Source organism: Aotus nancymaae, unplaced genomic scaffold (genome assembly GCF_030222135.1).
Source record: "Aotus nancymaae isolate 86718 unplaced genomic scaffold, 86718_ANA_hifiasm-v0.15.2.pri h1tg000014l, whole genome shotgun sequence".
NCBI lineage: Eukaryota > Metazoa > Chordata > Mammalia > Primates > Aotidae > Aotus > Aotus nancymaae.
Window position 1 is genome coordinate 24,102,652 of NW_026988425.1, and position 72,089 is coordinate 24,174,740.

Here is a 72,089-nt window from a genome sequence, read left to right on the forward strand (position 1 = left end):
TTTACCTTAGGATGCTTATTTTTCCCAGATGCTAAAATAGTAATCTCTTTGGTTCTCGTATTGTTTTAGACACTTCCTCTCACGCACCGTGAGATTTGTTTCATTTTTCCAATGTCTTAATTTTTGAGTGCCCTAGGAGTCACTTGTTACAACACTTGTTTCTGTCTCTACCCACCTCCTGTGGATTCAGATATGATTGTATTACGTTTCTGAGAGTGCTTTAACAAAATGCCACAAAAATGAGTGGATTAAGCAATAGAAATGTATCTTCTTACAGTCGAGGAACCGTTTTACATGAATTTGAAGGCTGAGGCAGGAGTTGGGAGGGCTACATGCCATCTGCAGACCCTAGAAGAGAATCCATTTCTTGCCTCTTCTACCTTCTGGCAACTGTCTCCATTCCTTGACTTGTGGTCTTGGGCTGCATGACTGCAACTCCCTGACTCCATAGTCGTCTTGCCTAGTTCCATCATCTCTTCCTTTGTGTGTCTGTTCTCTTCTGTGTGTCTCTTAGAAGGACAATTGTCATTGTATTTTGGGGTTACCTCAATCATTGTAATAATCCACTTGAACTGCTGCAGCAAAAATGCCATAAACTAGATGGCTTATGAACTGGAAATGTATTTTTCACAATTCTGGAGACTGGGAAGTCCAAGATCGGGATACCAGGCTGGTTTGAGTTTTGACGAGGGCCTTCTACTGGGTTGAAGACCAAAAACTTCTCTCCCTGTGTCCTCACATGGTAGAAGGGGCAAACCAGTTTCCTCTAGCCTCTGATAAAAACACTAATCCCATTTTCAATTAAACGAGTTCTGCCATTTAAACTAACCACCGCCCAAGAGCCCCACCTATTAATACCACTACCTTGTGGATTAAGTTTTAAGAAATTTTGAGAAGACACAAATATTCAGACCTTGACAATAATCTGTGATGATCATCTCTTTATCTCAAGATTTTAAACTTAATTACATCTGCAAGATCCCTTTTTCCAAGTAACATTCACAGGTTCCAGGGATTTGATGTGAATATCTTCTGGGGGATCTTTTTTGTCTGACCCAGGGATCTATCAGCCAGTAACTCCAACATATAATTCTCTAATACACACATCTTCCATGGCATTTGGATTCTGTTTTCATATATGTGGCTGACATCTCCCTTTGTGAAATTCTCAGGTAATAAAGAAACGTACTACCCAGTTTTATTAGTCAGAGCTCAACAGGAGAAAAGGAAACAAAATATACGTACGACAGACATATTGAAGAAATTGGCTCACACAGTTTTGGGGACTGGCTGGATAATTTCCAAATTACAGAGAAAGCTGGAAAAGTAGGTTTGAATTCCAGAGCCTGAGCTGAAGTGGCTGTACACAGATAGAATTTATTAGAAATCAGGAAGGCTTTAGCTCTGCTTTTAAGGCCTTTCAAACAATTGATTCAGGCTCACCCCTTTTATCTAGATTATACTCCCTTCTTAAAGTCAACTGATTGTGGACTTCAATCATATCTGCTTTTATCACAACATCTAATTAGCATTTACTTGAATAACTGGTGATAGTAGCCTAGTTCAGTTAGCTTATCAAATAAACTATCTCATCATCATTCAATCTGTTTATTACTAAGTCTACCAAGACTCATTGTTTTAGAACTATTTTTTTCCTGTCTCTCAGGCCAAATAAGCATGTTGTTATGCTTAACTCTTGTCTTTCCCTCACATCCTAGACTCAGATAATCAGCAAATGCAAAGCATATTCAGAAATGTTCAGTTTCTCAGTAACTCCATCAGTACCCCTAGTTCAGAATGTCATGATTGCTCTCTTGAATTATTTCTATGCCTTTTAAAGTGATCTACAAACTCTCACAAATTATAGTATACTCAGCAGCTACTGAGATTACTTCTAGTATGTTTTCTTCTTGTTGCTTAAAAACTTCCAAGTGGGTCCTATTTTGGTCAAAGGAAGACCTCTGGCCAAAACGCTTGTTGCTCTTCCCCTTCCCACAAACTAAGTATCTCCAAATAAACTAAATCTGAACCATATCCTGTTCACAAAATTTTCATGCCTCTGTATGAAAATTACCTTGTACTATTAAATTTCAGTATAAACAATTATTCATGGCATTTTACATGTGGAATTGCCTGGTCTCTATCTCCCAGATTTGGCATATCATGATATGAGCTGGGTCCTTGACAGTTTTCATCCCAGTTACATCTTTAATGCATAGAAAAGTATTTGTTCAAAATAAATACTTGTCAAAAGAATATAATAATTAACACTGTGCAAAATCATATCAAAGGAAATACAATTCCTGAGGTACACTCTTTAAATTTAGCCTGGTCTACTTTCACATTAATGCAGTAGACCAAACGTGCTGTAGTTTCCATATAAAACCATAAGCTTTTTATCACTGAGGTTCAATGGCTGAAATTCTCTTGTTTTTTAGAAAATGTAATAGCATTAGTATTTTATCAGTATTTCATATGGATAAATGGTACATTCTACTTATTGTATGCTTTATAGATAAAATTTATAGCAACATAATATAAAATGTTATAAGCATTCTTTGGTTACATTAAAAATGTTGAGAAATGTTTTTGATTTTTCATCTGCATTTTCAAATAAATTCCACCATGATAGATTAAATTTCCCTTTGAATTGATAAGACATCTTGATATCCACAGGGACTCTAGGCATTATTGACTTTTTAATACTAGTTTGTTTATTATGCTATGCACCTTAGGCATTTTTAAACAAGAAATTAAATGTAGTCAATAAGTAATCTCTGTAACATTTAACATAATCTTTAAGTGAAAAATGCAATGCTTACAGTTATTCTTTAAAAATAAATTGACAAATAGTACCTCAACCTCATTCATCTGTTTGTCAAATAGTCACTGACAGTCTACATAATATTCTGTCCATGGAAAGCCCTGTCCACCCGCTCCATGGATTAAGACAGGTAAAACGAATGAAGTAAGAACTGCAGTGAGTGTCAGATAATGTGTTAAGGTTAAAAAATAGAAATGATAAGAGAGATAAACTGTGCAAGGTAGACTTTTTTTTTTATCAAGTGATCAAGGAAGGTATTTCAGATATAGTGTTATGTGAGCAGGAACCTGGAAGAACTGAACCATTGAGCCATCACGTATTTGGAGTCAGGAACAGCAAGAAGATTGAAAATATTCAAGAGCAATAGCAGGAAACACAGTCAAAGAGGTGGTGAGGGGAAAACCCAATCATGTAGTGCCTTCAAAACTATATTAGGGACTTGACTTTGATTTTGGAGAGTCACAAAGCCACTGGATGGTTCTGGGAGCTAAGAGTCATGATTTATCTTATATTTTGAAATGATCACTAGCATCTGAGAGATAGGGATAGAATAGCAAGTGCAGAAGCAGGGAGACCCGATAGGTAATCAGGACAGAGAAGGCGAGGTGTGGTTTTGACAGGAATCAGTTGTATGGGGCTCATGTTAGTATATTACTTCATATTATTGTACTGACGGTGCATAACACATTTGATATTTTATTTTCTATAATTTGTGATTGTAAAGTATCAATATACTGATCCCTGGGCCAATGATACTTAATAATAATAAAATGTATTGCAACATTTATTAACCATCCACTTGATGTGCTTCATAAACCTTCTTCTCTGTGTGCATATATGTTAGCAGTTTAATAATTCAAAATACTAGTTATGATATGTAATCAAAAACAATTTGAAACAGTACTTTCCATGGAAACAGAATATCAGATTTATGATGATTGACTGCTTGGTATGGAATAAAATCACATTGCTGCTGGATTTGATGTTATAAATTTGTTTCATTATAATTTAAATCAGCACATCTAAATAATTAGAATGGCCATTGGAGTAATTGATAAATTAGTGAAATTCTCTATCATTACCAAATTTCCTCATTACGCTTAAGTACATTAGGGACCTCCAAGCAGTGTACATTCCTTTGTACTCATAACTTAATTCCTTGCATTAAAGGTTTACTTTGGTTTCAAAAAATACTAGTAGTAAATGAAAGAAATATAAGATTATTCACATCCTTCTGGTATGTGAGATATTCCTTGAAAATGTATGTTTACAAGTTGCTTTGAAATATTTGAGTTAACAGAACATCATTAAGAATAACTGCAGGAGGGTATAAATGTTATCTTTATGACCTGAGAGAATTAAGCTGCCTCTTAAGCTCTAACCTTTCTAATGGGGAGTGACTCATAACTAGAAAAAAATATTGCAACTGCAAGAAAGTACTCTATAAAAGAAATTTAAAATTAATGGGATCTACATGCTAGTTTTACTTTTTCTTACATACTATCTTTAAGGATAAATTTAAGATTCTGAGAGGCTAATACTCTTACTGATAATAATAATTATACCAATTATTATAATGTTTATTAAGAACTTATTACTAGATATGATTATAAGAAATACACACATCTACCTGAGCCTGTGCACACATTCATAAAATCCTGTTAAATTCTCATAATAAGAATTGAATGAGGCCCTATATTGCATTTATTTTAAGATGTAGAAAATAGTTCAGTCCTGTGATTGACAGAGACCATAAATTTAAGAAGTGGAAGCTCTGGAGTTGGGTCCACCTCATCAAACTCAAACATGCTTTTTCTGAGTATGGTTTAAAATGAAATGGATAAAAATTAGAAAAATATTTCTGAACACTTTTTTTTCATTTTTAACAGCAAGCACTTAGTTAATGACCTAACTGAAAATATAAACTATTAACTTTTTTAAAAAGTAACAAAATGTTAGCCTTTTACAAGCTGTAAAATGCTTATTCATAATGACTTATCTATGAGGACATAGAGATAAGGGTAAGAAGGGAAAATAGTGAAATCTCAAAACAGTTGTATTAAGATCTTTCTCTGAATAAGCTGTTATATTTCCTAGAATTTAATGCAAGTGAAAGTAGTTAACACAATGGATTAAAATATGCATCAAACAGTGATCCATAGCTATTGCTTTTAATTTGTTGCCAATAATTTTGTTTTATAAAGGTACTCAACTTAAAGACATACTAAATCATTTACTTAAAAACATTTATATCCATAGCTCTATGGAGCAGCATATAAGAAATCTAATTGTTTAGGTGTAGAGATAATATATAAAAATAATGAGTGAAATATAAAACTATGTGTACTGTCTTATGAAGATTTAGACTATAATCATAGAATTTTTTTTTCATGTTTTAATTTGTTGGTTATCAAAGGAACATTTTCTTGGCCAGATACCTAAGCAAGAGGACCATTATCTTATTTTTGGCCCAATGGGAAAATTTTAAATTTCAAACTCTCAGTAACAACAGTCATTAGAAATTGGCACATTTGATGTATCTGATTGGTACTTTAACTAGATAAGAAGTTTAATTATACTAAAAGCAACTATTTATAATCTCACACTAAACGTTGAAATAACTAAATGTGTTTCAAATATCTCTTTTTATTTGAATATCAGGTTATCAAACATATTTTTAAATATAATTTCAGAAAACAAATCAAATTTTACACTGAATTTATTAATGCAGCTATGTTTTCTTAATACGATGACTAAAACATTCATTGATTTTTTGAGGAGGAGGGGAACCTGTTTTAATTGATTTTGGTTTTGGCAGAGAATTCCTGCTAGTTGAAAGTGGAACAATTTGAGCATTAAAATAAAAATAAATAAATAATGATAGTTTAAAGTCATTACAAATAAAAAGTCTTTAATAAAAAAAGATGCAAAAAGTCTTTGAAGACTGCTAGAAGACAATTTTCTGAAATGTGTAAGTATAAGTAAAGAGAAAGAGTTTATCGTGTACATGGCTTTCTTCAACTTACTGTACTTAATGGTCTGACAACGTTGATGAAGTATAGTGGCTTTTTATTTAAAAGAAGAACGGTTAATGATAAACTCAAGAAAATTGATTAGAAAGTCAATATTTTGTAATTCTTCATTAAAACACATAGAAATAGGTAATGGTCGTCAGCAGTTATCAAATCATTTCATAAAATGTTGAACTGAACATTTGAAAAATGGATCAATCCGCCCCCACAATCCAATCATCTCCCACCAGAAACTTCCCTCAACAGTGGGAATTAAAATTCAACATGAGACACGGGTGGGGGCACAGAGACAAATGATATCATTCCACCCTTGGGCCCTCCAAAATCTTGTGTCCTTCTCACATTTTAAAACATAATCATGTCTTCCCAACAGTCCCCCAAGTCATTATAGCATTAACCCAAAAAAGTCTCATCTGAGACAAGGCAAGTCCCTTCCACCTATGAGCCTATAAAATTAAAAGCAGGTTAGTAACTTCCTAGATGCAATGGGGGTACAGGCATTGGGTAAACACAGTCATTCCAAATAGGAGAAATTGGCCAAATCAAAGGAGTAACAGGCCCCATGCAAGCTCAAAATCCAGTGGGGCTGTCATTAAACCTTAAAGTTGCAAGATGATCTTTTTTGACTCCATGTCTCATATCCAGGTCAAGCTGATGCAAGAGGTGGGTTTCCATGGCCTTGGGCAGTTCTGACTCTGTGGCTCTGCAGAGTGCACCCTGTGTCTGTGTTCACAGACTGGGTGCCTGCAGCATTTCCAGGTACATGGTGCAGGCTGTCAATGGACCTACCATGCTGGAGGAAGATGACGCTCTTCTCACAGCTCCACTATGCAGTGTCCCGGTGAGAACCACGTCTGGGGGTTTCAATCCCACATTTCCTTTCCGCACTGCCCTAGTAAAGGTTCTCCACGAGGGCTCTGCCCCTGCAGCAGACTACCTCAACATCTAGGCATTTGCATACATCCTCTGAAAGCCAGGTGGAGGCTTCCAAGTGTCTATTTTTGCCTTCTGTGCAATAGCAGACTCAACATCACATGGAAGCCACCAAGACTTAGGGCTTGTACCTGATGAAGCGACAGCCTGAGCTGTGCTTTGGCCCCTGTTAGCCACAGCTGAAGCTGGAGTGACTGTGACAGACGGTGCTGTACGTCAGATTGCACAGAGCAACCGTGCCCTGGGTCAAGCCCACAAAAAACAGATTTTCCTCCTAGGCCTCCAGGACTGTGATGACAGGGGCTGCCTCAAAGGTCTCTGTCATTCCCTGAAGAAATTTTCTCCATTGTCTTGACTTTTAATATTTGGCTTCTCTTTACTTAAGCAAATTTCTGCAGTTGGCTTGAATTTCTCCCCAGAAAAAGTGGATTTCTTTTCTACCACATGATCAGGTTAACAAATTTTCCCAACTTTTATATTCTGATTCCCTTTCAAACATAAGTAGCAATTGCAAACTATCTCTCTGTGAACACATATGCTGTTAGGAGCAGCCAGGCTATCTCTTAAATGCCTTGCTGCTTAGAATTATCTTCTGCCAGATACCCTAAATCATCTATCTCAAATACAAAGTTCCATATATGCCTAAGGCAGGGTCCCTATTCTGTCGGTCTCCTTGCCAAAGCATTTGTTCCAGTTCCCAATAAGTTCCTCGTCTCCATCTGAGACCACCTCAGCCTGGACTCCACTGCCTATATAACTATCAGCATTTTGGTCATGACAATTCAACAGGTCTCCATGCAGTTCCAAGCTTTACGTCATCTTCCTGTCTTCTTCTGAGCCCTCCAAACTGTTACAACCTCTGACCATTATCCAGTTTCAAAGTCGCTTCCATATTTTCAGGTATCTTTACAGCAATACCGAACTCTTTATACCAATTTTCTTTTAGTCCATTCTGGCACTACTATAACGAACTACCTGAGATTGAGTAATTTATGAAGAAAAGAGATTTCATTGACTCACAGTTCCACAGTCTATACAGGAAGCATTGGTAGGAGGCCTCAGGAAACTTACAATCATGGCGAAGGCAAAGGGAAAGCAAACACCTTCTTCACATGTTGGCAGGAGACAGAGAGTGTGAGAGGGAAGTGCCACACACTTTTAAACCATCAGATCTTGTGAGAATCAACTCACTATCATGAGAACAGCATGGGGGAACTCTACCCTTATGATCCAATCACCTCCCACCAGGTTACTCCCCCAACATTTGGAATTACAATTCAACATGAAATTGGAGCAGAGGCACAAAGGCAAGCCACATCATAGCATTAAACACAAATGGTCATGCAGTACCCATAGTTGAGTATTGTTTTGATCTCCTTAAGTCCATTATACATAACTAAAAGAATTCTGGCAAATTTTAATTTACTAATTGGATATTCTATATTAATCAATTTAGAATAGAATCTAAAGAGGGACACAGAGTAACAAAAATTTTATAGGATATTTTAAATGTAAAACTAAATTAAAGGTAAGAGGATTTTTTTTTTTTTTTTTTTTTTTTTTTTGTAATTTGGAAGTTACTTACACTTTTAACATTACATATAAGAATTAAAATTGTTATTTGGGTGGCCGAGGCAGGCAGATCACAAGGTCAGGAGTTCGAGACCAGCCTGACTAACATGGTGAAACACTGTCTCTACTAAAAATACAAAAACTAGCCAGGTATGCTGGTGCACACCTGTAATCCCAGCTACTCAGGAGGCTGAGACAGGAGAATGGCTTGAACCCCAGAGGCAGAGGTTGTAATGAGCCAAGATTGTGCCACTGAACTCTAGCCTGGGTGACAGAGCAAGACTCCATCTCAAAAACAAAATTAATATTGTTGGCCAGGCACAGTGGCTCATGGCTATAATTCCAGCACACTGGGACTTTGGGAAGCGGAGGCCAGCAGATCACTCGAGGTCAAGTGTTTGAGACTAACCTGGCCAACATGGTAAAATTCCATCTGTACTACTAATATAAAAATTAGCCACACATTGTGGTACATTCCTGTAATCCCATCTACTTTGGAGGCTGAGGCAGGAAAATCACTTGAACCTGGGAGGCGGAGGCTGCAGTGAGCCAAGATGGTGCCACTGCACTCCAGCCTGGGTAAGAGCAAGACTCCATCTCAACAAAAAGGATTAAAATGGCTAATATAACAGCTACAGTTGGGTTGTATAACGTGTGAGTGAGGAGAAGTTATACTTAATTTAATTTAGGTTCTTAGTGCAAAATTTGCATTTTAATATTATTTGTATAGCTAAAGTATGTAATGTGAAAGGAAAAGATTGTTTTTGAAGTTGTCTATGAGCTTATTGTTTCATTTAAATGTTCTGGTAACATGAGAGGGAGATATCCAGGTTGTGATGCAGTACTTTTGTGCTTCTTTTTGTGTTTCTCCACCCTCTTATCCTGGCAGGATTCTTATATCATATAAAATTCACTACCGTCTATACAGAAAAGCTACATGATGGCCCACAGATCACCAGGATGAGGTTACTCACAGGACTACCTTAGTAGTCATATCAGGGCAATTCACTTAACAAATGCTGAATGACACTAATAGACCAGGCTCATCAGATGCAGAACAAGATTTGAAACTTATAATATTGAAAACAGGCAGGAAGTAAAACCTTAGACGTAGCCACTCAGTCTATGTGCATTTTCTAAACTTTACCTATATTTTTCTCAAGGCATCAGTGATGGTATATTACCCCTTTTTTGTAAATACCTGTCTGTGCCTAATGAATAATAAACAGCTAGAATCAGGACTTCTTTTTATTCATTTTTATTCTTTGCTTCTAATGCAGTGTCTGGTCTATAATTATGCTCAATATACCTTTCGTTAATTAAATTGAAATGTAAGTGAATGAATAAACTCACAGGTGTTTCTTCAGTCTAAATAGAAATCGTATTTTTTGAATGATTCTTAAAATCATTTGCCCTATTATTTTACTTGCAAGAGCTCAAACAATTATGGAAATGTTCTATACTTTCTAACAAATAATGCGAAAATTTACTTCATAGTGAATAACATAATAACTAATTTAACATAAGAACTTATTTAAGTTATAGAAAAAACAGATTGCTTGTTTGTCTAAATATTATTTCTTACAATTTCTGTGGAGTTGGAACAAAATTAGAAATACACACAAACAGAATTTATATTTATCTTCAAAATTTCTATTTAATTATTTTGTAAATGCAATTAAAATACTGAAACACATTGTGAGTAAATGCAACATGCTGTCTTATTCTGTTTTGTGTTACTATAACCAAATGCCAAAGACTGGATAATTTATAAAGAACAGAAATTTATTGCCTCAGATTTTAGAGGCAGAGAAGTCCAAGACTAAGGCACCAGCATTTGGTCTGGGAAGGGCATTCTGGCCATGTCTCCACAAGGCAGAAGGTAGAAGGGCTAGCTAGCCAAATGCTGAATGAAGCTTTGTTTATAAAGGCCTTAATCCCATTCATGAACAAGAAGCTCTCATGGCCTTCATGATCACCTCTTGATGAACTCACTTCTTAATACCTTCACGTTGGCAATACCTTCACGTTGGACAGGCCATGTTCAAACCATAGCAAATACCATGCAGACATAATAGTTTACTCTGCAAAGTATACAATGAGCAATATAATTACTTTAAGGATGTTTTTATAGATGTTAAAAATCATCATGACTTTTGGGCACTAAAATTACTTATTTTTAGGTCAGACTATCTGGTGTTATTAGGACAGTGATTTAAAGACATATGTTTAACCTCTTGATTGTACTTACACAGTAACTTCCATTTTATGTCTAAAATGCTGCAAATTTTGAAAAACTCATTATTTAAGCACCCTGCTGCCCCAGGATAGTTAACTTTTCAATCAAAAGTGTTTTAGACTCTGTTCAGTTTAGTTTAGTTTTAGTTCACATAATAACTATTCCATTAGTTCACATAATAACTACCCCATTAACCCATATTTGCAATGCTCTCAGGTATGACATATGTAACTCTGCAAGTAAAAAGAACAACATATGTAAAATAAAAAATCTCACTGACTGGATGTCAAATTTGCTTTATCTCTCTGGAAGTATGTAAGATCTCTTCATATGGATTTTTTGCTAAAAGTTGTGTTTAACAAATCATCCTTATAAATATAAATAAAAAATTATCTGATTTACATATATGTAATGAAACTGAATCTGATGACTGAATTTAAAGTTTAAGACATTATAAACATTTTAATTATTTTATTTATACATGTAGGAAATAATCCAACCCCTTGGATAAGCTTTTGAAAGTAGATAGAGCCAAATACCCAGGGCTCAAAACTCTAAATAAATAATAAATAAATAAATAAATAATGATGAATCAAAGTACTGAAAAAAATATGAAATGAGAAATTTATGCCTGGGGTTCTAACCTACCGAGAAACAAATATAAGAATTACAATGACTTTTTGTTAGAAACCACACAGCTAATAGGGGCATGAAGGAAAATACTTAATGTGTTAAAAGAAGAACAAATATAATCTGGAATACTGTATACAGTGAAATTATCATTCAAGAGTAAATATTTCTTTCAGCCTATTTAACTTGGGAAATAATTTAAAACATTTATTATAATCACCTGACAATTGATAGAAATATCTAGGTAGAGATATTTATTTTCTCATTTACTTATAATATAAATTAGCTTAGTCTAATATTCTAACATTTTCTTTACTGAGGGGAGACGTTTAACTTTCAATTTTTTAAATTTAAATATGTATGGAAAATTCTGAGCTTTTTACTAGACATACTATGTACAAATTATAAATAATATAAATAGAGTAAGAAAAATAAAACAGACAAAACTTAATCACCGCTTTACCCCCCAAAAAAATTAATAAAAGGAGGAAAAAGGAAACATAGTATGACACATAGAAATAGAAGTAAGACAGTAGACATAAGGAAGCAAGCCACCAAGGAGAAAGCTTCTACAATTTGTCAAGCACAAAACAACACACAAGCAGATAAACATGTCTATGTCTTTAAAATAATGGATGCCAAAAGCATAATTTCCTAGACATTTTCAGATTAAAATTAAAGAAACTGGCCAGGCGGGATGGCTCATGCCTATAATCCCAGGATTTAGGGAGGCCAAGGCAGGCGGATCACTTGAGGTTACGAATTCAAGATCAGCCTCACCAACACAGCAAAACCCCACCTCTACCAAAAATCCAAAAATTAGCTGGGCATGGTGGCACATGTCTGTAGTCCCAGCTACTCAAGAGGCTGAGATGAAAGAATCGCTTGAACCAGGTAGGCAGAGGTTGCAGTAAGCCGAGATTGTGCCTGGGCAATCTCTAGCCTGGGAAATAGAGTAAGACTCCATCTCAATAAATTAATCAATAAATAAAAAAATAAAATTATGGAAACAAAAACTCTTACTGGGAATATACTAACCATAAGAAAGCTAGAAAAATTTAATTAGCATACTATGTATAATTGGTGAAAATAAAATGCAGCATTTTGATTTTAGGGGAATACCAAATAATGGTAAAATATTTAGGTCATTAGGAAGATATAATGGATCTTCACACACTTAATAAAATAACCTAAGCGTAAATGAAAATGTTGTCAAATCACAGAGACAATTCGATAAATACGTAGACTTAGTGGACAATTGTGAAAAATCTACCTCACATATTGATTTAAAATCCACAAAAGTTTGTAAATATATCAAAAATGAAGAGCCTTGTTCTAATGGATAAATCTATTGAATATTAAACCACATTCTCTGACCACAATGTAATTAAGTAAATAATGTTCTAAATATTTAAAAGTTAATCATATACTCAAAACATACACACAAGATACAGCTAATCACTTCTAAATATTGTATGGGTAATGCAGTAATTAAGAGAAAAAGTTATAATAACTTAGAGATGAATGATTTGGAAATACTAAATATCAAAAATCACTGAAGGAAATGAGTAGATCTAGCAAGTAGTTTTATAACAATAGCACTTATATTAGGAAATAATAAAGATAAAAAATTACAAGTAGTAACTTAAGAAGCCAGAATACAAAATAAAAAAGGTAGAAAATTAAAGAACTCAGGGAAGTCAGAGATAGCTTTTGATGAATAAAATTAGTCCAAATTCAATACTTCAAAAACACTAATGAAGTATTAAAAACTGATAATATTGATTAATAAAAAGATATGACACATTAAAGAATAAGGAGGACTAGATATCACAGACATAAAAATAATTTAATAAAACTATGAAAAACTTCAGTACATTTGAAAATCTAGATGAAATGGCAACATGAAGAAAAAGTTGTATCTAAAGAGACATGAGACATAGAATGACTCAGTATTTTCACTATTTATTAGACAATGAGGCAGGACTTAAAATCAATTCAGAATGAAAATATCAGTTATGCTTAGTATTAATGGTAATTTCTTTCAAACTTTCCAAAAATATCACTGTAATTGTATTCATCTTTCTCACATGTGTGCACATATTTGTGCATGCACACACACACTCTCACAGAGACACATATCATACACTTACTCATAGGTTTACACAGTGGTAAAATTCAGGACATAAATTATCCAATTAGAAATATCTTTGATAAAATAATACCTACTTTGTATGTGCAAAGCAAATTTCTGCCAAGAAAATGTTACGAGTATTCATTTTAAGAAGTAAGACAAAACTAATAATTATATGGAAACTTTCATTATCTCTTTTATGCACAGTTTGAATTCCAAGAAAAAATTAAGACATAAGTATATAAAAACAAGGGAATAATGAAAAGTATTTGCAAATGGTATGACTTTGTATATGAAAAAATTAAAAAAAAGAAATACATCAGAACAATTCAGAGAGTTTAAGGGTAGATGATTCTTCAGATCTCTAAGTTCAAATAGGTGATAACATTTCTACGTGTTTGCACTTAGAAGTATATTTAACATATTATGTTGAGACCTGCAACAACATTAAAAAAAGTTAATTGTAAGATGTTACATGAGACTTAAATAAATGAACACATAAAGGAAATTTATGACCAATATGACTCAGTCATAATATTGCTATTTCTCCTCAAATTGTTTTATGCAATTAACATAAAACAATTTTATGTTAATTTTTTGCAATTTATGTAAATTTTATGCAATTCCAAAATTTGTCATTAAGCCTGTTTATTTTAAAATGAATTTATTAGTTTTGAAAAAAATTATATAAAAACTAAAAGGGTCAAAATAGTCAATATCCTCCTCCAGAAGAAGACTAAGGTAATTGTACTTGTAGATGTCAAGATGTTAATAAGTCTGTAGCATTTCAGATTGTCCATGTTAGAGTTGGGCCAATGCAACACATTAGAGGGCCCAGCTAATGGTACACCCACTTACACAAACCCACTACTTCACATATACGGATCCTAGATTTACCACATAATTAGCATTGTACGTTGTTGGATTAGGAATGACCCAGTGACATTCGTCCCTCCTCACACACCTACTTTAAAGAAGTACCATAGTTTCATAGGTTGGTAATTTTGTTTGTTGTAACAAGCAACCAGCCCAACTCTCTTGACCATGGGTGTGTTCCTTTAGTTTTTCATTGACAAGTATAGATAGACAAGAAGGAATTAAATATTTTGTAAGGGTTGATAATGGTAATGTGGTTATATAAAAATATACCCTTAATTAGAGGTAATGCCATGCTGAAGAACGTTTTTAGAGTATCATAATGTTTTCACTTATACGTTTCCTTAAATTTTCTCATGACTGGAAAGAAGAATCAATGATTCAGTGTATATTTTGTTGTTGTGGTTGTTTTATGCTTTTGTTTTAGAAAGGGTTTCACTTTGCACCCATGCAGTAGCACTATCACAGCTTACTGCAACCTCAACCACCTGGGATCAAGCAATCCTCCTGCCTCAGCCTGCCCAGTAGCTGGCGCTACAGGTGTCATGCCACCACACCCAGGTAATTTTTTTAAAAAAATTTATGGGCAGGATTTCACCATGCTGCCCAGAGTGGTCTCCAGCTCCTGGTTCAAGCAATCTTCTCACTTCAGCCACTCAAAATACAGGGATCGCAGGCATAAACCACTGCTCCTGGTCTTCAGCTAAGTTCTAGAAGTTGTAATAAATTGTTTTCTATGTTTACACATTGAAATGATGCTCTGTTAAACACATTTCTATGGGTCACAAGGTGGAGCAAAATTTCTTCTGTAATTTTTGCAACAGCTCTCTCCAGCCTATTCCAGACATGATCAACACTTGATCAGGAATAGAAAAAGGTTGATATGTTTCCCATCCCATGTTTCCGTCCATCTCTATTCCCACCTGGATTTCATCAGGAGAATCTCAGAGTTCTCCAGGATGGGGAACAAGTATTCCAGCAATGGGTAGATACACACTGTTCTACAGACCAGATGCCAGCTCATACTGTGTAGTTACTTTTATAGTGAGGAAATTGATGTGTGTTCCTAGAGTTTGGAAGACATAGAGATATACCTATTTTGCAATGCACCTGGAAAATTCTAAAGAAAAGAGCCCAGTTAAAGCTCCTTATGACCACAGAGCAAAGAAAAAGTGCTGAAAAAGACTGAACCTGCACTTCCAGAATTTGCTGTCTCTGAAAATTCCAAGTTTTTCCATTATCAAAGTGGACTCTATGGGAAGATACACATAGAGATATCCTAAGAGAACTTCCTGCTAAAATGATCTGACACAAGCAAATGAGATGGTGTAGGGTGTATCGCTGAATTAGAGAACTCAAGAACATTTGTGGAAGGTCAGCTCTAAAAAGGTCAACTAGTTATTAGTATTAAATATCCCAATCAAAATACTCAAAAATGCTTCAAAAAAAAAAAAAGAATTAATGCTAGAATCCATCAACCCTCAAGTAAGGCCTGCTTATTTTTCCTTACACTCCTGGAGAAACAATGTACAGTTAGCAATTTGGAGAAAAATTAGTATAGTACGTAGAAGATCCAGATGGAATATTGAAGACAATATCTCTCTTCCTTGTTACTGGTCTCTGAATTAACCAGGGAATTATACTAATTGCTTACATTTATTGTAAGCATAAAGTAGTGCTTACTATTTGCCAGCTATCCTCCATGAATTAATTTATTTAATCTTTGCAATAACCCTATAGGGTGGTAATTATTATTACTGCATGTCATTTTAGATTTGAGAAAACTAAAGCATATAGAAGTAAAATAACTTGCCTAAGTTTATATGGCAGCTGGTATTCAATTTCAGGTAATTACTTTCTGGAGCATGTCCTCTCAACTTCTATTCATAACGACATCCAGTTGTGAAATAATCTTTGAAAATATGAATAATTTGTTTAATTATTTATATTAAGGAAAAAGATTTTTCTAAAAACAAGCAGTAAATGGAAGAGCTATTGGAATTGCCAGAAACATGATCAATAGGCTGAATATGAGATTCAGATAAGCTTACCTAGTGTCATATTGAGAAAAATAGAAGCATTGTTTTCCCTGGTAGCATGTGACAAAGTCCAGGTCTTGCTATACGCCCAAAACATCAATTTCCTATTTTAAAAATTTATCAGATTCAATGTTAATCTGTACAAATATATTAAATCTGAAGCAGAAAGGTGCCAATTACACTGAAATGCAACCTACAGAGATCCGTTTCATTCAATTAAGAAAGCTAATTATTTTGCTGCCCAGTGCTTTTGTAAGAAAGAAAGAAAATTCTATTTATTAATATTAAGGCCTGACATGTGAGGAGAAGATTTTGAATTTTCCTGAAATGTTTAGTGCCTGATCTGTTTTCTTCATGAGCCCATTTTACTTCTGATAGATTTCTGAAAATTTCTGTTAGGTTAATCATATGATTTAAGGATTGTGGTTAATTAAATTCCAGGATATTATGTTTGTATAATTTTTGTTTGTTTTTTTTTTATTATATCAAAAGGAGTGTCTGTGAAGTTATCATTCTATGCACATAAAGTAAGATTTTGAGGATTCTGGACTTGCTGTGGTCACATCTTCTGCAAATCCTAAACTTGGTCATTTGTGGAAAACAACACAGAAAGGGTGGCACATGGTACTATCTGGTTTTATCTAATAGCAATGGACAGAGTCAGAAGCCAAAAATGATGAAAAGAAGTGTAGTAAGCACACTGTAAACAACAGGAACCTCTTTTTGGACAAAAGATACCACAAATGGAAAGAGACACGAATTCATAAAATGTGGTTAAGAAGTCACTCAAATGGGCAAAACTTGAAAGAAATAAAGTTATTTTTTTTCATATCCTCAACAACCTGACCTCCTGGGTCTTCTTTATTTTCCTGGCAAACTAGATTGGACACAAAGAAACCCACACACAGAGGGCTGAAAGGGTGACAGGCTTCTTCTTGTTATGTAGTCAAGAAAGAGCCACTGTGTACCTGCAGGCAAAAAGCACAAAAAGCAGGATTAGAGATCTGCTTCTACTGAGAAAGTTTCACGACTAAATCTTATGTAAGAAGTAAGCTCTCCACAAATCTTAGGCAACACTGATATTTAACCTAGCATCTGGACACTTGTTTCAGTTTACCACCTCGTAGGTGTAACTTTTGAGTTATTGCAGAGTCCTAAAAGTTGAAAAGCAAGGAAAGATGTCTAGATTCTCACTGTGAGAATCACAAGACACATAAACTATATTTCACACACCACAGCTGGAGACCTTTAAGCAATTCAGGAGGAGTGAATATCCTTTACTTACAGAAATGAAAACCTACCTACACTGGATATTCTTAGGCAAGCAGTTTCCTCAGTACCATTTGTGCTGATATAATTAGAGATAAAACTGAAAATTCAGACAGTACTTATTTTGAGTTTTGTTTATTACCCATTCATCTGAAATATTTAAAATACATAAAAATTGTCTATGTGAGTCTTGCAGATAAGTCAAAATAATGTTTTTCAGAAGCCTTAAATTGTTCCTACGTGTCCCCTTGTTTATTATACCTGCCTCATCCTAAAGAGAATTTCAGGTGCCAATGTATTCTGTAGCTACTGTTAAGTTATGGATAACAAATTAGCTGCCAGGAAGTTTATATCAATAGTGAACCAGGAACTGAATGGTTAAGGATTTTCCTCTATACATGCATCCATAAATAATATTTTGTGATCTACTTTGAATTAATAGAATGAAATTAGCATTGTAAAGGGTCAAAAACATAGTTTTATTTTTATCTTCTTTTAAACATTCATTATGACTTTTTAGATATCACCTTTAAACATGTTAATAACATGGGGTTACAATTCTATTATGTGTAATAAGTAGTACACATAGTCTTATATTCTAGACATCCATGATGGCACTGCTTTTTACAAAGTATAACACGTATTAGATTTATTAAAATACTTTTTTTCTGAAGAATTATAAAGAGGTAAGTTAATACTTTAGACTGATGTATTTCATGTAAAATCAAGTTTATTTTTTCTTTGCCTAATATCCTATTTTTAAAAAAAGTTACAGTGAATGCTTCCCTCTTTTCATAAAGATAACAGTAACTACTATTTTGTCTCATTAACTTGTTTTATTATATTTACTGTCATGTAACTGTAATTTTTGACATATTACACTCACATTGGTGCATTGATACCTAGTTGTTTGTTTTAGGATTTCAGAAGCTCAGTTGTATTTGTTCAGCCAAGAATTATCAATCTCTAGAGAAAGGGAAAATGACTAGTGTAATAAATTGGAGACTGGCTGATATGTTGGGATGGCAATTTTTCTATTTACAACATGTTAAAAATATCATCTGATCACTAGAATGAGGAGGGAGTAAATTTATGATACCCAAAACTAGAATAAGTAAAAACAAAGGTTGATAGTCATAAGAAGAAATGGATGCTGTTTACTAAAGGCAAATTTCCACTCACTTATCTTCATCTGGTGAACTTCCATTTTCTACTTTAAGGATGAATCTGTCACCTAAAGAACGAACCTGTGGGTTTACATTTCAGAGAAATCTTATTTGAGACATAGAAACCAATATATAATTTTTTAACTTTCTGATATATGAGAAAGTTCATTTTTATTATCTGTGTAGGGGTAAAAAGCATATTTGAGTGCTCCAAATGATGGATTATTTTGTCTATTGTAATTAGATTTTATAATGCTATTTTTGTAAAGCATCCAGTTCAATAGAAAAACAAACATAACTTATTACACATAGCTAAAGATGTATCAGTTATGGAAACATCCTACCACCACCATTTTAAAAGTATATTCTGGCTAACATACAAAGAGTTACAATTTCTAAACTTATATTCATATGCTGGAGCTTTGCTGTGTCTGAGACTTAAAGTCAATCATAATTACACACATATCTACTTGATTTTTAACTTTTCAATAAGGCAAACATATGTTTTAGATTAATGATACATTCGTAGATTATTTTTGTTGCTGTTTTAAAGTAAGTAAACTGTCTCAATTTATATCTGGTACATTACTTGCAAGATTACTAATTTGCTTTAAGTCACTAAGGAGATGAATCTGACTTGTAGTTAGTTAAGCAAAATTAAATGTATTGCAAGTGTCTGTAGAGTTATTCATGGTTTTGGCATGAATATGTTGTACTTCCTCAGAATATTATCACTTATAAAAAGAATAAAATCATATGGCATGCTTAGACATTAATATCATAGTAACAAAATGATTGAAAACAATATTTGAGCTTCTTGGAAAATTTGCCTAGAGATATTGCCTCTATATTGAACATACTACTTGTATTTTTCAGTATAAATAAATAGGGTATCTTTTGAATGATCGTAGAGGCATTCCACTGGAATGTCTCCTTTTAGTAACAGTTCAGATGTATGTAAAATACTTAACAGGTATGAACTACGACTGTCAGTGCCTCCAAACTTAATGAGAATTAAACAATAGAGTTTCCAAATTTAAATTGGATATTCACCATGCCTTCTTGTACATGCAGTTTTTAAAGAAAATGCAAATATATTCAGCTGCAGACTTAAAGCCATTGATATGTGTCTTCAATGCTACAAAACTTATCAACAGCAGTTCTTTTTATAATAGGCCTGTTCTTATTAAAAATAATCCTAAATAATGTGATTTCCTAAAGACAGCTGTGAACAGTTGATGAGATGAACTAGTGGCAGCAGGAATTGCATGTGTTGATTGTGTCCAGGAAAGAAGACTTATTTTAAAATCTATTCACGAAAGTATGGCCTATCCTAGACCATTATTTGGAATAGGGTGATAAAAATTTTTATTGCATTTTTTTTTCTCTAATCTCTGGTTAACCATTCTCAACACAAAGAAAACCATTCAGACTTCCTGGCATAGGATGATAGAAATTGAGAAAAAGCAATATTGATCTTTTCTTTATTTTTTTAAAGTAATACTTCTTCAGTTTTTTTTTTTTTTTAGAAAAAAAAAACTGAAGCATGGAGGAAATTATGGAATCTTTTGAGTTTAAAAAAAAAAAAAGCCTGTTAAACAGATAAATTAAAAACTGATACTCCATTCCTAACACTCTATTTAGTTATAATCCTTCCTCTTCTAAATTTCTTTTATATCAAAGCAGACCATTCTCTTTTTGAGGAAGAATATTTTCTATGTAGAATTCTCAGACTATATAAAAGGATTAAAGGACTTACCAAAGATCAAAAAGGAAAATGAGTATCAGAATTATTACATATTAGTTTTAAGTAACTCATTTCAATGAAGAGTAATTATGGAAAATTAATTTTTAATACTTTAATTTCAAATACTATATTGACTTGGAAGATACAATAATTTAGCTTTGGACTAAATAAAGAATGAGCAATTAATTATTTTAAAATACTTCTAGTACACATAGTCTTATATTCTGGATAAAATTTAAAAAATCATTTTGAAGCTTCTCGGAGTATTAACTATATTCCTGAGGAAAGCATCTTCTTACTACTTCCATGCATAATGCCATGTTTGTATGACATTTCATTTAAATATAGCTTTTTTTAAAGATTGTTTATGACTTTATTGACTTAGTCGAGAATGGTTAATTTTTAATATTAAATATTCATATAATGTTGATCACATTATTCCCTCCATTTTATCTATTGCCAGATATGAAACACGTCCATAGCAGACAGCCTCCCTGCTGTCTGCTCAGCTTCCTGCGAGATCTCTGTGATAGTAACTACCTTGATAGCTGGATATGTGCATAGTCTGTTCCCATATCACCTTTGAATACACAGGCCATGTGCATCAACAGCTTACCGTTATTTTGTGTTACTAGGAACTCCTGGAGCACTAATGATGCCCTGGTCAGTCTGTGATTCCCTGCTGTCCTTGAGCTGTCCATGCTTTCTGTCACTGGAGGCCTAGTTCTGTCAGTATTATAGAGACATTGACTCAATTCCAGAAGTGACAAAAAGAACCATTTTTAAAAGCATCAATTTAAAGGACTCTGGAGGAAAGGAGTCAATAAATTAATACATATTACCCTCTGTTGTTCATTTTATTTCTAGTCTTTTAAGTGGACCTATTATCTCTTTATTTTTATTTTTTCTTCTTCTTTTTTTTTTTTTTTTTTTTTTTTAAGGTAAGAATCTTGCTCCGTTGCCAGGCGCCGGGCTGGAGCGCAGTAGCCCGATCTTGGCTCACTGCAACCTCTGCCTTCCGGGTTCAAGCAATTCTCCTGCATCAGCCTCCCAAGTAGCTGGGACTGCAGACGCGAGCCACCATGCCCAGCTAATTTTTGTATTTTCAGTGGAGACGGGGTTTCACCATGTTGGCCAGGATGGTCTCGATTTCTTGACCTCGTGATTCGCCCGCCCCGGCCTCCAAAGTGCTGGGATGACAGGCATGAGTCACCGCGCCCGGCCTGAACATTTTCTTTTAAGTTCTGGGGTACACGTCCAGGATGTGCATGTTTGTTGCATAGGTAAACATGTACCGTGGCGGTTAGCTGCACAGATCAGCCCATCACTCAGGTTTTAAGTCCAGTATCCATCAGCTACTCTTCCTGATGCTCTCCCTCCCCACCACCCCTGACGCCTCCCACCCTAACCGCCCTCACCATCCCTGGCCAAGCCATATCTCATTACTGGGTGGGGCCTCCCTGTGGGAATTTCAGCAACTTCAGCCAGGGTTATACCAAGGGATCTCTGATCTCTCCCTGGGATGGAGTCCCTGGTGGGAGAAGCAGCAGCCACTGTCTCTGTGGTTCAGCAAAATTAGTCTTTCCAGGCTACTGGCTGTGGAGTGGCTGGTCAGTGCAAAGCACCTGCTCAGCCAAGGGACAGCCAGACTGCTTCTTTAAGTGGGTCCGTGTCTCTATTTTTTTAAAAAGAGAAGCTCATGCTACATACATAAAAAAATGTGGTAAACATTATTAAAATGAACATGGGGCCGGGCGTGGTGGCTCACGCCTGTAATCCCAGCACTTTGGAAGGCCGAGGCAGGTGGATCACAAGGTCAAGAGATCGAGACCATCCTGGTCAACAAGGTGAAACCCTATCTCTACTAAAAATACAAAAATTAGCCGGGCATGGTGGCACGTGCCTGTAATCCCAGCTATTCAAGAGGCTGAGGCAGGAGAATTGCCTGAACCCAGGAGGCGGAGGTTGCGGTGAGCTGAGATCGCGCCATTGCACTCCAGCCTGGGTAACAAGAGCGAAACTCCGTCTAAAAATAAAAATAAATAAATAAATAAATAAATAAATAAAATGAACATGGATGTGTTCTCTTTGGTTCTTGGCTACTGACATTCTTCTGTTTAGCTGGTAGGAAAAAAAATAACCCAGGCTCTCAGCCACCTGTGAAGTTGTTCACTTCCCTCTCAGCCTCTAAAAAATATCAGGAGTCAGGGAGGAAAACTGAACGCCTAGAGTGGCTATTGTCTCTAGCACAACAGAAATGTTCATTATCCCTCAATGTGTCTAACTTGGAGCCAATAATGTGGTAATAATTGAGGTTAGCATGTAGACGAGGTGACAAACCACGGGAGGGTAGCAGGGTTGCTGGGACTCTCGCTTGCCTCTAGGCTACCAAGAAAAGTGTTTCTTATCACGAGTGAGCTAGCACATTTATTAGGAACAAAAATCTGGTAGTTTGAGGATGTAACATATAATTTTTAGCTTATAGATTGTGCCATGGCCTGGAATATCACCTGATTACCTATAATGGTAGTAGGTAAAAGATTAGGGTTCAATTTTCAGAATCAAAGACAAATTCTTCTTATTACTGAACTGCTAAGCAGGATTTTTTAAAGCACCAGAGAAGCCAGTGCTATTTTGAATGCTGGAAGATACACTGGGGACATCAGTGGAAAAACAAATAGTTTTTCCTCATTTGCTTTTGGTTTGCTATACTAAGCATTGCCTTTCTAGAAAAAACAAGTCTATTTGTACCCGAATAGGCAATCTTATTGCCATTTTTATAGTCATTTGCACAACATTATCTACCTAAGAAATCTTTCTTGAAAATGCAAAAAAAAAAATTGACTATGAAAATTTCATATATGATAAAGCGAAAATCTCAAATTAGCATGGAAAGGATGGTGTTTTACATAAGTGGTTCTGGAATAACTAGAGTCATGTGGAGAAGTTAAAATTGGATCTCTTCCTTATATCATACATGAGGATATATACTTCAAGTAGACAGAGATTTTAATATTAAAAAACAATTAGACAAGTGACCGAAGAAAACATGATTCACTCACAGGTAAGTGAAAATATGTGTTATTATGCAAACTTCCAAGTGCTTAAAAAGAACACAGAATGTGTTTATGATATTTGATCACAAACAATGTTTTTAGTGTTAAAAAAATTCGCCATAGCTGAGTAAAAAGGCAGACCAGACTGAGAAATATTTGCAAAGTGTATCCTAAATGTATATGAGCTTTTCAAAGCTAGAATAAAAGAAGAAAAATAGGAATATGCTAGAGTTATGAGCAAATACTGCACAGAAAAATAAATTGTAAATTGTCCACATAATGTGTAAGTATACATGCATTTATACTCCAAAAATAATAAATTTATGTTAAGTAACATTAAAATACTAAAAATAAATGAAAATTCTTTCATTGGGGAAAAAATAAATTAAGTCAAAAAATATTGATAGTTGATAGTTTTTTAACAACATGAATCACAGTGGGGCAATAGTAAAAATGTTTAAAATTGCAATTTTCAACAATTACTGCCAGAAAATCTTTTAATTCTTCTTCCCTTACTGTAATAAAGTGAAGCAATGAACAATTTTTAAGCAAACAACACATTCCTATAATAAAGATGTCAGTGTTGACAACATTGGGGCACTCGAGGTAGAGGCAGACCTATTTTTATTGTGCCTCCCAGATATAGCACTTATCAGATACTGTGTTTTTACAAACTGAAGGTTTGTGGCAACTCTGCCTCCAGCAAGACTGTGGGTGCCATTTTCTTCAATGACGTGTGCTCACTTCATTTCTCTATGTAAGTCTTGCAATATTTTCAAATGTGTTATTATTATTATATCTGTTTTAATAATAATACGTGATCAGTGTCATTTATTGTTACTGTTCTAATTGTTTTGGATAACCACAAACTGCACCCATGCAAAATGCCAAACTTAATCTTAAATGTGTGTGATCTGACAGCTCCACCAACAGGCTGTTCCCCTGTTTCTCTCTCTCTCCTCTGGGCTCCGTGTTCCCTGAGACCTTTCAATTTAATATTGAAATTAGATCAGTTAATAACCCTGCAATGGCCTCTAAGTGTTCAAGTAAAAGCAAGAATCTCAAGTCTTTTGCTCTAAATCAAAATCTAGAAATGATTATAAACTTAGTAAGGATGGCATGTCAAAAGCCAAGACAAATCAAAAACTAGGCCTCTTGTGCCAAACAGCCAAATTGTAAAAGCAAAGAAAAAGTTTCTTAAGGGATTATAAAACATTCTATTATAAATACACATGCACACATCTGTTTATTGAGGTACTGTTAACAATAGCAAAGACTTGAAACCAACCCAAATGTGGAAAATGTGGCACATGTATACCATGAAATACTATGCAGCCATAAAAAAGGATGAGTTCATGTCCTTTGCAGGGACGTGGATGAAGATGGAAACCATCATTCTCAGCAAATTGATACAAGAACAGAAAAACAAACACCGCATGTTCTCACTCATAAGTGGCTGCTGAATAATGAGAACACGTGGACACAGGGAGGGGAACATGAAACACTGGAGCCTGTCAGGGGATGGGGGGTAGGGGAAGGATAGCAGGGGGTGGGGGGATTGGGGAAGGATAGCATTAGAAGAAATACCTAATGTAGATGACGGGGGGATGTATGCAGCAAACCACCAAGGCACATGTATACCTATGTAACAATCTTGCAGCATAGGTAGCTATACCCCAGTACTTAAAAAGTATAATAAAATATTTTTTAAAAAAAGAAAGAAAATCAGTTTCTTGTAGCCCCAATTAATGAATGCTAAATAAACAATTAACAGTAAAAAAAAAAAAAGAAAAAATTCCTCAAGGAAATTAAAAGTGCTTCTTCTGGGAACACATGAATGATAAGAAAGTGAAACAGCCTTGTTGCGAGGATGTGGATAAAATCTGATAGTCTGATGGTCTAGATGGAAGAACAAAACAGCCACAACATTCCCTAAGCCAAAGTCTAATCCAGAGCCAGGCCCTAACTCTCCTCAATTCCATGAAGGCTGATAAAAGTGAAGAAGCGGAGGAAGAAGTTTGAAGTTAGAAGAGGTTGGTTCATGAGATTTAAGGACAGAAGTCATCCTTGTCACATAACAGTGAAAGGTGAAGCAGCAAATACTGATGTGGACGCCACAGCAAGCCAACGAGAAGATCTAGGTAAGATCTTTGATGATAATGGTTACACAAAAACAACTGGTTTTCAATGTAGATAAAATGGGCCTTATATTGGAGGAAGAGGCCACCAAGAACTTTCATAGCTAGGGAGGGTTCCCTGACTTCAAGTCTTCAAAAGATAGACTAACACTCTAGTTAGAGGTTAATGCAGCTGGGGACTTTAAGTTGAAGCCAATGCTCATTTTCCATTTGAAAAATCCCATAGCCCTTAAGAATTATACTAAATCTATTCTGCCTGTGCTCTATAAGAGGAACAACAAAAGCTGGATGACAGCACATCTGTTTGCTGCATGGTTTACTGAATATTTTAAGCCCACCTTTGAGATCTAATACTCAAGAAAAAAAAGATTCATTTCAAAGTTTTATTGTTGATTGGCAATGTATCTGATCATCCAAGATCCCTAAGGGAGATATACAAGTAGGCGACTATTGTTTCTAGTCTGATAATACCGCATCCATCCTGCAGCCCATGAATCAAGGAGTAATTTCAGTTTTCAAGTCTTAAAACTTAAGAAATACACTTCACAAGGTCATAGATGCTATAGACGATGATTCCTATGACAGATCTTGGCAAAGTAAATTGAAAACTGGAAAGAAGTCACTATTTATTTTATTTTAATTTATTTTATTTTATTTTATATTTGTTTTGAGACAGAGTCTCACTTTGTTGCCCAGGCAGGAGTGCAGTGGCTCAATCTCAGCTCACTGCAACCTCTGCCTCCCAGGTCCAAGCTATTCTCCTGGCTCGGCCTCCCAAATAGCTCAAATTACAGTCAATCACCACCACACCCAGCTACATTTTACTCTTCTTATTAGAGACAGGGTTTCATCATGTTGGTCAGGCTGGTCTCAAACTCCCAACCTCAAATGACCTCCCGCCTTGACCTAACAAACTGTTGAGATTACAGGTGTGACCAACTGCACCCAGCCAGGAGTCATCATTTTAGACGTCATTAAAATATTCATGATGAAGAGATCAAAATATCAACATTAATAAGAGTTTGAAAAAAGTTGATTTCAATTCTTTTGGGTCACTGTGAGAGGTTCAAGACTTCAGTGAAGGAAGTTACTGACGACGTCTGAGAAATAGCAAGAGAACTAGTGTTAGAAATGAAAGCTAAGGATGTGACTGAATAGTTGCAATGATAAAACTTTAACAAATGTGGAGTTGCTTCTAATGGATGAGTGGTTTCCTGAGATGCAATCTACTTCTAGTGAAGAGACTGTGAACACCATTGAAACGACAGCAAAGGATTTAGAATATAACTCAGTTGACAAAGAAGGGCCAGGGTTTGAGAGGACTCCAGATTTATAGTAAGTTCTACTATGAGTAAATTGCTGTTAAACAGCATCACATGCTATTGATAAATATTTCATGAAAGGAAGAGTCAATTGGTGTGGCAAAGTTTATTGTTGTTTTAGTTGAATAATTTGCTACAGCCTCCCCAGCCTTCGTCAACCACCACCCTAATCACTCAGCAGCCGTCAACATCTACACAAAACCCTCCACCAGCACAAAGGTTATGACACACTGAAGCCTCTAATGAGGTTAGCATATTTTAGCAATAAAGTCTTGTCTTAATTAAGGCATGTAAATTGTTGCTTTTAGTCATAATGTTATTTCACACTTAAAGGACTACAGGATAATGTAAACATAACTTTTATATGCACTGGAAAAGCCAAAAATTTGTGTGACTAGCTTTATTGTCATATTCACTTTATTGTAGTGGTCTGGAATGGAACCTGCATTACCTCTAAGCTATGCCTGCATTGAAGAATGTGTTCTTATAAGTTTTTTATGAAAACTTATATATATATATAAACATAGATATGCCATATATAGGTTTATATATATATAAATAAACATATATATTTATATATATGGCATATATGTTTATATATATATGACATATATATATTTTCAAACAATAAAGATATATGTTTATATGTATATGGCATATATATATTTTGAAACTTTAAAATCTAGATACTACATAATGTTTTCTAATTTTAAAAATCTCAGAAAATGACCACTTATTTGTTGAAAACATACTGTTAAGGCAATATTTATGTTGAAATATGGTTTATATTTGTTAGTTGAAAAAGCAGGGCTTTATCTTTTATACTTAAGCTTATTTCATTGTACAACATAAAAGAATTTTAGTATAAGTTGCATCCAAACTATTTTAAGTTACCTGTTACTCAGAGTACAGATTGTTTAAATTTTCAGAGACATTTGCTAAATCCGGAATAAAGCATCCTAGCTCTACGGATCTTGTCTTCCTCTTCCTTACCTAGCTTGCTTCCCTTCATTATCTTTTTATTTATGTATTCTTGAATTTATTTTTTTTAGATTGTCCTAGTTATATATATCTCCTGTGCTTATGTTGAAAGCTCTTCTGAAAAAAAATCTTGTCTAATGACATCACTATTTGAGTTTATATACATCTGCTACACTTGGATAAACAAAATTTAATATTGGAGAATATTAGAATATTATCACCTTAATTCTATCCTTCCCCCAATAAACTGATACTTATTCAATGATATTTTTATAGATGAAACACAACTTATGAAGCTATAGGAAACTGGAGAATTTTCTGTAATATTTACAATAATATGGATATGGGTCAAAGATCCGTTGAGCAGGCATCCTATGCGTATCTTATCTTTGAAACATAAAAGTGGAGCACATGACATAACTCAACATCCAAAATGAAACAATGTACAACTTAGAACATTCATTTCATTTTTATTTAAACCGTCAATGATTTATTTACACCTACATTGTTCTTAACATTTTCTCTCTGCTAAAATGACAAATGTGAAACCTCCTGCTTTCATTTACTGGCATGTATTTAAATAAATACTACATTAAGCAAATCCCCAAATAAAAGTCAGGAGCCTAATCAAAGATTTCTTTGATTTCTTTCCGTATGTGAAACACAGTCTGCATAATAAAAATCTTCTGCCGCAATTCATATATCAAGGAAAGTCAATGAGGGTCTCATCTTAGAATTAATGACAATACACCATGATATTAGTTCTGACATCAATTGCTGCCTTTAAGCAGTGAATTTCTGCTTAGCCAACCATTACCTCTATTTAATCAAAATAATTACCTCTGCAAATCCCAAATACTAGAGCTGGTTGAAAGGAAAACAGGACTGGATTTTAAGTTTTGTTATGAGAAATTTTAGACATCAAAAAAAAATAGGAATTACACACATAGCAATTTACTGTTTTCTACAATTATCTATTCGTAGTCAATGTTGTTTTATTTCTACTCCACATACTTCTTTCATCACTCCCATGAATTACTTTGAAGCAAATTCCAGTATTGTATAGTTTCATTCAGAAGCATAATAGCATGTACTGTAAAAAAAAATACATAAAAATATATTCAAAACCCTATTAATAAACCTAAAACAAAAGAGGATAACTCCCTAATAACATCAAAATTCTCTTTATACCTATCACAGTTTATTTACTGAATAAACTGGTTATAGAGGTATCAACGTTCTGGAATTTTTCTCATTGCAATTGTAGAATTGTTTTTAAAAATGCCTTTGTCATTATATTATTTCCAAATTGGCAAATATATTTAGAGACCTGATTAAATCCCAGCCCCCTTCAGCACAACCACAAGAAAGAATGCTTCACAGGTTGGTTGATTTTTTGAATCAAGAGGCACATATTATTTAGTTGTCTTCTATTTTAATTCATTGATAATTATGCCTAGAATTCCTATATCTTATTAAGGTTGTAAGTATTATAATATTCTAAATTTCTTTATTTATAAGCAGTAAAAATTTTATAAAAAGATGTATTAGTCAGGGTTCTTTAGAGAGACAGAACTAATAGGATAGATATATATAAAAGGGAGTTTATTAAGGAGAATTAACTCACTGGATCACAAGATGAAGTTCCATGAGAGGCCATTTGCAAACTGAGGAGCAAGGAAGCCATTCTGAGTCCCAAATCCGCAAAATTAGGGACGCCAACAGTGCAGTCTTCCGTCTGTGGTTGAAGGCCTCAGAGACCCTGGCGAACTGCTACTGTAAGTTCAGGAGTTCAAAAGCTGAAGAATTTGGAGTCTGATGTTTGAGGGCAGGAAGCATCCAGCATAGGAGAAAGATAAAGTCCAGAAGACTCAGCAAGTCTACTTTTTCCTCCTTCTTCTTCCTGCTTTATTCTAGCTGTGCTGGCAGCTGATTAGATGGTGACCACCCAGAGTGAGGGTGGGTCTGCCTCTCCCAGTCCACTGACTCAAATGTTAATCTGCTTTTGGCAACACCCTCACAGACACACCCAAGAACAATACTTTGCATTTCTCAATGCAATCAAGTTGACAATATTAACCATCAGGTGCATAAATTTAAAATATTTGTGCATTTCAATCAATTGCATCATTACTCTTTTTGACACTCAACTGCGGCATTGCTGACCTGTTATCCTTTTATAAATGACCTCAGTAGTCTCTGGTAACTTCCTTGTTTTCCACTGTGACACGATATTTATAGAGAGCTAACCAATCTGGGACATTTTAATATTGTAATTTGAGTTATTAATAATTTAGCCAGGGCAAACAGGCATAAATCAGGAATCTCCTGGGCCAGATGAAATTGCCACTCTAATTTACATTCACATTACCCTTTTAAATTTTTGTAGATTCCTGGTCATAACCTGAATTTTTTTTTTTTTTTTTTTTTTGCATTTAAGTGTTTCTTATTGCTATGCTTTTCACTTAATATTTTCTTTGACATGTCAAAGACAATATATCCAGGTTGTAAATATATTCATGCTATACTCATAATGAACAAAGAACTCTTAATTTTTTATAATTTATTATCATAAGCCCCCACCCATGAGTGATTAAAAAGAAACTGAATTTATTCCTGTGAAATTCAAAACTGTGTTTGATGATTTCAGGAGTCTCTTTATGGAATAGTTAGTCTCTCCTATTTTACCTGGCCTACATCCACCTTGCCCCCTCCTTGAAATAGTGTCAGTTCTCTATGCCTGTGTCACACACATTAGAGTACTTCCTGATCAGTGCAGGCAGCTCTGTCATCTGTCACTTTTTTATACTGGAACCCTATGTGTTCCCAAAGTTTAAGTGGAGCAGTGACATAACTTATGATTTAGGTTCCTCAGCTCTAATGATCACAGATATATACTGCTGCTCTGTCTTGTGACGAATCATCTGAAACTATGCCACATCCTCCATGTCCTAGATAGTGCATCCCGCCCAATTCTGCTCCTCACCATAAATGGTGGTTCCTGTTAAGGCAGACTTTTCAGGCAGCCTCTGAGTTCTTCCTGGAAAACCTAGATTGGTTCAGTGAATAACTACACAGCCTTACCCCACCTAACCTCTCAGAGCACCTAAGTTTACTTGGATGTGGTCATTTCAGATTTAGAAAAGATTTCTAAAGTGGGAAGTGAATCATAAAGAGATTTTTCCCTGAGTGTACTTTCTTTTTTTTTTCTTTTCTCTTTTTTTCTTTTTTTTTCTTTTTTTTTTTTTTTTTTTTTTTTTTTTTTTTTTTTTGAGACGGAGTCTCGCTCTTGTTACCCAGGCTGGAGTGCAATGGCGCGATCTCAGCTCACCGCAACCTCCGCCTCCTGGGTTCAGGCAATTCTCCTGCCTCAGCCTCCTGAGTAGCTGGGATTACAGGCACGCGCCACCGTGCCCAGCTAATTTTTTTTTTTTGTATTAATAGAGACGGGGTTTCACAATGTTGACCAGGATGGTCTCGATCTCTCGACCTCGTGATCCACCCGCCTCGGCCTCCCAAAGTGCTGGGATTACAGGCTTGAGCCACCGCGCCCGGCCTTTTTTCTTTTTTTTAAGACAGAGTTTCGCTCTTGTTACCCAGGCTGGAGTGCAATGGCACGATCTCGGCTCACCGCAACCTCTGCCTCCTGGGTTCCAGCAATTCTCCTGCCTCAGCCTCCCAAGTAGCTGGGACTACAGGTGTGCGCCACCATGCTCGGCTAATTTTTTGTGTGTTTAGTAGAGATGGGGTTTCACCATTTTGACCAGGATGGTCTTGATCTCCTGACCTCGTGATCCACCCGCCTCGGCCTCCCAGAGTGCTGGGATTATAGGCATGAACCACCACGCCTGGTCCCCTGAGTGTACTTTCTAACTACCTTACGGATCATCTGCTGTAGAATTATTACCGCTGAAGAGAAAATTCAGAACACAGTAGTCTGACAGCTTTTTGATCTTGCAGAATATTTTTCTTCCATTGGCTATGAACCTTTGAGATAGAAATGGTTTGATGTGTCTCAGTCATATTCCTCTTCCTTAGAATCTTCTCTGCACTTTGAGAGGAGCGCTATGACCTAATCTAGCTCTCTATCAAGCATAAGCCTTGCTTAAGATCTCAAATCATATCATGTTCTAATGTCTCAGTTTCAAAAAAGAAAGCTGCAATTAGAAGATAATTTTAGTGGGAAATTAAGATGCATCTCTTTCACATTTGCCAAATGTAATTCTCATTTTAATGATATATTCCAGAAAAAAGTATTTGAAAGGAAATAAATAATGTTAATGGTCACAAAAATATACTCTAGTAGGAAGTGTGTGTATGCACGTGTGTGCACGCATGAGTGTGTAGGGCTGTGGAGTGAGTTTGAAAGTAAAAATTCTGCTTAAATATGAGATCAGTTTTTTCTTACATTAGATCATATTAACAGCGGTTTTCCATACCATCTGTCAAATGACAAACTGTGAACCAAGTGATAGGAGAAGGAGAAAAACAAAATTATAGCAAAGTAAAGGTACCTAGGTAAAGTCCAGCTATGATTTGGGAATTGTGATCAAATTATAAACTGTGAGCATCATTCTTCCCTCCTCCCATTGCAGAGTTAAAAATATGTTGTGTAAAAAATAAAGATAGCATAATTATGCTGCTCAAATAACTTATCCACACTCATGAAAGCACTACATGGGTAGCTGTCTCTCCTAATTCCAGAATGAGTGAATATAAATTATCATGTAGTCTTTTAAAAAATATAGGACCAGAAGAGATGAAGAGTATTTGGAAGATTCCAAATGAAGATGCACCTCTCAAAATGAGGTATTGTAAATAAAATACAAAACATCTAAAGAAATTTTGCATCCTCAATAGACAAAAGGAAGTCATGATACTATAATAAAGTAACAGAGTTAGTTGAAATTGCATCAAAGTGAGAAGAAGAGAAAGGTAGATAAGAAAAACAAGGAAAGGGGTCCAGGCACAGTGGCTCACGCCTGTAATCCCAGCACTTTGAGAGGCCAAGGCGGGCAGATCATGAGGTCAGGAGATCAAGACTATACTGGCCAACATGGTAAAACCCTGTCTCTACTAAAAATACAAAAATTAGCCAGGTGTATTGGTGGATGCCTGTAGTCCCAGCTACTCTGGAGGCTGAGGCAGTAGAATCGCTTGAACCCAAGAGGCAGAGGTTGCAGTGAGCCAAGATTGCGCCATTGCACTACAGCCTGGCAACAGAGCAAAAAAAAAAAAAAAAGAAAGGATACAATTTTTTAGAAGGATTAACAAATAAAATCAGTAAGCAACAAAATGCAGGTGTAAAACAAGGTTCCAACTAAATTCTAAGAAGGGAAGACATAACGTGATTTAAAAAATCAATTATTTAATATTTGCTTTATGTATTTGGGTGCTCCAGTGTCGGGTATATATATACTTAAAATTGTTGTGTCCTCTTGCTGAATTGGCCCCTTTATTATTGCATAGTGACCTCTTTTGCTCCATCTTACAGTTTTTGTCTTGAAATCTTTTTTGTCTGATGTAAGTACAGCTCCTCCTGCAGAGACTGGAAAGGGGGTAGGGAGCAGGGGGTCAGGTGGAGATAAGTAAATGGTAGAAAAAAATTGTTAAAAAATAAGTAAAATCTACTATTTGATAGCTCAACAGAGGGATTATAGTCAATAATAACTGAATTGCACTTTTTAAAATAAAGAGCATAATTGGATTGTTTGTAACACAAAGGATAATTGCTTGAGGGGATGGATAGCCCACTCTTCATTAAGGTGATTACTTCACATTACATGCCGGTATAAAAACATCTCATGTACTCAGCAAATATATATACCTACTATGTACCTACAAAAATTAAAAATTTAAAAATATCAATTCTCCAAAATTAAATATTTTAAGACTATTAAACTCCAAATGGAATGCCAATGGAAATTTCCTTGGGGATTGAATACAATGATTTTAATGACCATATGCAAGAGTATCATCTAAAAATAATTTTAAAACATATATATTAAAAATAATGAGGCCTATTTCAATCCATATAATTAAAAAAATTGTAAGGCAATGCCAATACCAAGATTTCAGTATTGACTCAGGAACAGAAAAATGGATCAGTGGAAAATAATGTAATACTCAAAAACATGTATTAGTACATAAGGCCTCAGTGTTTGGTAATAAATGTTTTTTATTCTCATATGGGGAAAAATTCTCAATATGGTTAGACCCTTATTTTATGCATCATCAATTCCAGGATCTGAACATTTGAATGTAAATCATAAAACGACCCTTAGCAAATGATTTGAGAAATTATATATGTATTATACAGATAGAAATTTTTTATACAGAAGCCAGGAAACTCAAAGGCTAGAAGAATGTAGTCATACTTGATGCCATACAAATTTACATTCTATAGCCCAGTATTGTCTAGTAGAACTTTCTGAGATGATGGAAATGTTCTATATCAGAATAGCCCAACATGCAGCCAGTAGACACATATCAAACACTTGAATTGACAGTGTGACTAAGATATCAAATCTGGAAAATGGCTGTTATTGAAAAACACTGCTATAGACAATGTTACTACATTGGTAGGAAAAAAATCACGTGCCGTATTATCTATCTAGAATAAATTTTTCCATAAAAAAATCATGTGCCATATTATCTATCTGGAATAAATGTTTCCACCGGGTGCGGTGGCTCACACCTGTAATCCCAGCACTTTGGGAGGCCAAGGTGGATCACAAGGTCAAGAGATCGAAACCATCCTAGCCAACATGATGAAACCCCGTCTCTACTAAAAAATACAAACATTAGCTGAGCGTGGTGGTGCAAGCCTGTAGTCCCAGCTAGCCTGGCACATGGCGACAGAGCAAGACTTTGTCTCAAAAAAAAAGGAATAAATGTTTCTATAAATTGATAATAAATTTTACAATAAAATATAGTAAATGCAAATGATTTGAAAAGAATTCACAGAAGAGCAAATCTAGATGACAAAATAATACATAAAAGGAGTGCCAACCTTTCTAGTACTCAAATAAATGAAATTGAATAATATAAAACATCTCACCCACCAAACAAGGGAAACAGTAAAATAAAATATATGGTAATGTACATAATAAAGATTGAAGAGAATATCTCACTTATTTTGCAAGACTTCTTAGAAGGCATTCTATCATTGTGTGTTAACATAAACTTGAATGGTATTTTGACTTAGAAAGTTCACCTATCAGATTCTCAGGAATTCATCTAATGGTTTGCTACTTTCTTTTAATTCCCTTGAAACCTTTAAAGTCTATATCTTTAATTATAAGGTAAAAATAGTTACTGATTTTCCATATTACATGAAAGAATTATCTAAAATATATTATGAAATATGTAAATATTTCTGAATAAATTTTAATTGAACCATTTAACTTTTGCATTAAAAAAGCCTTTTAGGAATTAAGATTATTCTGAACTGTGATGTCTAAAAACTAATACATATTATCTGAAATTTATGGACTACTACTATAAGCTGCTAGAAACCATGAAGTAGCTAAATAAGTTACATTAAGAGACACAGGGAATATAAGAATATATATCGCAGATTAGAACTCCTCTCAGTAGCTTATAATAGATTACTTTTAGCTATGTTTTTGCATTTTTAGCATACCATTCCTACCTCATTCTGTCAATCAATAAGCAGTAGCCACCATATATGTGTTACTTTTTTTTTACATACAATATGCATCTTAAAGAAAAATATAATTACTAGCTCAGGCACACTCACTAAATTATATTGTTATGGAATATTTTATGCATCATCATAAAATTGCTTAAAATATATTCTAGATTTTCAGTCACTAGCATGTTTTAGGAAAAAAAAAAATGGTAAATTCTAAATGCTTGAGCAAGTTCTCCAGGAACAGTTGACTAGAAAGCTACTGAAGTCTTTATGTTTGAAGACTAAATGTCCAGTTAAATAAGTTAGTTTATATCTCCCAGCTTCTTTTGTGGTTGCTGTTGAGTTACAGTTTCTTAAACCTTGACAAATAAGAAATGTGTGTGAATAAGTTTGCTGGTGAATTCAAATGTCTTTGTTCTTATACTTTTACTGGATCATTTCAACTGGGTGAACATGGTCTTGGTTTTGCTATAATGTTGCTATGGCAGCCCTAATTATCAGTACTAGCATAGGTATATATGATGGTGAACATATACTGATTTATTTTAATAATTATTTTTCCAGTATTTTAATTATCAACCTTTTTAAATTAGTTGATATAGTTAAATCACAGCAGCTTAGTGTTTTTATTTGAAATTCACATTTGAATCAATTATAGAAAGTTTGTAGTTTATTTATGCATTTGTTTATTTTTGAGACAGTCTCTCTCTGTCTCCAGGCTGGAGTGCAGTGGTGAGATCTCAGCTCTCTGCAACCTCCGCCTCCCAGGTTCAAGTGACTGTCCTGCCTCAGCCTCCTGAGTAGCTGGGACTACAGGCATGCACCACCACACCTAGCTAATTTTTGTATTTTTAGTAGAGACAGGGTTTCACCATGTTGACCAGGATAATCTCTGTTACTTGAACTTGTGATCCACCCACCTTGACCTTCCAAAGTGTTGGGATTACAGGTATGCACAACCATGCCCGGCCTGTAGTTTTAAATAATTAACATTTTCATATATGGTGTCACAATTTAATAGCTGTGAGCAGCAAGTCATAGAATGTAAGTCAGAATTGTGTTAAAGTGAATCTGTCAAGAGGGAAGAAAAATGAAGCATATAAAGGAAAAGAGAGAGAGAGAGAGAGACCTTTGGGTTTTAAATTGCTATAAACCATGGAAAAAGACAGGTAGAACGCATTGAAATATTCACCTGATACTTGATTCAGAATTGAAAAAAATATAGAAAAGCTTAAATACAGGTTAAAATTGGATGAGGCTATGGACTTGTACTATTTCACTGACTATACCCATCGGCAAGTGTGTAAGAGTGTACATTTAATTAATGGAGATTTTTTCCTAACCATTATAACTCTTAAAGAATCTGGCTGGGTGTGGTAGCTCACACCTGTAATCCCAGCACCATGGGAGGCTGAGGCCAGTGAATCACCTGAGGTCAGGAGTTCGAGACCAGCCTGACTAACATGATGAAACCCTGCCTCTATTAAAAATACAAACGTTAGGCCAGGCGCGGTGGCTCAAGCCTGTAATCCCAGCACTTTGGGAGTCCGAGGTGGGTGGATCACGAGGTCAAGAGATCAAGACCATCTGGTCAACATGGTGAAACCCCGTCTCTACTAATACAAAAAAAAAAAACAAAAATTAGCTGGGCACGGTGGCGCGTGTCTGTAATCCCAGCTACTCAGGAGGCTGAGGCAGGAGAATTGCCTGAACCCAGGAGGCGGAGGTTGCGGTGAGCCGAGATTGCGCCATTGCACTCCAGCCTGGGTATCAAGAGCGAAACTCCGTCTCAAAAAAAAAAAAAAAAAAATACAAACGTTAGCGGGACATGGTGTTGCATGCCTGTAATGCCAACTACTTGGAAGGTTGAGTCAGGAGACTCACTTGAACTCAGGAGGTGGAGGCTGCAGTAAGCTGAGGCCACACCACTGCACTCCAGCCTGGGCAACAAGAGCGAAACTCCTTCTCAAAAAGAAAAAAAAAAGGATTGAATAAAAAATCTAATTAGGGACAGTAAGTCCACTGATCAAAAGGTGTCTAACTTCAGTACTTCCAGTCCAAGACAAAGTGATGTAAACTCTTATTCTCCCTTCTAAATACAACAAAATACTTTGGAAATAATATGACAAACAATCATAAAGGGGTTCTGAAAAGTTGAAAGAAGAGTACGAACTGGCTAAGATACTCAGGACTTGAAGACATGTGTCTCAGTGAATTCCGTGGGGTTTTTTTTTTTTTTTTTTTTTTTTTCATTTGCCCTCTTTCCCAGTCTGGGCACTGGACAGGACTCCAATCCAGAACTGCTAACAGGCCTGGAAAATATACATACATGCCACCCCCCCACCTCCCACCCCATATACACACCTCACACAAGGAAAGCCAGCTCTCTGGTCAAAGATCTAAAAAAAGGTAACGTAAACATAAGACCTAACACCATAAAAACCCTAGAAGAAAATCTAGGCAAAACCATTCGGGACATAGGAGTAGGCAAGGACTTCATGACCAAAACACCAAAAGCATTGGCAACAAAAGCCAAAATAGACAAATGGGACCTAATCAAACTCCACAGCTTCTGCACAGCAAAAGAAACAGTCATTAGAGTGAATCAGCAACCAACAGAAAGGGAAAAAATTTTTGCAGCTTACCCATCTGACAAAGGGCTGATATCCAGAATTTACAAAGAACTAAAACAGATTTACAAGAAAAAAACAAACAAGCCCATTCAAAAGTGGGCAAAGGATATGAACAGATACTTTACAAAAGAAGATACACATAAGGTCAACAAACATATGAAAAAATGCTCATCATCACTGGTCATTAGAGAAATACAAATCAAAACTACATTGAGATACCACCTCACGCCAGTTAGAATGGCGATCATTAAAAAATCTGGAGACAACAGATGCTGGAGAGGATGTGGAGAAATAGGAACACTTTTACACTGTTGGTGGAAGTGTAAATTAGTTCAACCATTGTGGAAGACAGTGTGGTGATTCCTCAAGGACCTAGAAATAGAAATTCCATTTGACCCAGCAATCCCATTACTGGGTATATATCCAAAGGATTATAAATCGTTCTACTATAAGGACACATGCACACGAATGTTCATCACAGCACTGTTTACAATAGCAAAGACCTGGAACCAACCCAAATGCCCATCGATGATAGACTGGACAGGGAAAATGTGGCACACATACACCATGGAATATTATGCAGCCATCAAAAACGATGAGTTCGTGTCCTTTGTAGGGACATGGATGAACCTGGAAACCATCATTCTCAGCAAACTGACACAAGAACACAAAATCAAACACGGCACGTTCTCACTCATAGGTGGGTGTTGAACAACGAGAACACATGGACACAGGGAGGGGAGCACTACACACTGGGGTCTGTTGGGGGGAAATAGGGGAGGGGCAGCGGGAGGTGGGGAGTTGGGGAGAGATAGCATGGGGAGAAATGCCAGATATAGGTGAAGGGGAGGAAGGCAGCAAATCACACTGCCATGTATGCACCTATGCAACAATCTTGCACATTCTTCAAATGTACCCCAAAACCTAAAATGCAATAAAAATAAAAAATAAATTAAAAAAAAGTAAGCTGTATCTCTCAGTAGAGGTCAGGAAGAGAGACCTATTCGTTAATCAATACTGAGCGGCAGGAACAGTGCCAGTGAGTCGAGCAGACTGATTCTTCTACCGCCCAGAACACATCTGGTAACAGTAGACCTGGTGTGACTGTACTTCAGCTCCAACAGATCCAGGATCTCCTAGTCTTCCTTCACCCTACAGCAGAAGGTAGACTAAGGTCAGGAACTCCTGATCTCATCTCTTCGCAGATGGCTGCCCAGGTAGATGCTTCCTGTCCCCAACACACCAGCAAAGGTATCCTAGAAGCTTGTGGCACAAGGTGTGGGATGAACAGGCCAGAGGAAACATTCTCCATCCAGTAACCCCTACTACCTCCTAGCAACATGGGCACATCCCAGGGAAGTGCCTTTGACCTCTACAGGTGGCATCTGCAGAGTACAGAGGATGCTTTCCTGGATCCAGAAGAACTAAGAAGACCAGAACAGCAGTGCAAGAGTTAAGCAAGCTAAATGTCACTAGATCTACTCCAGGGATGGGGAGTGTGGTGGGCAAAGAAAGGGGAGATGTTGGTCAAATGTACAGAGATTCAGTTAAAGGAGGAAACATTTTAAAGATCTATTGCACATCATAGTGACTCTAGTTAAGAATGATGTATTTCATATTTCAATATTGCTAAAGGAGTAGATTTCAAATGTTCTTACCATAAAGAAATGATGACTATGTGAGGTATTGCATACATTAATTAGCTTGATGTACCCATTCCACAATGTATTCATACATCATAACATCATGTAACAAGGGAGGGAGCAGAGGCTGTCTGAAGATGCTTTCAGTTTTCCGGATCTGATGTTTTCCCCATGTGCCCAGGTCCTTGGCCTTTCTTACCCCAGGAATGGGGAAGGGGTCCCAGAGGCATGGTGAGCTTACCATTTGAATAAATATATTGGACTCAAAGAGTTTAGCAGAGAGCAATTTATTAATCAGAGAGTGAGAGAAAGAGAGGAGAGAGAGATCCCACGTTCCAAGGGAGGAATCCGCAAAGGTAAGGGGCAGGGGGATTTTAAACCTGAAGTTATTCCCACCCCTTTCATGTTCTCATCCAATGAGAGGAGTTCTTTTTTTTTTTTTTTTAATTGCATTTTAGGTTTTAGGGTACATGTGAAGAACATGCAAGATTAATGCTTAGGTACACACATGGCAGTGTGATTTGCTGCCTTCCTCCCCTTCACCTATATCTGGCATTTCTCCCCATGCTATCTCCCCTCAACTCCCCACCCCGCCCCCCACTGTCCCTCCCCTATTTCCCCCTGACAGACCCCAGTGTGTGATGCTCCCTTCCCTGTGTCCGTGTGTTCTTATTGTTCAACACCCACCTATGAGTGAGAACATGCAGTGTTTGATTTTCTGTTCTTGTGTCAGTTTGCTGAGAATGATGGTTTCCAGGTTCATCCATGTCCCTACAAAGGACACGAACTCATCCTTTTTATGGCTACATAGTATCCAATGGTGTATATGTGCCACATTTTCTCTGTCCAGTCTGTCATCAATGGGCAGTTGGTTGGTTCCAGGTCTTTGCTATTGTAAACAGTGCTGCAATGAACATTCGTGTGCATGTGTCCTTATAGTAGAACGATTTATAATCCTTTGGATATATATTCAGTAATGGGATTGCTGGATCAAATGGAATTTCATTTTCTAGGTCCTTAAGGAATCACCACACTGTCTTCCACAATGGTTGAACTAGTTCACACTCCCACCAACAGTGTAAAAGTGTTCCTATTTCTCCACATCCTCTCCAGCATCTGTTGTCTCCAGATTTTTTAATGATCGCCATTCTAACTGGTGTGAGATGGTATCACAATGTAGTTTTGATTTGTATTTATCTAATGATCAGTGATGATGAGCATTTTTTCATATGTTTGTTGACCTTATGTGTATCTTCTTTTGTAAAGTGTCTGTTCATATCCTTTGCCCACTTTTGAATGGGCTTGTTTGTTTTTTTCTTGTGAATCTGTTTTAGTTCTTTGTAGATTCTGGCTATCAGCCCCTTTGTCAGATGGACAGATTGCAAAAACTTTTTCCCATTCCGTTGGTTGTCGATTCATTCTAATGACTGTTTCTTTTGCTGTGCAGAAGCTGTGGAGTTTGATTAGGTCCCATTTGTCTATTTAGGCTTTTATTGCCAGTGCTTTTGGTGTTTTGGTCATGAAGTCCTTACCTTGCCTATGTCCTGAATAGTTTTGCCTAGATTTTCTTCTAGAGATTTTATGGTGTTAGGTCTTATGTTTAAGTCTTTAATCCATCTGGAGCTAATTTTAGTGTAAACTGTCAGGAAGTGGTCCAGTTTCTGCTTTCTGCACATGGCTAGCCAGTTTTCCCAACACCATTTATTAAACAGGGAATCCTTTCCCCATTGCTTGTTTTTGTCAGGTTTGTCAAAGATCAGATGGTTGTAGATGTATGGTGTTGCCTCTGAGGCCTTTGTTTTGTTCTGTTCCATTGGTCTCTATCTCTGTTTTGGTACCAGTGTCATGCTGTTTTGATTACTGTAGTCTTGTAGTATAGTTTGAAATCTGGTAGTGTGATGCCTAGAGAGGAGTTCTTTTAAACTTCCTCTGGAGTGATTGATCTTCTGCTCTGATACTGGATTGGCTGCTAGGTCTGCAATAGAGGCCCTTCCTCCCAGAGCTTTTTGTGGGCTTTTTGAACAAAGAGGCTCACCTGGACTTTCTACCTAGCCTTTGGGAAAGTCAGGCAAAGAACTTCACATGCCACATGGGGATGTGGATGGAGGCATGGGGTTGGGACTCAGTTTTCCTTAACATAGTCCCTCAATCACATTGTACTCCATAAATACATAAAATTATTATTTTTTAACTAAAAAGGAAAGAAATAAAATATAGCTCAGAATCTACATGTTAAACCTAAATGAAAGATGCCTGATGAAATAGAAAATTTCAGTAGTTTCAAAAATCTCCTAATTCAGTATCAAAAACAAAAACAATAAAAAAATCACTAGTCATATCAAGAACCAAAAATTCCTGACAATCAAGTGATCTCAAGTTCCAGATAAGTCCAGATACTGGAACTATCTGACAGAGATTTTAAAGTAGCTATCATAATAATATTTCAACAAAGTGATTAATTTTGTTTTTTCTGAGCAGCTCTCTTATATAAGGTTACTTTTCCATTTTAACAATTATACATAAATTAGAGTTTTTCAGAAGCCTTTGCTTCTATCTTCTTCTTTTATTGAACTCACTGAAATTCTCATTCACAACCAGTTTCCTTTGAGACTGGGTAATGGATAGAACACCTTCTCATCTGGTAAACATTAATTTCAAATACCAAACTTGGCCATTTGACTTTGAATTTCAGAATTCTCAAATGTGTCAACACCTAAATTATCAAATAGGATTTTAATATTAAAAAATGTCTAAATCCACTCTAGATGAATCTAGAAGTATGGCTAAATATGTGTTTTCTTTTTTTAAGTATCATCTAAATGATTATACTGTTTAGCTATGATAATAAATAAATTTGTACTAAATCAGCACTGAGATAGAAAAAAAATGTGGTTCAATTTAGTTCCTAAAACATAGAAAATCTAAAGAATTAAACAGAGTATTTAGAGATTGAGTGTGAACCATACCTTAAAGGTAAGAATATTTTAGCATAAGCCTTTTCGTCTGCTTGCTAAAGGCATAAAATGTATGTCTTCTGGGTCCCCAAACTAGGAACTTTTTAAACAGTCATATTCTTCCCTGATCACTACTGGAAATACCTACCTTCACAAGAAAGCTTCCTTAGGCATCTCACTGCCATGATAATTTAAAATAATAATATATGAATTAAAATATAAAAATGCTTCCCCGTATAATTCCTTTTATCACTGCAAGAGTTATTTTAGGAAAACAAAAAGTGAACGAGCAGGAAAGAGAATACCTGTCACTTTATGGATCTCTTTACCATTCTCTCCAGTGTAGGAAAACCTGCTGGGGCTGGGGTAGAGCAAAGAATACTTCAAAGTTATCTTAAATGATCTCTTTTAAAAAATTAACTCATAAAGTTTTGAAGTAAAATCCATGCATGTTTAAATTTCTCTGAGAAATAAGTTACTTTACTATCTTATTATTCTTCATATATTATTTTTGAAATATGAAATAAATTCTATTGATATTGAGGATTATGTAATCATTGAGAGGAGAGAAGCCGGGTTGTGGTAGAGGTCGGCTTTTGCCTTTTATCTTTTTCATTCATTTCTGCAATTCCTTATTTTATAAATGTTTCATTATTTTTATCATTCTTTCAGAAAAAAGTGAGAATTGGTTGCTTCTTTAAAAGAAAAGCTTAAAATGCTAACCAGAGTTTCAGTAATTATAAGATTTTCAGGTATAAACACATTGTGTCTCTCCAAATAGCAACTTTCCTATGGCGGCCATGACTGACTTCTTTACATCTGGAATCTTCTATTTAGATAATGCTGTTATGTAGAAAAATTACATTTTATATTGAACACAATATAATGTATTGAACTCTAATGTTAGGTGTAATATTTTGCAAATTATTTTATTCTACATTCAAGTTATGTAATACTTTCCGAAAAAAATCCCAGTAAGTATTGTCCTTTCAGGATTTATGATTTTGTTTTTATTTTTTCTTTATTTTTTACTTACAGAATAGTCTAAGACTGATAGCAAAATGTTAAATAATAGACATAGTGAACAGTGAGAACTTGTTCATCTTTCTGACATTAATGGAAAGTTTTATCTCTGTAATATTTGTGGATTTATTATATTCCTAGGAATACAAATCTATTTCTTCTATATTTAGGTTTCAAAGTCTTTATTCAGTAATAGATTTTGAAACTTAATCAAAGTTTTTGTCATCTACTGAGAATAATATGTGGAGTTGAAATAATGAATAGCCTTAAAAAACTAAGTGCTTAGCTGAGTATGATTTTCTGGAACATTATGGAGATTTTTCCACCTCTATTCATAAGGGAGATGGAAGATGCCAGTCATGTATTTTCTTTTACTTTTCTCAAAGTTATACTAACCTTTTACAAGGGTTTGAGGAGTGTCTTCTTTTTGACTGTACTCTGAAACAATATTTATTATAACAGATGGATCCAGTGAATTTTAAAATGGATATAGCTTTGAATAACTTTTAATCTTGTGATGATAGTTTATGCAATTCAAATTTTCTGTTACTTCTTAAATCAATTTTAGCAAATTATATTTTCTTGAAAAATCATCAAATTTATCATGTACTTCAAATGCATTGTTGTGTGTATGCCTGTGTATGACAATACTAAATCCACTCAGTATATGAAAATTTCATGATTCCAAATGTATGCATTCCTAACTTGGAGCTTGATTAGACTTGTCTAAGGTTCATAATGCTTTTGGTAGTTTCAAGGAAACAATTTTTCATTTTAGTAATCAAGTTTGATATTTTTCTATTTCTATTCCCATTACATTGATTTTTCAGATCTTTAATAATTTTATCAGTAGTGTAGATGAGTACCTCAATATAATCATCTACTGTTTTTGTAATTTATAAAAAGGTAAACATTTTAAGAAATTAAAAAGTAACTGGTAGAACTATGATATCTATTTTACAAGTATGTTAAAATATAGGGGCTGTGGCAGTATTAATAGTAACCTTTAAAAAGGAGGCTGAATTCTAATAAATTATTTTAATTTTAAAATGTATACATTTATTTCAAATGATAGCATTTTATATATGACATACTGTTGGTACCTAGTTTAGTATATATCAAATATGCATTATATTTTCATTTATCTGTCTTCCTGGCCCCTTCATTCTATCTGTGTGTGTTTTCTGTCTATTATGTAGCTGGCAAAACTCTTCAAATATTTTTGTGTACTAATCCTGCTAACTCATATAAAAAAACATTTCAGTAATGAAAGAAAAATTTAAATATGCTTTTGTTAGATATCTTGTTTCAAATTGAAATGATCAGTTATTCAAGGGTAGCTGCTAAATTTTGTTAATGATAGTAGGAATTGCACCTTAAGAATTTATATTGACTATAATTTTTTCCTGGGCATTGCCACAAAAGTGCATGTACTTACGTCATCCTGAAAACATAAGAGGAAAAGCAGAGCTTATTTAAAGATTGGGAGATTAGAGAAAATGGAATAATAATGAAGTAGAGGGTTCAGATAAAAGATGATAAATTAGAAAACTGAGTTCTTCATATAATAGGTAAAAAGGATCAACGTATATAAAGGATTTTAGCAAATAAAAAAGTGAGAAATCAAAACTTGAAATGAAGAAATAATAATGTCATCTAGTTTAGAAGGGAATTCATGTTGAGGCACAATAAAAAAATTATCATTCAAAACATACTTTTAAAAGAGAAGAAAGTTTAATACTTTATATAATTTAAAACTAGAAAAATATATGAATACATCAGGAGAATCTATTTGAAACTCAATTCCTCATCTAATCATAAAGTGGAAAATGTTCTTTTGTTTGAAATGTTCTTCACTTCGTGTACCAAGATATTATAAGAAGCTAAAAGCAAAAATATTTAAGGGATTATGGTAATGACATTTGAAATAGCATGGAGAAATGATAGGATTATCATGAATAAAAAATGTCATGAACTGTACTTGGAATTCTATTTCCTATTTTATGTGAGTGTTTTATAATAGCAAAATATACTTTAAATGGAATATTTGGGGGACTGCACTTGATTGGAATCGTTACAGAGAATTGTTTGACAGATCCTGTTTTTGAATACTGATTCTTTCCATTTTCAGTTATACTTAAGCATATATTTTTGCTTCAAATCTCTTCTTTTGCTGTCAGCCAAGCAGTTCTTATTGTGTATTATAGCAGTCCCAAATGATTGAGATGAAAATCAAATGTATTACATAAAAACATAAAGGAGCTAAATCAATTAGGACATGCCCATGTTTGTGATTCAGTTAAATGAAATAGACCAAGATCTTAAAATAAAATAAAACAGTTCATTTTACTGTTTCTTTTGGGTATGCATGAGATATATATATCCAATAATTGTGAAACAAATGTGAGATTGATGATGTAATATACATTTCATTGACATATATCTTTATATTTTATATAATAGAAAACCCTTTAGAAATTAGATCTATAGAAAACTACTCAGGATAAATTTATTTTTAGCTTGTGGTGAGGTATTATTTACAAATGAAATTTTACCATAATAATAATTATTGTTATTATCAATTAAAATCAATAATAATTATTATTATTATTATTGATATTATTATTGATTTTCATAGCTTTTGAATGGTGAAAAAAGGGCCTCCTACATTTTGGGATTTGTATCTGTAAGCCAAATTAGCAGTGAATAATATCATGAGGTAGTTTGAAACCTTAAAAATGTAAGCCAAGTCTTGCTTTATACATAAAGTGTGACTTGAGGGACATTGACAGAAGTTGGATAATGGCCATGAAAATACAGGCCAGGTTCAGTGCCTCACGCCTGTAATCCCAGCACTTTGGGAGGCCCAGGCAGGCGGATCACCTGAGGTTAGGAGTTTGAGTCCAGCCTGACCAACATGGAGAAACCCCAACTCTACTAAAAAATACAAAATTAGGCAGGTGTGGTGGTGCATGCCTGTAATCTCAGCTACTCAGGAGGTTGAGGCAGGAGAATCGCTTGAACTTGGGAGGTGGTTGTTGTGGTGAGCCAAGATCAGGCAATTACACTTCAGCCTGGGCAACAAGAGTGAAACCATCTCAAAAAAAAACAGAAAAGAAAAGAAAAAAAAATACAGTTAGATAGAAGGAATAAGCTCTAGTATTGGAGAAATTATAATTAACAATACAATAGAGAAATTATAATTAACAATAATTTATTTTACATTTCAAAATACCTAGAGAAGAATTGTGATGTTCTTTTCCAAAGCAAGGAAAGGGTAAGTGTTTGAGGTGACGGATATCCCAATTTTTCTGATGTGAACATTTCACATTGTATACATGTATCAGAACACAAAATGTACATCAAAATATGCCCAACTACATTATATCAGTACAAAATACAAAAAAAAATGTGTTTTCTTTGCTAAAAATCAAGACTTTTAGAATTAATGATGCTTTGAAAAACCTATTTAAAGATACATCTGTATTAGGGAGGGAGCTAAAAGCAATATTATTTTAGGAAGTCTGATTAAGACAGGCAAAAATATATAATACATACATTTTCTTTTAATGTTTTTGAAATAGAAGTGACTGCCATGCCAGACCCAAACATGCATATGGGGAAAACCCAAGTGAATAAAACATCATGTGCCTTCACAGATCTGACTAAGAGTGCTTGCAGATGTGTAAACCAATACTTTCTACATTGAAGAATCCTTTAGAAGATTTAAAGAATAAGAGACAAACTTTGACCAGAAGCCTAAAAAATATAAAAATAAGGGATGAAACAGGAAAGTGGCACCTCAGATCTATGTACATGAGATGTCGACCACCACCTGCAGAGGTCTGTCCTACACACCCTGACACATCAACAGATGAATAAATGCACTCTCACACATGGTTCAGTGATTGAAGTGGGCTAGGGCTGGTCATTGACTGCTTTCAGAGGGCTAAATGCAACCAATTGATCAAGACCCCCTGTACATTCACATGTTTATTCTGTAAAGATTTCATAACAGAGGTTTTAAGTCAACACACTTGTGAATAATTAACACGGTTAAAAGAGTGGTTTTATGAACAATAAAAGCTTTAGGTTCCAGGCGCAGAATAAATACTATTAATAGGTAATTCCCCTTTGGTCTCTCCCTGAGAAGACCATCCCACAAGGTTTACATGAGTAAACAGAGGACAGAAAAAGGGATATGGAGTAAGCAGATTTAAACTGGAAAAGCCTTTTATCATCCCTATCTTCCCTAGTAATGGATCAGCCACTTTCAGTCTGCCCCAATAAACCTTTCAGCCTTCCAAAAGGTATAAGACTAATCTATAACTTTCCCTAATATTTTACCATCCACTATTAGTGAATTCCAAAATGTATAGATTTTGAAACAGGAGCATCTGAAAGATAGAAAATGAAGCAGGAATAGGTCACTATACAGATACATTTTAGCTATCACCTTTCAAGTTTGTTTTTTTTTTTCACAATTTCATAGTGGGTAGAAATTTAAGAATCAAAATCAGAGTTTGTCTTACTTTATATGAAATATTCATATAAATACTATTACATGTTCTCTGCATTCAACAATACTTCTAGGTAATAAGGATACTTCTGGTTATATGAAGGGGATGAAACTTGCGCACAACCAACATTTTTATTTTCAGATAAAATAAAAGAACCTAAAGAATTCTGCTGAAATAAATATTTCTGCCTGAGTGTGGTACACTGTATGTTTCATTCTAAACTAAAAATGATTATTTGAAGTGGTACAACTAAAATGCATCATGGAAAAAAATATTATATATTTCATCACCATCTAATTTTCTGTATTTTGGCAACCTGAATAAAGCCTGATTTTATATTTTGAGGTATTACCAAGGAAAGTATATTATCTAGTCAGTGGAGAATCAGTTTAGTTTTCTTATGTAATTCTGACAATACAAGAGTTGTGTATCTTTATTACCAGTTAAATACTTACTCAGTCAAAAGACTTTTAATTCATTGTACCATATTTTTCTTGATATAATCCTTTTGATGGCATATTTACAATCTTAGAATGTGTATTTTGATATTGTGTAAAAGTTACTGCTGATACAAATATTTAATAGTTTTAATAAATCATTTGATAAATTATTACTTTAGTAATGTGTCCAAATACTTTGAACTTCATTGGAATTTATTTGAAATATAAGTGGAAAAATTAATAAATTAGAATTATCTATAAGAATAAGGAATGGTAAAATCTACAAATGATCAGTCAAATAATTTGGAGGGCCAGAAATATTCTTTGCCTTGTTCTAGAAGGTTGTAGGCTTTCTTTCTCATTTAACACATTAAAAATAATTTTTTCAAGGATAGTGAAATTTACACCAAAAATATCACGTTATATATTTTTGGGTTTGTTTCTTGTATTTTTTTCCCTTATTTCTGCAGTTGGGGTGGATTTGGGTGAGAACAAATCAGGATAGGTCTTAGAAGAGAGAATAATTAGGGTGTCACCAAAGTCTAATAACAACAACACATCAAAAAAAGGGCCCATTATGGTGACCAACAACAGAATGGGAGCATAGAAAAAACAGAACTAGAGGTAAGCCAAGATCCAGATCCAAAGGTTTCGACAAAGAAGCAAACACTGTGAAGATGTGAGACCAGGTACAGTAGGTTGGGCAATATTCTCACACAGTGTGTCCCTTCTGAAAGGCTAGCACCCTACGAAAGTGGGGCCTGCTCTGAGAATTCTAAAAGGGTGATACACATAACCCAACACCTGATACTTTTGAGAATGGTCACCATCCCAGTCACTTAAGTTATAGATATAGACCATAATTTAAATTCTGTTTATCTGCTTTTTGTAAGTTTGATATAAACTTACTTCATTATTAGGAAGAATATAGATGTAACCTCACAATAGATTGACCTTGAAAAATGGTTATCTTGAAGAAGAGTAACCAGAATTTTGAGAAAATTTCACCATTCTAGTTGTTGATATTATTACCAGATTATTATCTACTTTCTTAACAGGGACATAGCTCTAATCTTGAGTATTACCAGTCAGTTACCCATTTAGGTCCCACAGTGCCTAACTCAAAATAAGGCCCATGTGTTTGCCTATTTCACATGGAAGATAGTCTTTCACAAAGAAGCTAGAATTGTCTTTCAATTTGTGTTCCCTACCACCTATATATTTATTTGATTTACCCCACCACTAACTACTTCCCTTTCTCGTGGTGGGAAAAGTATTTACTCCCTGTCCCCTCCCCCCAAAAAAACCCTTCATAAATTATAAATCCCACTTACACTGTTTTTTATTCTTAATTCAACAACTTTAGTAATAGTCCGTTTTACTTTCTAATGTCTGCAACTATATCTCTCTATTTATTTATCTGCCTACTATTTACCTATCATCTATTATCTATCTATCTATCTATCTATCTATCTATCTATCTATTTACCTATCATCTATTATCAATCTATCTACCTATTTACCCATCTGTCATCTATCTATTATCTATCTATCTATCTATCTATCTATCTATCTATCTAGATCTATCTGTCTGTCTATCTAGTGTTTGCAGAGATTTTGTGATATTTTAGCACGAGGTATAAGAATCCCTACTAGGGAATAAATACATACTTCGGAAATATATTTTAGTAAGCTGTATTGTGGTAAAACATGGCATCAAGCGTCTGGACATTGGCAAACTTAAGGCTTAGAGATAAATAAAGATTTCCAAATTAATATAAAGTACTGAGCATGAAGTGGGAGATGAAAGGAAAGAAATTCCAGAAAACATTAGGTCACAGAGAGAATCAACACACCATCTCTTCCCTCCTGCCTTCCTGGTTATTTGACTCCCACGTAGTAGAGTAAAATTCTGATTTAATGTTAAATCAAGTTACTGAAGAGTAGAGGGAGACACACTTTTACATGTTTTTTCAAAAACTATAGTAAATTAAGACTATTCTAGCAAACCAAGCAATAATATAACCCTAACCAGGGAACAATGGAAGACGATAAAAGGCTAACAGGGCATTTTAAGTTATTTATTATGAACAAGGGCTGTTTATATTCTTACACATATTTTACAAAACATTCTGTGAAATTCAAATTGATTATTAATCCTTTGTGGTAGTGTGTTTTTTCACAAACTGCAAGAGATTCTGTGTGTTGTCATTTTGTAGATAAGGAATCAAAACAAAAACTGTGTCCACATGTATCAGGGTTAAAAGAAAAGATTACGCCAGGTTCTTCATGTTGAAGGTTATCCCTTAACAACAACAAAATAGCAGCAACAATATGCTTGTGTCTGCATATATGTGTAAGCCTGTTAACACTGCCTACATACACATTTGAATGTGCTTCCTTTACTCCATTTCTCCTTTAATTACCACAATGCCACATTGCTCTACTACATATTAAAGATTCTGAAAATATTCTAGATGCCCTTAACTCTGTTTCTCTTTATCGGGGATTTGTAATGTGCTCTTTTGCTATGCTTGCCAAACCCGCGGGGAATCTGCCATTCATTTTGCTGCTAATAGAATACTGAAATGTTTACAGTTGGTTGGGAAAAGATCCTGATTCCAAGAAAGAAGATCCTATTTTTTTTTTTTTTTTTTTTTTTGTAATGGCAGTACTATGATCATGAAATCATGGGAATATTCTCCTAGAAATTTATAGAGAAGTTATTCTCCCTCATGAAAGGGGCATGCTTGAGTGAAGTGTACACATATGCCACCATGTTTCTTTCCTCTCATAAACGTGAGGAGAGTAATATGGCTGAAGCAGCCATCTTGTGGCCACAAGCAATGAACAGGTAGGTGGAGAGTCGACCAACTGAAGAGAAGAAAGCAAGTGGGTAGATTTTGAGTTATTGATGATAACGATAATGCCCTTGACCTGCTAATCCAACCCTGAAATTACCAATTTCCAACTGACATTAACCAATGCTGAAAAAAATATGACTCAAATGAATGTTTTGGTGTCACGGTCTATGTATTGAATTTAGGTAAGCAAACAATTTAGAAATAACCAGAAGTAAAAATGAAAAGCATATTCAAAACAAAAGTGAAGATTTGCTTACCAATACAGAGGGTGAGACTGTCGCTAAATATCACAGACTAAATTAGGAACTACAGGGAAACTATTACATTCACATAGAATACAAGCAGGCAGGCTACAGTGTTTTGTGTGTGTAGAACCCTTTACCTTGCATTTGCGTATCACCAAACCGATTTTCAACATACCATTAATCTATTTATTTGTTTCATATTTTGACAATCCTTCTTGTAATTACTAAAAATTATTGTTTTCACTTACTTGATTTAATATGGTAGGCTGTTATTTTCCCATGGATGTGATTTTTTTTCAAAATACATTTATAGAAATACAGTAGATTTTTATCTATCTCTATGTTGCATCTTCTCTATCATTTTAAGCACTGCTTCAGAGATTGGTTCCCTTATTTGTTTGTTTTGAGGATTCTGTTCCAGTTTGATGCCTATCTAGCATATAATATATAAAATATATAAATATAAACGATGATTACAGGATTCCTGGTCACATTGATTCACAGCCAAGCTGTCTGATTTCCTGTCTAGAGAGAGGTTGCCTTTCGGGTTTAGCAGATCACTGTCCCTCATGGTATTTAATGACATCTTGTTTAACATTGCTCTACATTTTTCTCTCATGAAAAAATGCCCATACTGGAATCTCTCTACGGCAAAATGCCCCCAGAGCTTTTTTAGATAAAGCTGTTTTTTCTTTTTAATGGTCTTATTCTAGGGACAAATGTTGAACAATTCAAACTGCCACCTGAAGATGAGTAATTATTTGATATTTCTATCACTAATCATTTCTCTAATTTCAACTACCTGACTCTTAACTACAACTCTTCCTTTTTCTGATCTTAGGGAAATATTTTCTGTGTTTCTGAGAAAAATATACTTTTAGATTTTTACTGATTTACCTATACTGATTTCTGATTCCCTCAGCTCTGTTATGTCTTCCCATTAATCAAATGTCATCTACTTTATAACTTCCAGAAATATTTGAATGCTTCTATTCTGTTGTGACATACCTCTTAGTAGGCCATCCTGCCATGAAATTATTTATTTGTTTGCTATATATTCTGTCATTTCAATAAAATTTCTTCAGGGAAGAAAGGTATCATGGACTGAACATTTATTTCCCTTCCTTCCAACTTTGTATGTTGAAACCCTAACCCCTAAGTGGTGGCATTTGGAGACAAGTGAGAGATCATTTTGTCTCATTCACCTATCCAAAATTCCCTACCCTATGGGAGTGTGATACACTTACCTCTTGCTATGTACCTCTCTCTTTAAATGATCTTGCCATTAAGTCTATTAAAATTACACTATTTGAAATTCTAGAGTTGTTTCTAGAAAGAAGAAAGAGAAAAATGGATTCTCAGACTAGAAACAAGAACATCTACTAAAGTTTGTGAGAGAGCAATAGACAGGTTACTAGAAAACTGCTGCCCTAATCTAGCTACAATCTCTACTAATGGTTTTCTTGGGATTGTAACCAAGGAGGCTAAAAGAGGAAACTATATTTGTGATATATTTTGTATGCAAATCAGCAGGACTAGATGGCTTCATAGATATGGTGAGTAAAGACAGAGTTGCATCCCGAGAGAGTTACCATTTACAAAGATTAAGAACTCTGGGGAAGAACACATTTCAGGAGAAACTCAGACCATTGGGGTGTTAGATAAGAAATTCTTATAATGTAGATAGGTGGGATAGTTAATGAGAAAGTAGAATATCTGATGCTGAAGTTTCCAGAAGAGGTGTCCAGGAGAGCTAGATATTCAGGGGTCATCAAAAATGGTTTTAAAGCCATGAAATATTAACATCAATTAGGAGAGTGTTTGAAAAGGGAAGAAAATGGAGAGTGTTATAGATTTTGAAGACATCTGTCATTAGTGAGACATGAGAAAGGGATTATCTGACAGAATGGAATTAAGGAAAACACCCACAAGGAAAAGAAGAAGGCAAAAGCTGGGTCATGGAAACCAGGAGAAAATGGGGCATAATAAAAAGGAGAATTGTCTATGATATGAAAATCTGCAGAGAGGTCAAGTACGATTTTTCTAAAAATAATGACATCATTAGTGGTTTGAGAATGGAAAGTTCAAGTTACAAATTAGACAACTTATATTTAAAAAATCAATCTCTAAGAATTTTATTTATGAAACAGAATAATGGGGCAATTGGGACAAAACTTGACAGGTTGTGAGGACAAGGGGATGACTGAGTTTTGTGTTCATTGTGTGATAAAAGAATGCAAAGGCAATTTATATGATAATTCACCAGAATGTGAGAAATGTACAGATACTGTCTATTGTAAAGACAGTTGGCTTTTTATTCCTTAAATGTGTAGTGTCTGAGAGAGTTAAGTGTCACCAAGTAATAATACTGGGTCATGAAATATCCTGTCCAGAGACCACTAAGAGCAAATGAATTACATACCAATATGAGCTTCTTGGCACAAAATCTACAGAAGGACCCTGTTGAAATGCAAATTCTCTTATTACGTTGAATCACATTAAACTTCACAAATAGTATAATGCACATAAATCCATGAAAACTGTTTGTGTTGAGAAAATAAAGTGAATTAATATAAGAGTATGCATACATTAGATAATGCCTATAAAGCAGCTTTATAAAGATAATGCATTTCATCTGCCATTTACTGTTTGCATTTACCTAGTTTTTTTTTTTAATAATCTCTTCTAGGGACATGAAATGGCAGATATTCAAAGGTGAATATTTATATCTGATTAGAAATATGAACAAGACAGAGACAAGTAGATTTATTAAATAAGCAAAACCTGATGAAATGTTTATTCCTTTACTCAGTACACTAGTATTCAAAATATTTTTTCATTAAGAATTGCTTCATTTAAAACTTTTAAAGCAATCAACATTTTATGGAAATATTATTTTAAATGTCTGTAAAATATAAATAGCTGACGTTGTATAATTAAACTGGTAAATTATAAAGAAATTGTCAAATATAAAACAAATTACTTTCATACCAACTTTTTCTCTTGTATATCTGAAATAATCCAACTTAGAATTGTTTTGAATAAGTGACTTTAATATCAGTTAAAGTCAATACCCTGTAGCCAAAGACAACAAGGAACACAGATATAGTTGAATAACCTGCACATATTTCTTATTGCATTGAGAGAGAATAATCACCCTAGCAACTGCGGAGCAATGCAGTAGGTGGGTATTCAAAAAAACCTGTTTCAGGATGTGGGGCAATGTTAACTGATTGTGGAAAGAGTTTAATGGAGCAAAGCTTTACTCTAGATTGTTGTCAGGCTGTAATTCTATAATTGAGTATTTTAATGCCTTATTTAGAAGGAGGGAAGACTGAGTCACATCACAGCTATAATTATAAAGAAGCAACAACCATTTATATTAGCAGGGAGAAGGGGATGGTTGATGTTTTGTTTCTTGAACAATGGTCATGTTTGGTCTGTGTTCAGACATAATTAGGGGATAGTACTGGTTTTGCCCTTCTCCATTATGGTCAATGTGGCCTTATCTGGTATTATGTTGATTATAGTCAATAAGAGAACACCAAAACCTAGCTGTGAGAGCCAGACCATCTCATAGTAATGCCAAGTCCTAGCTTACACTACCAGGCCAACTAGTGGGTATCATGGGTTGATTTTCTCTTTCATGCTAATGATGAAAAATACACTAGTTATGAGTAACCTTTCTTCTCTACAAATCTCATGAAATGACAAGAGATTATATAGGTTGAAAATGATCAAGTCCATCACAACCAATGGCAGCAAAGATTGTCATTAAAGTCAAAAATGCAAGGGATCACCTGTGATCAGTACGATTCAGCAACAGAAAGTCTAAAAGTCACTGAAATTAAATAAAGAAACACAATTTAATTAATTTAGGTTAATAAAAGCAATGTCAGAGTTATTGAAAACATTATCAGGATGATTAATTAAAGAATAGCATTTGAGGTAAATTGACAAGCTAATTGTAACATTCTTTAAAATACAAAAGAATAAAAATAACTGAAGCAAACTTGAAAAAAAAAAACTATCCAGAGAAAATATATTTGTATATACTAGCAATTGGTATAAAGCTATAATAGCACAAACAGCATGGTATTGAAGCAGGCCACAAAATTAGAAAACTGTCAGCAATAGTCCCACCAGTTTATATGTTGCACTGTAATGTAACGCAAAGAAGATGGTTGTTTCCTAAATGTCACTGAATCAACTAGATATCTAAACACATATGCATATATGCACCTGGACTTTTGATTAATCATATACACAAAAATAAATTTCAGACATAATCTAGATAAAAACAGGTAATTTAAGCAATACAAATTATAGAACACATCAGAGGAGAATATTTTCTGTACCTTGATCATGGCCGAGGCAGGTGGATCACGAGGTCAAGAGATCGAGACCATCCTGGTCAACATGGTGAAACCCTGTCTCTACTAAAAATACAAAAAATTAGCTGGGCATGGTGGCGCGTGCCTGTAATCCCAGCTACTCAGGAGGCTGAGGCAGGAGAATTGCCTAAACCCAGGAGGCGGAGGTTGCGGTGAGCCGAGCTCGCGCCATTGCACTCCAGCCTGGATAACAAGAGCGAAACTCTATCTCAAAAAAAAAAAAAAAAAAAAAGATTATTTTATGATACATAAAGCACTGAAATAAAGGAACTTGTTGAGACATTAGAGTATAATAAAATTTTTAACTGTTTTTAGATTGCTATTTGGAATTTAAATTTTTGTAACCACTTTTGTAACTGTTTTGCTAGTATCTAAAGAAGCTAAACAATGAATTCTCCATAAAACAGTCCTTCTATTTTTAGGTATCACTTTGTAAGAAATACATACATATTTTCTGAAAATGCAAGTAAAATCATGTTCTTAGGAGTTTGTTTTGTAATAGCTAAAAACTCAAACAACCTAACTGCATCTTCCTTAGAATAGATAAGTAAATTGTCATATATTCATACAGTGAATGTGGTGAAATATTATTCCTTACTCTGACACCCTGAGTAATTGCCTCTCTCCAGTATGAACTGGACACAATCACTCATGTCTAACTAACAAAACATACAAAAAGGTAAATGATTTCACTTTTAAGGGAAAGTAATAAAGAGACAGTAGTGTCTGTCCTAGGTGTTCTTTTTCACGCCCTTGCTTACTCTGAGGGAAGCCAGTCGCCATGTGGTGATGTACCCTATGAAGAGGACCACAAAGTAACTGATGACCTGCCAACATCCAGCATGAACCTTCTGAGTTAGCTTGAATCAGACTTTCTTTTTTTAACACTTTGGAGACAACTGCCATCCTGGTTCATAACTTGATTGCAGTATTTATGTAGGCCCTGAGCCAGAGTTACATAGCTAAATTCTACCTGGATTGCTGACCCACAGAAATTAGTAGATAATAATTGTTTGATGGATTAAGCCCCAATGTTTTAGGGTAATTTATTTTACAGCAATGGATAGTTAATTCAGTGGAACATGAAAGAGAGCTATGAGAATGAACCAATGAAAATTACATTTAAGACACTTGAGTAAATATTGCAAACAAAAATTGAAACAGTAAAACCGGACACAAAATGAAGCATATTATGTGATTCTATGTACAAACATCCCCCAAATAAGCCAGCTTATCTATAGCATGAGAAGCCCAATGCTCGGGAATACTATAATGCTATCCTTGGAAATAGAGAGTGTCTGGAAGTTGTCTTAAGGGGAATTTGGGTATCTCTTGATTCTTTTTTGAAAATGTATAAAACTGTTTACTTTTGATTTGTATATTTTTCTGAATGTATGTTCTATTAATAATTCATAGATGATTATACTGCAACGTAACTTTTACACTCAGTTCTTTTTTTTATTTGACCTGCTTTTTTCCATAATTTTATGGTTGAGCCTTCCATGCCTTTTATTTTTTTTTTTTTTTTTTTTTTTTTTTTTTTTTTTTGAGACGGAGTCTCGCTCTTGTTACCCAGGCTGGAGTGCAATGGCGCGATCTCGGCTCACCGCAACCTCCGCCTCCTGGGTTCAGGCAATTCTCCTGCCTCAGCCTCCTGAGTAGCTGGGATTACAGGCACGCGCCACCGTGCCCAGCTAATTTTTTTGTATTAGTAGAGACGGGGTTTCACAACGTTGACCAGGATGGTCTCGATCTCTCGACCTCGTGATCCACCCGCCTCGGCCTCCCAAAGTGCTGGGATTGCCTTTTATTTTTAAATGTGTCTTTGGACATAATATAATGCTGCATTATTTTTAAATCAAATTATAGCTTTTACACTTTTAATCAATTATTTTAAGACTTTGCATTTATCGTAGTTACTAAAAATTTAAGATTTGTCCCTACCATCTTATTTGTTTTTGTTTCACCAAGACAATACCAGAGATGTCTTTTCTTCCACTCACTGGATCAATTTATTTTGTCCAACATCTCTGCCAGTTTGGATGTTATAAATTTCATACGGCTTCTTGGGGTTGACTCATAGCATATTTTAAAAAACAAAGTTATCTCCCATATCATAGTCCAATGCTTGGTAAGTGAACTTGATTAACTCGTGGGTGACTTTTGATGATAATGATGATAAGAAGAGGAAATAAGGTAGTCAAAATTTTTAAAAATATAAAATTGGTAAATTACATAAAATGTACATAGGTCAAAAACTACTGTGGAGACTTATCTATGTATTCACATAAAGGCCATTGTTGGCTGTTTTGCTTTTTTGTGAAGTGAAGTGGGAAAGGAAACTAGCATTTGAACAAGTAGATGAAGTTCTATAAAAGGCTTCACTGTGCAGATATCACTTCCATTTGCCCTGTTAATGGGTTTGCACCCCATGCATTGACAATATAAAGAGAAAATCCATTTGCAAATGAAGTAAATAGTCTTAGAAATGTAGCCACATGTGGTAGAGCTAAAATATATTCCAAGATAGTCTGTAGATAATTTTAGGACTAAAATGAGAAAGAATAAAATTGACCATAAAACATACTCAGCTGTTCAGGTTCTAATAGCATTTAAAAAATAAATATCCATAATCATCTATGAAACTATACAAACAGATCTAAAAACAGAACCAAGTTTACAAGGGCAGTGAAGGCAAAAAAAAAGATAGGTCAGTTTAATATTAACTAGTTTATAGACGCAATAATGAGAATTGCCTGAATCTTTGCAAAATTCACATCAAAAAACTTAAGATGGTTGTGCCACACTGAGATGAAAATCAGGCAGCATTAGAGTGATCATCCAGGAAAGACTTTCCCGATGCCGAGCTACCCGCATTCATTTTTTATATTGTAATGAATGTGTAATAAAGGGAGATGAATTTAAGAGCTGGATTTGAGAATGGAAATGGACAGTTTTGTACATTCATCCAGGGGCAGCAAATTCTCCCCAGGAAGTTATTCTAAACCAGCAGAGGAAATAAAGTATGGTCATTACATCAGTTTTAAAATATTTCTGTTCCTTTCCCACCTTTCCTATTAGTAAACTGTAAACATCCTTCTCCTGGGAAATAAGCGAGTTCTTTTAAATCCAGACTTTTTAAGTTAAATTAGGATTGTAAAGTTTGAACAGTTTATTGTAACCAAATTGTTCTTACTTCTTAAGCTTCCAAATAAATGTCAATATGCATTATTTTATATGATAAAACATTTTATATGATATATATATAGTTCACTATAAGTTTTATTGTTAAATATACATTTGTTTGATATATTTACTATTAAACAAGTGTATATTTAACCATAACTGTTAAACATACATATATAGGCAGGGCACGGTGGCTCATGCCTGTAATCCTAGCACTTTGGAAGGTTGAGGTGAGCAGATCACCTGAGGCCAGGGGTTTGAGACCAGCCTGGCTAATCTGGCAAAACCCCATCTCTACTTAAAAATACAAAAAACAGCTGGGCGTGGTGGCACATGCCTGTAATCCAAGCTACTCAAGAGGCTGAGACAGGAGAATCACTTGAACCCAGGAGGCTGAGGTTGCAGTGAGCTGAGATGTCACTGCTGTGCTCCAGGCTGGATGACAGAGTGAGATTCCATCTCAAAAAAAAAAAAAAAATACACGTATGTGTTTGTGTGTTTTGTGATTATGTATGTAAGTGAATGTGTGTGTGTGTGTGTGTGTGTGTGTAAAACTGAGCTGTAAACTAACTTGTATTTATTGCTTTTATGTTTTGCTCACTTATTTGGTCAACGTCACTTTACTACATTAGGTTACTGCATAGAAATTATGTTTTTGAATTTTTAGCAACCAACATCTGAGAGGACCTTTGTATGGGAAAACAGCAAAGGTTGATTCTCCTTTGATAAGATATATGTTAGCAAGCTGGGCACAGTGGTGTATACTGTGATTTCAGAAGCAGGAGGATTGCTTAATGCCAAGAGTCAAGGCAGTAATACACTGTGATTGCACCTGTGAATAACCATTGCATTTGAGCCTGAGCAACATAGCAAGCAAGACTAAGTCTCTTAAAATGTGGCACATATACACCATGGAATATTATGCAGCCATCAAAAATGATGAGTTCGTGTCCTTTGTAGGGACATGGATGAACCTGGAAACCATCATTTTCAGCAAACTGACACAAGAACAGAAAATCAAACACTGCATGTTCTCACTCATAGGTGGGTGTTGAACAATGAGAACACATGGATGCAGGGAAGGCAGCATCACACACTGGGGTCTGTTGGGGGGAAATAGGGGAGGGACAGCAAGGGGTGGGGAGTTGGGAAGAGATAGCATGGGGAGAAATGCCAGATATAGGTGATGGGGAGGAAGTCAGCAAATCACACTGCCATGTATGTACCTATGCAACAATCTTGCATGTTCTTCACATGTACCCCAAAACCTAAAATGCAATAAAAAAATGAAATAAAATAAAATAAAAAAGACAAAGAAAGAAGTGAGACGAGATCGCGCCACTGCATTCCAGCCTGGTGCCTGGCGACGAAACAAGAATCTATCTCAAAAAAACAAAAAGACAAAGAAAGAAAAAGACTAAAACAAGAAAAGAAATGAGTTAGAAATAAAGGAAAAGAAAACAATAAAAGAGAAAAAAAGAAAAGAAAAGGCAAGGCAAGACAAAATGTATTAGAACCCAGATCATCGCAAAGAAAGTAATAGAATCCAAAACGGACTCCCTACACTCATTAATTTCCACATTGCCCCCCGCAAGTACAGCACTGGAATATTGTAACTTTCTTCAGGACTCCATTGTATCCCCTGTTTATTTGCCATTTTGACATCTATTTTTAAAGTGTTTTTTTTTTACGTCAGTTAGGTTTGCCTTCTGACAAGAGGCTGTTATCCCTAGATTAATTCAACATATTGGCCAAAATCAGTAACTTATTTGTCATCTTCATAGCTAAGTGGAAATTAATTAGAAGCAATCAAAATAAACAACAACAAAAAAAAAAGATTCATTTTTTTTACTACATAGACTTCTTAATTTTACATATATGGTCAGAGCCAATAATGTTAATGATCCATACAGTTCAAATTCTTTATAAAATGCTTGTAGCTGTTTTATAAGATTGTTATGGTGATGATAATAATGATGCAAAGTAAATACATGCAAAAATACACATATGTACTGGTACCATGTACCAGACACTGCCCCATATACTTTCTATATTAATTCATTTAAATATCACAACAAAACTTAAAGAGGTATTAGAAACATGGCAAAAACTAAAGTTACATGGCTGGTAAGTTATAGAATCAAGAATCAAATTCAAATAGTATTGTTCTACAAGCCAGTTTCATGAACTCTACCTATTCTGCCCTTTGTTATATATTACTACATGGCATTAAATCCTACAATATAATGTCTCTCCTCACTTTCTCCTTGCTGCATATAAGAAAAACATTATACAAGCTAACAATGTTTTAAAGACTTTAAAGATAAAGCGTCTCCTCACTTTCTACTTGCTGCAATAAGAAAAATATTATACAAGCTAACAATGTTTTAAAGCTAAATTAACATATTATGTGTATCAAAATTTTAGATTTTTTAGGTTTGAATTTTTATTGCTAAAATCTAGTGGGACATGAATATATATATGTGTGTGTGAATGTATGCTGTGTGTGTGAGGAATAGACCTGAAAAAATCTACAAATAATTTTAATTTAATATTTCACTAATAAGTGAATAAAAAATCTAAATCTATTAACAGTTTATTTCTTTTTTCTATGCATTATTGAGGGAATAACAGAAATTATAAAATAAACAAATAACATAATCATGGCTTATTTTAAAATGATACATAGATACATTTGGCTTTCATATTTAATTTATAATTATTTTTTAGGGAAAAGGATGTTTTAGATCAATAAATGATTATAAAGTTTCCAAACCATGTTTATGTTAAATTACTGTAGTGAAATTAATTTAATAAAACTTTTCACATTTGTAAATATGAAAAAATTTTAAACTGGAAATTTATTTATTTATTTAATTATACTTTTAAGTTCTGGGATACATGCGCAGAACATGCAGGTTTGTTACATAGGTATACATGTGCCATGGTAGTTTGCTGCACCCATTAACCCATCATCTACATTAAGTGTTTCTCCTAATGCTATTCCTCCCCTTGCCCCTACCCCCTGACAGTCCCCGGTATGTGATGTTTCCCTCCCTGTTCCCATATGTTCTCATTGTTCAACTCCCACTTAGGAGTGAGGGGATGTGGTGGTTGGTTTTTTGTTCCAGTGTTAGTTTTTTAAGAAGAATGGTTTGCAGCTTCATCCATGTCCCTGCAAAGGACATGAACACATTCTTTTTTATGACTGCATAGTATTCCATGGTGTATATGTTTAATTTGGGTGCACTGTGGTCTGAGATACCATTTGTTATGATTTACATTCTTTTGCATTTGCTGAGGTGTGTTTTACTTCCAGTTATGTGGTTAATTTCAGAATAAGTGTGATGCAGTGTTCCAAGTCATCCTTGTTAATTTTCTGTCTTGTTGATCTGTCTAATATTGACAGAGGGATGTTAAAGTCTCCCACTATTATTGTGTGGGAGTCTAAGTCTCTTCGAAGGTCTCTAAGAACTTGCTTTATGAATCTGGGTGCTCCTTTATTGGGTGCATATATATTTAGGACAGTTAGATCTTTTTGTTGCATTAATCCCTTTTCTATTATGTAATGCTCTTCTTTGTCTTTTTTAATCTTTGCTGGTTTAGAGTCTATTTTTTCAGAGACTAGGAATGCAACCCCTGCTTTTTTTTTTTTCTTTTCGCTTTTCATTTGCTTGGTAAATAGCTCTCCCTCCCTTTATTTTGAGCTTATGTGTGTCTTTGCACATAAGATGTGTCTCCTGAATACAGCACACTGATGGGTCTTAACACTTTTCTAATTAGCCAGTCTGTGCCTTTTAATTGGGGCATTTAGCCCATTTACATTTAAGTTTAATATTGTTATGTGTGAATTTGATCCTGTCATTATAATGCTAGCTGATTATTTTGCCCATTAGGTGATGCAATTTCTTTGCAGTGTCCATGGTCTTTACATTTTGGTTTATTTTTGCAGTGGCTAGTACCAGTTTTTCCTTTCTATATTTAGTGCTTTTTTTAGGAGCTATTGTAAGGCAGGCCTAGTGATGACAAAATCCCTTGGCATTTGCTCGTCTGTAAAGAATTTTATTTCTCTTTCACTTATGAAACTTAGTTCGGTTGGATATGAAATTCTAGGATGAAAATTCTTTTCTTTCAGAATGTTGAACATTGGCCCCCACTCTCTTCTGGCTTGTAGGGTTTCTGCAGAGGGATCTGCTGTTAGTCTGATGGGCTTCTCTTTGTAGATAACTTGACCTTTCTCTCTCTGGCTGTCTTTATCATTTTTTCCTTCATTTCAACCTTCATGAAACTGACAAATATGTTTCTTGGGGTTACTCTTCTCAAGGAGTATCTTTTAGTGTCCTTTGTATTTCTTGAATTTGAATGCTGTCCTGCCTTGCTAGGCTGGGGGACTCTCCAGGATAATATCCTGAAGTGTGTTTTCCAACTTGTTTCCATTCTCCCCATTGCTTTCAGGTACACCATTCCAAAGCAGGTTTGGTCTATTCACATAGACCCATATTTCATGGAAGCTTTGTTCATTCCTTTTCATTCCTTTTTCTCTAATCTTGTCTTCATGCTTTATTTCATTAAGTTTATCTTCAATCTCTGATACCTTTTCTTCCACTTGATCAATTCAGGTATTGATACTTGTGTATGCTTCACGATGTTCTTATGCTGTGTTTTCCAGCTCCATCAGTTCATAGATGTTCTTGACTAAACTAGTTATTTTAGTTAGCAATTCCTCTAACCTTTTATCAAGGTTCTTAGCTTCCTTGCATTGGGTTAGAACATGCTCCTTTAGCTCAAAGGAGTTTATTATTCACCACCTTCCAAAGCCTACTTCTGTCAATTCATCAAACTCATTCTCCATCTAGTTTTCTTCCCTGGCTGGCAAGGAGTTGTGATCCTTTGGAGAATAAGAGATTTTCTGGTTTTTGGAATTTTTGTCCTTTTTGCGCTGTTTTTTTCTCATCTTCATGGATTTATTTACCTTTGGTCTTTGCTTTTGGTGACCTTTCCATGGAGTTTTTGTGTGGTCCTCCTTTTTGCTGATGTGGCTGCTATCGCTTTCTGTTTGTTGGTTGTCCTTCTAACAGACAGGTCCCTTTTCTGCAGGTCTCCTGGAGTTTGCTGGGGACCCACTCCAGACCTTGTTTGCCTGGGTATCACCAGCAGAGGCTGCAGAACAGCAAAGATTGCTGCCTTCTCCTTCTTCTGGAAACTTTGTTCCAGAAGGGGACCTACAAGATGCCAACCTGAGCTCTTCTGTATGCAGTGTTTGTTGAACCCTGCTGGGAGATGTCTCTCCATCAAGAGGCACGGGGATCAGGAACCCACTTGATGATGCAGTCTGTGCCTTAGCAGCACTTGAGCACTGTGCTGGGAGATCCACTGCTTTCTTCAGAGTCCACAGGCAGGAACGTTTAAGGTTGCTGAAGCTGCACCCACAGCGACCCCTTCCCCTAGGTACTTTGTCCCAAGGAGATGGGAGTTTTATCTATAAGCCCCTGACTGGGGCTACTGCCTTTCTTTCAGAGATGCCCTGCCCAGAAAGGAGAAATCTAGAGAGGCAGTCTGGCTACAAATGGCTTTGTGGTGCTGCGGTGGGCTCTGTTCAGTTGGAACTTCCTGGTGGCTTCTTTACACTATGAGGGGAAAACCGTCTACTCAAGCCTCAGTAATGGTGGACACCCCTCCCTCCACCAAGCATGAGTATCCCAGGTTGACTTCAGACTGCTGTGCTTACAGCCAGAATTTCAAGTCAGTGGCTCTTAACTTGCTGGGCTCTGTAGGGTTGAGATCCTCTGAGCAAGACCCTTGGCCTCTTGGCTTCAGCCCCCTTTCCAGGGGAGTGAACGTTTCTGTCTCACTGGCCTTCCAGGTGCCACTGGGGTACAAAAAATGCTCCCTGCAGCTAGCTTGGTGTCTGCCCTAACAGCCGTCCAGTTTTGTGCTTGAAACCCAGGGCCCTTGTGGTGTAGGCACCTGAGGGAATCTCCTGGTCTGCATATTGTGAAGACTATGGGACACGTGTAATATCTGAATCAGAATGCACTGTCCATGAAAGCACAGTCCCTCATAGGCTTCCCTTGGCTAGGGGAGGGAGTTTCTTGACCCTTTGTGGTTCCCGGGTGAGGCAACACCCCACCCTGCTTTGGCTCACCCTCCATGGGCTGTATCTACTATCTAACCAGTCCCAATGAGATGAACTGGGTATCTCAGTTGAAAATGCAGAAATCATGTGCCTTCTATGTTGGTCTTGCTGGGAGGTGCAGACTGGAGCTGGTCCTATTTGGCCATCTTGCCCAAGCCTCCCGAAATTTTATTTTTCTAGGAGGAGCTTGGATTAAGCTTTTGGTTTATGAGTACCTGTGTATTCATTACATGAGTTGATTACTCATCAGCATAAACTTGTGGTTTTAAAAAATCATGTTCACTGTATTGCTATCTAACTATTAGCTATAGCCTTTAAGCACATGCCAGTGTTTCAATACTCTGTATCAACACAGGTGGAAATATCAATAATTGAGAAAATATCTGCAGAGTTCAGAATCCTAAGTATCATTTTGGCTGCCTCAGTTTTCACTGTCTGAAGGACAAATGGAAAGTTAAGCAAAAGCAAAAAAGAAAAGAAAGAAAGAAAATGGAAAAAATGTCTTGCTTCCTTTACAAGTTCATGTGACCTTAACATTTCTATTAATGATATAGTTTGCCATTCAGGTCAGCATATTAAAATATAAATTAGGAGAAAGTAGCTGTTTGAATGGTAGATAATGAAACAAAGTGTTTGTAAAAGGCTTTTGTACAAAATGCTTTGAAAGAGATGCTGTTTTCTGATGGCAGAGGACTAACCTAATTAAGATGCCTGTATATTTCCAGTCTGAATTCTCTAAATGATTTCATGTGATGGCAGTTAGGAAAATATAAAGACCACAGTGTGATTGATCTTATGACCTCAGCTTCATTAGCTGAATACATTTAATGAACTGAGTTAGCAGGGTCCTAGGAATGGCTGGACTCTTGTCATCACTACTCATCAGTCCATGTATAGACATTTCACCATGATAAAAGTAAAAGCTACTTCAGTGACTATGTCCTTGAGCATAAAAAGTGTAGCTCATCTCTGCCTCTTTCACTGTACTTTTAGATATATATGAGAAACTTCACCAGTATCCTCTGGTCTTCATTCAGTGGATTCTTATCTCATTATTTTGTAAATCACAAATAGGTGGCCTTTACTAACCCATACAATGTCATACGAACATTAAAGCATGGTTTTAAAAATCAGTTGTTTCAGTATTCTTTTCTTTCTTTTTGAAATTTTATTTTATTTTATTTTATTTATTTTTTATTGTACTTTGGGCTCTGGGGTACGTGTGCACCCAGCAATCCCATTACTGGGTATATACCCAAAGGATTATAAATCATTCTAGTATAAGGACACATGCACACGTATGCTCGTTGCAGCACTGTTTACGATAGCAAAGACCTGGAACCAACCCAAATGCCCATCAACGATAGACTGGACAAAGAAACTGTGGCACACATACACCATGGAATACTATGCAGCCATAAAAAAGATGAGCTCGTGTTCTTTATAAAGACATGGATGAATCTAGAAACCATCATTCTCAGCAGACTGACACAGGAACAGAAAACCAAACACCGCATATTTTCACTCATAGGCGGGTGTTGAACAATGAGAACACTTGGGCACAGGGAAGGGAACAGCACTCACTAGCATTCTTTATTTATATAATAAAATACTATATCAGCAGTGTGGTCCTCATTTTGATATCCAGATATCAAGAAGACAGCTGTTGCACTATCATCAAAATAGTATCAACAATAAATTCAAGGTATTCTCTAGAATATCCTAATCAGATATAGTCTCAAGGAGAGTATCAAAATTCCAAATGCCTTGAAATATCCCATATGACAAATTAGACATAGGAACTGGCCAAGAGTAAAATAATATTGACTATTTAGAAATGTAAATGCCTTTTTGACTGTGGAATGAAAGTCAATTATATAATATTAATAGGGCATTAGCAAAATATAGGCCTCAGATATCACCAAGTTCAATGGGTCCTGATGAGTTATATATAATTTTTAATACATTTTAAATTTGAGAACAGTTTTAGTATATGTTCGTATATAAACGAGAGTAGGATCTCCTGCTTTCTAGACATAGTACCTCTTACTTCCAGTGTATAGTAGCAAACCAATTTCTCCTTATAAGTCAGGATTAATCTCCCTAGCAAATACAGTAACTCCCTATTTTGCCAGTTAATTCAATGACATTTAAATCCCAAAAAGACCAAGTGGAAGATTCCAATTCTAGCTCAAGGAAGTCATTTTTCTGTTCCCTCACAGAATATTCTTCCCTTTGGAACAAAGACCACTACACCACCGAAGTTATCATAGTGGAGACAGAAATATCATATTAATTTTCTTAGTAAATTGGTAGATCTAATACTGAGAGGTACCACTCTAACACCCAAGAATAGCTACATAGAGTGCTTTCCCACTTTGCTATATGGAGTTCCCATCGTATTAGGTGGTCATACATTTTCACATCACTATGTTCTATTTCATTGAATCAGATGAGTTGAGACATAGGGGTACTGCCAGAGGGAAGACAGGCAGTCTCTCTAAAAGACAAAACATAATACATTTTGTCCTTGAAATGATTATACTTAATGAGCTCTTTATTTTTTTATTTTATTTTTTATTTTTTGAGATGGAGTCTCACTCTGTGGCCAGGCTGGAGTGCAGTTCAACCTCCACCTCCTGGGTTCAAGTAATTCTCCTGCCTCAGCCTCCTGAGAAGCTGAGATTACAGGCACCTACCACCACACCCAGCTAATTTTTGTATTTTCAGTAGAGACGGGATTTCACCATTGTTGGTCAGGATAATTTCAATCTCCTGGCCTCGTGATCTGCCTGTCTCGAGCCTCCCAAAGTGCTGGGATTACAGGCATGAACCACTATACCCAGCCTATTTTTATTTACTTGCTAAAGTCAATGCCTCTTCTGCAACTTGAATTATTTGTATAAGGATGAGGAGTGAATATGTCTACTTAGGATAACAAAAAAAACTGTCATTACAGGCTGTGGCAGAAATTCATTTCCACCCAAGATTGACTTACCCCGTTGGATCCATTCCTTTCCTTCAGGTTTAGGAGTTGAGAGTTAGATTGCTAACCTCTGATCAGTCGTTTTCAACATTAACTTTGACAGTGCCACAGATCCTTCTGAGGGAGTACAAGACCACTTCACCTTCTCAGGCAGAGGTATCGGCTTGACTGTCACTCCACAGACCAAGACTAGAGGCAAATGTAAACACTACACAGATGGGATGAGAAACAGCTGTTCAGCTGCCTGGCTAGAAGAACAGGCCCATTTCTTTACTGCAGGATGGACATGGAAATGTTCAGGCAGTTGAAGTTACTGGCATCAGCCACATGAGACTGATGATGGGGTTGGCTTCTATAAAAAGTCCATGTGGTTCTCATTTCTGAAAATAGATGTTTGGAAACAGATGTTTTCAAAGATAATATGAAACTATACCAATATGTTGCATTATGGAGAAAAACTAACCCTGCAGAAGAAAAAAGATTTTCTTAAGACAGGAGTAGATGCGGGACTATTGGTCTGGACATTCAAAGGAATCTGTTCTGTAAGTTGAGTTATATGGAAGCAGAGATGCTAGGTCAATTCACGTTGCACCCTCCCTCTTTTGGTAAGCAAAACATTGATGTCTATGACATTATCATTTTCTCTATGGTGGCTTTGAAATTGTTATTCCTTCCAGAAAGGACCGGATGCCATTTGCATATGGATTTGAATCCTCTTTTAGCCAAATGATGATACTCAGCATGCCCCACAGGCTTCATGTGTGTAACCATTACTGCAGATCCAAGAGGCTTTGTAGGTAGAGTAGACACTCAGGTCCCTCCTGCCCAAGTCCAGGGCCTCATTTCCATGGATCTAATCCTTTAGTTCATATCAGTTCATGGTGTACCAGAAGCTCCAACACATCTGCAAATTTTCACAGAATAGCTTTGTACAGGGCAGTAAATTAGGTCACCAGGCCTTCAAAAGTTCCTACCATTTAGGGGTGGTGGAGCCCAGGAAGCCAAGAATCGCCTCTGCTAGCTGTTGAGACTTGAGCTGTTGAGGATGAGCTGAAATCATCCTCTAGAAACCTCTTGCTATTTTAGGAGGGTCATCTTGGTAGTTCTGTGTGTGTTGTGAAAGAGTGGCTCACTATTTAACCACCGTCTCCACTGTGCTGCTTTAGGGACCATGATCACTTGAGCTTTTCCTGGTGTCTGGGATCTGTTTTCCTGCAAAGGGATAATCTAGGCTTATTTGTGGCTTTTTTTCTTGCCTTTCCTTTATTTGCTTATTTTCCTTCTGTTCCTCACCGTGTTTCCATTTGAAATCAGTTTTCACACATGCATTTCACCGCAACTCTACCTTCAGGAACTTACTGCATTACACAGGAAATTCCTTATAGTGTGTGACCATCTGCACTGCAAACACTTTTCAGGGAATTGACTAGCTACAAATACTTAAGAAAAAATCTTATAAAGGGTTTAACATTTTCATTAGAAAAAATAATATTTATATTTTCTGTTTTGGTTGGGTTATATTTTTACTATTTTGAGAAAAACAGTGCTGTGTTTTTAAAAAGTGAATTAAAAAAGCTTTCATAAAATTTAATGGTATTGACAAAAAATAAATTAAGAAGGCAGAATTTCATGTTCCTATATATTATAAATATACTTTAACCATAATCTTAAACTATCATCTGTCAAGCTGTATTATTTCGAGTATATAATAGGTATTTTCCATATTCTTATTTCTTTTCTATAATGCCTCACAACATATATAGCTCTGTGAGTCTCTTCTTTCCGAGGATCTAATATCTCATTAGTTTTCAAGGATTTCCAGGTTCACAGCAGCTGATTTTTTACTACACATTTTATGACTCTAAAACCATTAGAAGAACATCAATGCTTCCCTAAATTGGTTTTTTGGAGAAAATGTAATATGTTTGATGAATTAAAATAAAAAGATGGAAACATAACAGCATATTGGATTACTTGTTAATTTTTCTTTCTCAAATGTTTTATATTGAAAGGAATTGATTTGTGGAGTACATTTTCAAACCAATTTCACCTTCGTTTCTAGAAAAACTACATTTTGTCCTAGAAAGCTATTGACATTTCATCAGAGGAAATAGATTCAGAATTGCTGCCCAGTAAAATCTTTTTTAGCGATAGTTCTCTATCTTTCACCAAAGACAATGCAATTGACCTTGGGTCAGAGGATAAAAAGCTGCCATTATCAAGTGACAGAATAACTCGTTGTCTTCCTCTGCTATGTTTTTGGCATCACAAGTTCTTTGAGTCAAGCTTTCACATAGAGAAAGAACTAATCCAATAACCGTAACAACTTAAATTATACAATTATTTTATCTTTGTCAATTTAAATTGGTGAGTTTATCAAAAACAAAAACAGAACTTCAAACACATTCAGAGATTATAAGCATAAGTGAAATATGACTTAAAAGTATCTTACCATCTAAAAACATCACAAGTCAATTTCATATACCTTAAGCTGTTTATCTCTAGGCCCTGCCTCATTTCAGAATAGGAGGCCAGAATCCGTTCAAATTGCAATAGATTCTAATAGCAATTCAAAAGCAAACCCATTAATTGTCTCTTTTCAAATGATTATTAGAAATGAGCTTCTTAAATGGAAAACAGTCTAATTTCTAAAGCAATCATTTAATTCCTTCAGAAAGAGGAATTACTGTTTTAAATGCAATTATTTTCATCATCACATTATATAAAATAAGAATCATGCATGTATCTTGCAAGTTCTCTCTTTTTAACAAAAATGTATAGATGTAAGAAAATTTTATAGGAAAATTCACAAAAAAAGAAATCAATGAGAAGAAACTGTTAAAAAGAGAGCGTGTGGTTTTTTTAATTGCACTTTAGGTCCTGGGGTACATGTAAAGAACATGCAGGATTGTTGCATAGGCACACACATGGCGATGTGGTTTGCTGCCTCCATCCTCATCACCTATATCTGGCATTTTTCCCCATGTTATCCATCTCCAACTCCCTATCCCCCACTGTCCCTCCCCTGATCCTCCCCAACAGACTTCAGTGTGTGACACTCCCCTCCCTGTATCCATGTGTTTTCATTGTTCAACATCCACCTATGAGTGAGAACATGCGGTGTTTGATTTTCTGTTCTTGTGTCAGTTTGCTAAGAATGATGGTTTCCAGGTTATTTTTTGGAGGCTGTTGCATTCAGCCAGTTATAAGGACACTGTCCCTAACATTAAAGATAGAAATGAGCCCTGATTCTCATCTTTACTCAATCATTAATCAGATGTATAATCATGGATAAGCCACTTATTCCTCTGACTCTTTTTCATTTATTACAATGAGGGAGTTGAAATATATTTTTTTCCCAAAGATCTTTCTAGTTGTAATTATACTAGCAAATATTTTATTTGTGTCATATAAAGTAATTTCCATTAAAGTTTTAAGTTTATTTTATCT